General features: G+C 37.7%; 1 long non-coding RNA gene across 1 annotated transcript; it reads left to right on the top strand.

The window, feature by feature from the left end:
- Positions 1-25250: 25250 nt before the first annotated feature.
- Positions 25251-44898, top strand: LOC116407047. The gene is made up of 3 exons (XR_004220021.1): positions 25251-25335; positions 42384-42446; positions 44575-44898. It is a non-coding gene; the product is annotated as an uncharacterized LOC116407047 (long non-coding RNA).
- Positions 44899-72089: the final 27191 nt, after the last annotated feature.

Consider the following 72089-nt stretch of genomic DNA (forward strand, 5'->3'; position numbering starts at 1 on the left):
TTCTATAGAGGGGTGCATAGTGTGCATCATTGCTCCTCTGATTTCTCTTTCACTGTCAGATTCTAGTGTTGTAAAGAACGCCAGATGTGTCGCATAAATGTAATAAATCATAATGCAACCAATACTGAAGATTCTACAAGTGACAGTAAAGTTATGTTAGTCACTTGCTGAAAGACTTGTGCAATGCATCTCATAATAAAATTATACAGCTGACTTTCTCCCCACATTGTCACAATCATAGTCAAATTTATGTGATTTCATCAAGTAAAGACATTTGTAACATGACTCTACATTCATTTTAAAAGAATGCTTATTTTTTTTAATTAAATTCTGAACTGAAAAATGCAGGCATTAGGAGCAGTAAGTATGTACAGAAATTCAGCCAATATGGAGCATAAAGTTGTATGTCATACACAAATGTAGAGGTTAACATTTATACAAAGAGTTTTAGTCTTTCTGTTCTATTCTATTGCCATGCAGGGACTGCAAGTGCTGTGGGCTAAGTGAAATTTTGAGCACAATAGCTCAGTCATGTGCAGTCAGTTGCATGAAAAATATCATGTAATTAAGGTTCTTGCATCAACATGTGCTCCTTGAACTTCCATATAGTTGCCCTTAGCATTACTGCCTTCTGTTCTGAAGTGATCAAAGTTGCGCCTATTGACACAAGGGAATCATGGAGCTACCACCTCTGAACCTGGCAGTAGCTCCAAAATTAATCGTAAATGTGTTCATTTTGACACACTGGATTAAATTGTTTTAGGAACATCTCAAAGTACCGAGTGCAACTCTATGAAACTACAAGGAGAGCATGTTGACCGAAGTTGTGCGAAGTTTCCTCCTGCGGGCAACTTCACATGGCTTTGGAAAGCTGAAGCGATGCGTAGGCCTTTCCCCCGGTGTCCCCCGGGTACTTCTTTAGTCCTTAAGTGTTTAGTGTATACCAAGCCACACAAAAGTTTCAGAATCACTAGTTAATACCCCGAACCACAAACCTATGAACTCTAGAATATCCCAGTAAAACCAAGTTTATTGTAAAGCTTTTGCAGATATTTGTGGTAGTGTTTCTGTATAATGTCACCAGTCAATAAAAATTACCTTAGCAGTCCCAAAAGGCTCAGATAAAAGGTCACTGGGGCAGTCATATGATTATATCACAAGTGGATTTCAGCTTTGTACAACTAATGAGCTCTAATTTATTATATAGGTCTCTGGCCTTGTAGTGGCAACAGCAATAGAATGCTGTTAAAATGAGTTTGATAGGTTTTAGATTTCCAATCTGTCTGTCTGTGGATTCAAAAAATCCTTTAACTGGGGACTTATGGAGATATTATAAGAAGGGATTTTACAGTTTTATAATGCTATGGTCTGATAATTCTCCTTGCTTGCTGGGCCTGAGATAAGATGGAATCTGTGCACCAAAAGAAAGGAGAGAGAGTGATTTGCATGGTATAATGACATAATATTATTAGTAATTACTGTGTTTTAATATAACAGTATATAGTAGCAATCACCTAGTATTAATAAGTTATACAATAATAATAATAAATGGTTTTGGCTCCTGCCACATAGTACCTAAGAGATTCCAACTCCCATTTCACAGGCAAACACACTTTCTTTTACAGTATTCTTATTTGTTCCTTGGAAACTACATTTTACTGATAAAAAGTTGGAATTTTCTTTTTCAGCCTACTTGGAAAACACTTTCCATAGCATTAGAATATTTCATAACCTTTGGGAATTGCTTCTTAATGATAAAGAGTGTGAATTTATTTCTGCTGCTTTCAGGTGCTAAAAATGACTATACTTAGCCTTATGTGGCATACATCACTGTAGACAGTAAAAGGCTTCTTGAATTCAGCACTTAACACTATATCAAGGTTTTACTTATGATCCAAGAAAAATGAGGCTTCCCTTACCTTACTGTTTAGGTTGCCCCACATTTCAGTCCCAATAGAATGACATGAATGCATTATATTCCGTTGGTCTTACACTAGTGTGATTTAGGATTTATATTAATACAATAGTTCATTTGTTTCTTCATAGTCACATTGGTGCTTTATCCAGGGTTAGCTATTATAAATCTAACTTTCTCAGGGATAATGGAACCACTTTCAACCTGCACTTTAACATCTCCATAATCAGGCATCACTTATAGGGCTCACTATATGCATTTTTTTTTGAGCCTGCCAAATTGCTCACCATTAGCACATATGTAATGGATGTTTAATTAATTGCTAACGGTATGAGATTTGACAGACACCCATTTGGACACAACACTAATACACATATACAATTTCTACAATGCCTACAAATGGGGCAAATTTTCCCCCTGCATTAGACTTGTAGGGGCCAATTCACTAAGGGTCAATAAAACAAGCGCTATTTATAGAATGCATTAAAAATTGTATCACTTCTTAGTTTTTGCGACTTAATGCTCGATTCACTAAAAGGACACGTGTCATAATTAAGCGTTATTTAACTCACAATAAGCGATTTTCTTGCGTTATTTCCCGCCGCGTGCGATATTTAGCGCACAATATTACGCACGTAACCATTACTTTCAGAAAACTGCTGTTCAGAAAATTACCATTTCCCTGAAAACTGGAGGATGCATTACTCTAGAGCCAACACATACTTGAAAAAATATGACTGCAAAGTCAGTGTTGTGTTGCCAAAAACTCACGAACCGCAATTTTCTTTAAGTACCGCCTGCCCCAAGTAGGTGTTAATATTCGCACAGATTAATGCAATATTTTGCGCATTCAACAATTTATATGCTTTTGTGAATCATGCGTTAGTACTATTTCTATTCACTAATTAAATAGAAATAACGCTTTGTGATGATGCGTTTTGTGCGCATGTGATATGTGGATTAACGCATGCGAAATGACTTTGATGAATCGGTTAATTATCGCATGCTTTTTAACGCAAAAAAACATTATCGACCTTTAGTGAATCGGCCCCATAGTGGATACAATGATGCTGGAATCTCATTAAAAATACTGTACAGGTGTGGAACCCATTATCCAGAATGCTCAGGATCTGGGGTTTTCAGGATAGTGGGTTTTTAGGTAATTTGGATCTCCATGCCTTAAATCCACTAAAGAATCATCAAATATTATTAAACCCAATAGGATTGTTCTGCCTCCATTAAGGATTAATTATACTAAATCTTAGTTAGGATCAAGTTCAAGCTACTGTTTTATTACTGAGAAAATTTAAACAATTTTAAAAATCTGAATTATTTGATTAAAATGAAGTTTATGGGAGTTTCTGGATAACAGATCCCATAGTGGCTGCTCCATTTTTTTATTTTGCGTTTGTCCCTGTTTGTAAATTAGTCTCGGTCACTATTGCCGTCCCATAAAATCAGTGCCTAGCCCCAGTGGTCTTAAAAAGTATTTATGGATGTGAACTACAATCCAAAAATATGTTTGATATAGGTTGTGTTTCACTTAGATTCATTTACTTTTCCCTCCTCTACAGCGGAGTGCCAGGAGTTAACTTGCTGAATTTCATTTGGTATATAATGAGGTGGTTTGCAGCATGTTCAGCTTCGTTCTTAATGTGAAAAAAAATTCAGACTAGACTGGATCCTGCCACAAAACAATATTAAATTACTGTATAGGATTTAGTTTTTGTTGTTTGTGCTGTCTTCATGGGTCACCTGACGTGAACTGTTGTTTACCACAAATAAACTACATGGCTTTATGCAAGAGTGTTGTCTCCCTGCCTGGTCTGTTCACATTATTCATGTATCTATTCAGCACATGCTTGCTATTCAGTTGTCTGTGCTTTCAATTAAATGCTCATTATTTATAGAACCTGTATAATGCTCACTGTACATTGATTTAATCAGATAAAGTGTACAAATAACAGTAGAGTAGAGCATGTCACAGCCAAAGGTCTCTTTAATTAAAGCAGCATCTGAGGTTTCCATAGCTTTGTAACATCCCTTCAATGCTGCATGTCACATTGCAAAAATGAGACCTTTGGGCTGTGTGCGGAACACACGCTGTTAGTTGCGTGTCAGAATGACTTTATCACTAGCTCAAATAAAAAAGAAAACTTTTTTTAAACTTACTTTTATGTCATCTTACTTAGCTTTTACCATGAGTTATACCAAAGGCTTGTACTATGACCTCGCACAACTAAAATATAATCATTAGATTTGTACCATTGTTCAGTTATTTCAGTTCTAAAAGCTTTAGCATGATTATGGGATGCACTTTACTGACCCCTAAGGGAAAATGTGCATGCCACTTTAGAATCATTTAGGTAATGAGCTTTCTTTCAGTAATTTATTGTTAATTCTTCTTCTGTTTTATATTGTTTAAATCTAAATTTTGTATATCTCAAAATATAATGCTTTATGTGATATTCATCTGTAGCCAAGTTCATCTTCTTACTGTTTTGTCCACTCGATGTTTGTCTCATAAGTCACATTAAAGTAAGCTATGACTTGGCCATAGTCTTAAAAAAGATCTTAATCCAAAAAAGTGAATTGGTGTAAACTAACACAAGAGTTTTGCTCTGAGCTTTTTTGCTATTTTTCGCAATGTAATATTGTTCATTACGCTGTAATGGCTAATTTTTTAAGGCATGCTTGAAGGTGGCGTAATCCTTTGGAGCAAACTTAACAATATTTTCATTATTACATACACCGTGCACTGTCGCAAACAATAACATTCACAAACTTTCTTCCACTGCCGAAAGTGATTGCTAAACAGTTTCTGCGTTCACAAAGCCCATGTAAAAAACGAGCAAAGACAAATTTGTTCTCACAGAGGCATGCATTTTCACATATTATTTTTTCACAAATATTTTTCTGTTACAGACTATTATAACATACCCCCCACAGTGTGCAAAGTGCAAAAAAAAGCCTTTTTTTTGCACTTTGTCTACTACGTGGGGCATTGTGCAAATAGCCACGAACCTCTGTGCTCTGATATGGACTACTATTTAAATCAAGTGCGCCCTGCACCTGCAAGTTAGGGAGCTGAAGTAGACACCGCTCGCATTGGGGCCCTGTACTTACAGTAAGGACAGGGCTGGGTCTTTTCATGATGCTCTATGCACAGAGTGCTGGGTTTTTAACCAAGTGCTCTATGCCGAGAGGCACACGTTCAATTAAATGAGCACTAATTGGTGTGCTCTTGCACCCCCTGAGTTGTAAATGCATCCTCATAAATGTCTATTCACTTTCTATGTACTACCTGTATTAAGTTAACCCTAGGGTTGCTTCCTTTCTGTTGATCCAAATATCTCAGAAACCAGTAAAAAAATGTACATTAATGTAAATGGCAAAAGTGCTCAGAAAATTTTTTATCAATTCATTTTTTGGGTTTACATACCTTTTAAATATTTCTCTGTAAGCCAGTTTTTTAACAGTAGATTTGCAGTCTTGAAGCAGCCAGTAATAACTGTGAATGAAAAGTAAAAATATGCTTGATTTTCTACACTACACAAGGGGGAGATTTACTAATCCACGAACGGTCCAAAGGCGTCCGAATGCGTATTTTCGTAATGATCAGTATTTTTGCGACTTTTTTGTTGCCATCGCGACTTGTTCGTATGTCACGCGATTTTTTCTGCTACTTTGTCGTCGCTGTCGCGAAAAAATCGGATTGGTTTTTCCGGCGCTTACTATCGCTCAACACGAAAAAATCGTGATGGCAACGAAATGGTCACACAAAATACGATAAAGTCATGACGGTGATGAAAAAGTTGCGACAAATACGAAAAATTGCGACGGCGGCGAAAAAGTCGCAAAATTTTCATTTCCAATACAATTTTTTCCCTTTCGGGATTCGGATTCGTGGATTAGTAAATCTGCCCCAAAATGTTACAATCATCTGTACTAAAACTAAAAATAATACATATATAAATCAAAATACAGTGATGGAAATATGTTTGCTAAATTTAGGTCATCTGCATCTACCAGCTACGTGGCACATTTACCTTTTGAACTTTAGAACATTATATGCCCTACACATACTTCCCTACACAAAATATGCTGTTATATATGCTGATCTCATAAAAAGGATTATACATGTACATCTAATATGTTAAAAAAGACAACAGACTATAGAAAGTATCCTCCAGGAATGCCTTAGGTATAGTACCGTAAGCATTTTTACCAGTCAGAAACCAAAGTGTGTGTTTTCTACCCATCAATTCACGCATGGGGAGCATTTGGCCTACAATAGAGGAGGCAGGAATAGAAGTTGTTGAGGTCTGGATTATAGAAATATATAAAGAGATGATAGATAGATAGATAGATAGATAGATAGATAGATAGATAGATAGATAGATGATAAATAGATACATAGATACATAGATAGATAGATAGATAGATAGATAGATATTGATTCCTAGCTTTTACATAATAATATGAGTGCTACTTAAGGCTGGGAATTAAATATCAAGGGTGTTCCAATCATAAAAAAACTATAGTGTCTGTATTTTCACTTCCCCCAGCAGTAACTATGCCATCTTCCTACTTACAGATAAAATAACACTTTGCTGAATATTTCCTGTTTGGCAAATGAGGCATTACATCATTAAATAAATTACTTTTGCATCCAAACTTTTTTGGAGGGGTCAAAACTGTCAAGCTGGGACACCATAAGCTAGAACAACTGAAAGGAAAATAAGGCAAGCCCAAAGTGTTTGTTTTTATTCCCCTTTAAATCCTTATTTTTGTGTTGATTTCAACAAACTCAAAACTAAGTTTCTGACTGCAGCAAAATGTTAGTGTTACTTTTTAATTTAAATACACAGTATTCATTCATCTTATCTTCACTGGATAATGGAAGCCACTCTCTTGTAGATATGCAGGAATGTGTTACTGGCTGAGAGCATATATCTCCTGCTGCGAATACTAGCATTGTCTGCCTGTCTTAACTGTAGAGAGCACCGTCAGAATAACTGATCTTATCACTGTGTGCTGTGAGTCACATTTAACTATGAAGAAACATTAAAGTCCCTCCATGAGATCATTGCAGCTCTTTATTTTTTTCTTTTATACAGATGTATAAATACTTTGTGTAACTTACAATTTGCTATATTGGAGATGGGTGGTAATCTATGAATTTAACAAATCGTTTCTCAGGCAGCACAAAGTAATGAAAATGTTTTTCTGAAGCATTTCCCATGCAATATAGAAGTTGCCATATTATTTTATTGCCAAGCAAATGTAATCTGCAGCTCGTTACATTTTACTGGATAGCCATATAAATAAGCAGTTAAGTATTCTTTGTAATTATGCATAAGGTAAAAAGATGCGTTTATGTCTAAGGTGTAGTTAATAGTGAATACATGTGTTTCTTTTGATTATTCTAGTTAAGGGTTTGAACTTATCTAAACAATTTACAGAACATGTTACCTGTTAAAGGGGAATATGACAGCCATTCCTTAGAAAAGCATTCCCCATTTGTGAGTTTCTGTTTGAAAAGTGTCTTAGAGAAGTACCTCTCTGGCATGTGCCGAACCTGGCTCAGCGTAGAGAGCTTAGATACACACATGCCTGGATCTGCATGCATCAAGCTGCAAACACGCACCTTGCCTACCTTTTTCTCCCAGGAGATGCACCCAACTGTAACCAGCAGTGCAAATAAAAATAAATATGAAAAGAAAATAGATATAATAATTGAAAAGCAGCTAGATGGGCTAGATAATTTGCTCCTGCTCTTGATATGTTTGGTGTATAGGTTGGAGAGCCTTTAGACTGTAACATCCACTGGGGCAATGGAAATTGATGTACAATTTTAGTAAAGAACTGTGACATATAGTATGCTGGTATCTATATAAATAAAAGATAATAATACCAAACCAGCTTTATTACTTAAGTAATCTTTCCACTTTCTGAACTTTGTTCTTTTTCCAACAAATCAATTTATAGTCAGTGGTGTCAATTTGAATCCTTGATATGATGAGTTGACTTACTAAACTGCATATTACATAAACAATACTGCACACATGCATTTTTGCAATACTATTATTCATTTGACAGCAAAGCTAAAAGCAAAATGTGTACATTTTAATAGACCATCATTTTTTAACATTTGTATACAACATAACTAAAACACATTCCTTTATGAAACAATCCTGTGTCTCTTGGCACTGCTTTTATGAAGAAATACGCAAGGTTGTTTTCCTTGTGGCTTCATATGTCACAGTTCCATTTCCTGAATAGTGCATACAGTAACACACAGTGATTTTATAAGCAAGGGGGAACATTATATGGATGCTTTGGGAAGTTAGATGCCAGATGTCAGTCGCCCTTAACTGAAAATGACCATTAAAGTTCTGAAACGAATGTGTAGTGTTTCCTGTGCATAACAGAAATAACATGATGATGTTTTTACCTGCCCTGCAATATCTTCTTGACTCTGAATGAAAAAGAACATTTTAAAATGATTTTTTTTTCAGAAAAAAGGTGAAATGGGGATGGATTATGATGAAATGTGCACAATACTTCAATATATTGGATTTATATTGGATTGGTAAGTAGAGCCTGCTGAGCTTGGCTTAAAATAAGACTTCCAAAGAATGAAATAGCAAAAACCTTTATTATTTTTTTACTGGATTGTATGGCATTTACTTAGACGAGGACAAAGAAAATCTGTCGTAGACATTTGTATTGAAAAAGAACGTGAAAAAGGATGAAAATAATTATTTATTTTATGCTTTAAAATCAGAAGGTTATACAGTGAAATTAACTAAAGGATATATTTTAGTATTTAGTAATACTGAAGTAATTATTGGTTTTTTTTTTTAAATGAAACAATACCTTTTAGGTAACTAAGCTACAATACTATTTTGAATTTTTCAATGCTTAAATGTTTTTTGGTATATTTAGGGTATTGTGCACCAAATTACAGAAAGATCCCATATTCAGAAAATCACAGATCTCAAGCATTCCAGGTGTCCCGGGCTACTCATGGTTTTTGGAGCCAAGATTAGAAGGCATCGCTTTTGCACCTTCTTATATTGGAACAGCACCTGAAAATGATAACAGGACTGGCCACACGAAGGAGTGTCAGACGTGCTATAACAGCAGGAATGTACTTCCATAGCGTTGTGTTTGAAAATGAGGCAGTATCAGAGTAAGGAACAAGCTGAGGTCAGAGGCTGGCAGCAGAGCAGAGATGCAGAATCCAAAAACATGCAAGTGGTCAACCAGGAACAACACCATAGAGGAAATCCAAAAAACAGGCTGAGTTAGTAACAATGCAGGTAACAGAGGTAAAGGCTAAGTTTCTGCTTGGTGGGCAACAATCACTCTACAAGGCTAGTAAAATCCAAGCACCTGTTTAAATGTATTTTATGCGTATTTCCCTGTTAATGCATATCACACACGCATGCAAAAGCCCTGAAAACTACACAAGGGTGATGCCAGAAGACAAGACACTTTTCACTTCCCCTTCTTTGAAGGAATACTGATGAAGACAGAACAATATCCTACACTGCAAGTGTATTGCTTGTTATATCCTTTGTGTTTTGGCAATTTAATCTCCTCACAGAGATCGTATTTGCTACCATAAATAATATATCAATGTGCACATGTCTGTATTCTCCTCTGATATAGTTTTCATTATTTCCAAATAGTCATGGTTTTGGTGTCTAAATTGTATTACCAGTAATGTAACAGTGCTGTTCACTGGTGGCCTAAACACCTTATAGCCAGGGTAGTAATCAGCAACTGGCAAAACAACTTAAAAGAACCAAAAAGGACTGGAAACGATGCCAGAGGACACATAAAAGGATGAAGCTGAGGTATAATCAAGTGCATGCCAGATGTCTATCATGCATTTTAATTTTCCTTTTCTGAACAAGTCAACTGGACATTGATAGTAACAAGCAAGGAATGCACTTTTATAATTCAGTGTACTGTATATGTGTATAATACTGTGAAGAATTTAAAATAAAATAATATAAAATATAATTAGGCATCTAGAGTCAATGTAATACCACTCCCTTTCTCTTTCTGTGCTAGAAGTGAAGCTGTTGCAGGAGCTCCTTATCCATTCATGGACTAAGGGGAACCTGAAAGAAAAGATAGACAGAAAGATAAGACAATTTTGTCGATTACACAGTACACAAATACAGCCAGACAGAGGGAATGCTTATAAGACAGAAGCTGAGCAGCATACTTAAGACACATTTTTTTTAAGATTTGTTAGGTAAGGGTCAGTGTACCTGAAATCGCTGGCACTTGAGGACTCTCATAATATGCTCAATCAGAGAAGGAAGCTTTATTGATTTGGTGCACAGTGCATAGAATACATCTGCATTCAACAGCTTATGGACAATTGTCTAATACTGCTAACATCACTATTAAATGATATACTCTTCTTACAAACACCATTACTATATTATCATTTCTAGTCTATTCACTAGTCATTTATTATTACATGCAATCAAGATAATCACGTTTAGTTATTTAATTACACACTTAATGCTAATTCTAGCCCTAAACCTGATTAATTACTTATAATTTGAAGTAAACTATTTCTATTAACTAAGCTTGAAAAATATACAGTTTATACTGCAGTTCTATAAGCTACAGTAGTAAACAGTAAATTCTAGGGCACTAAATGTGTGTTTATAAATTACAGACATTTACCGGACAGGTGGCAGCCCTATGTGTTGATGTAATTGTCATGGGAATAAGCATCACAACTGGGTTGGAAAGCTAGTATTTAAAAAAGTTGTAAAAAGGTTGCCAAGGAAATGATTCATACCATTAGGAACTTAAGGGAAGGAAGCAGTGGGCAAAGAATCCATCCCAGAAGAAGTTGACACTGGCAAAATGCATCAGGTGTGACGCACTTCCAGTCTTATCAGATAAGTGACTGATAAGCTCTCTTTCTATGCATCTATGTAAGTGCATTAATTGGATATCTTATCTATTTAAATAAAACAGATTTACAATATGGGTGCTGTTTCCTAAAGCTTCCCACAGTATAAGGGCTCTGGCACACGGGGAGATTAGTCGCCCGTGACAAATCTCCCTGTTCAGTGAAATCGCGCAAGTTGCATCGAGAGGAAACTTGCACGATTTCAGTGAAATCGCGCCGCCGCGTATGCCATCCCATGTATGCCATCCCGCCGGTGGGATGGAAATCTGGGGAGATTAGTCGCCTGAGACATGGGAGATTTGTTGCGGGCGACTAATCTCCCCGTGTGCCAGAGCCCTAAGAAGTACATGTGGTTTATGAGATGTGCATTTCTGAATTTTGAATATACAACACTTATTTGAGGCTAAAGCACATACTATTTTTCTTATAGACACAGAATCTGTAGCAGTTGTGGGGGTACTGCATATTTATTTTGCAATACTGTGCTCAGTATTGTTTTATTTTTATTTTCCTGCAGCCCACAGAGCTGATTCCCTGTATATTCTGATTTGGTGGTCCAGTAAAGGAGCAGGAAAAAAATCATAGAGAAAATAAGAGTTGACTTTCTTTTTTACTTGTTTTATTATAGCTGAAGATGAGAGTGAGAACAGGACAAAAACCTGGATATGGAGTGATCCTAAAAATAACCATCTAGTCGTACACTGCCTGTAGCCAATGAACTTTTAATAACAGCATAATTTACATTTCAGAAAAGGAGACTGAAGTTGGGATAGAACTGCACTACAGTAGAAATAGCAATACACACAGTAACAGAACACATAAAGTGAGAAAAAACTGTGTAATTAAAAATTGCTACAGTAGCATTCTAGGTATACCCCATATGTTTCCATTCTAGGTATTCATATTAAATTATATTATTATTATTATTACATTACATTTTAATATTAAATTTCTTTTTCTATTACATATATATATATATATATATATATATATATATATAAACTTATATAATACTGTCACCGCACTCATCCATAATGCGAACCCCGGTGCTCCGCAACTTCAGGACGCCGCTACGTCCCTCCACCATACAAAATTTGAAAAAGATGCAGCACACGGGTTACTTGCAAAAAAAGTGTATTAAAAAGAATCACATCACATATGTGATGTGATTCTTTTTAATACACTTTTTTTGCAAGTAACCCGTGTGCTGCATCTTTTTCAAATTTTATATATATACAGGTCCTTTTCAAAAAATTAGCATATTGTGATAAAGTTCATTATTTTCTGTAATGTACTGATAAACATTAGACTTTCATATATTTTAGATTCATTACACACAACTGAAGTAGTTCAAGCCTTTTCTTGTTTTAATATTGATGATTGTGGCATACAGCTCATGAAAACCCAAAATTCCTATCTCAAAAAATTAGCATATTTCATCCGCCCAATAAAAAAAAAGTGTTTTTAATACAAAAAAAGTCAACCTTCAAATAATTATGTTCAGTTATGCACTCAATACTTGGTCGGGAATCCTTTTGCAGAAATGACTGCTTCAATGTGGCGTGGCATGGAGGCAATCAGCCTGTGGCACTGCTCAGGTGTTATGGAGGCCCAGGATGCTTCAATAGCGGCCTTAAGCTCATCCAGAGTGTTGGCTCTTGTGTCTCTCAACTTTCTCTTCACAATATCCCACAGATTCTCTATGGGGTTCAGGTCAGGAGAGTTGGCAGGCCAATTGAGCACAGTAATACCATGGTCAGTAAACCATTTACCAGTGGTTTTGGCACTGTGAGCAGGTGCCAGGTTGTGCTGAAAAATGAAATCTTCATCTCCATAAAGCTTTTCAGCAGATGGAAGCATGAAGTGCTCCAAAATCTCCTGATAGCTAGCTGCATTGACCCTGCCCTTGATAAAACACAGTGGACCAACACCAGCAGCTGACATGGCACCCCAGACCATCACTGACTGTGGGTACTTGACACTGGACTTCAGGCATTTTGGCATTTCCCTCTCCCCAGTCTTCCTCCAGACTCTGGCACCTTGATTTCCGAATGACATACTTTGGACCACTGAGCAACAGTCCAGTGCTGCTTCTCTGTAGCCCAGGTCAGGCGCTTCTGCCGCTGTTTCTGGTTCAAAAGTGGCTTGACCTGGGGAATGCGGCACCTGTAGCCCATTTCCTGCACACGCCTGTACACGGTGGCTCTGGATGTTTCTACTCCAGACTCAGTCCACTGCTTCCGCAGGTCCCCCAAGGTCAGGAATCGGTCCTTCTCCACAATCTTCCTCAGGGCCCAGTCACCTCTTCTCGTTGTGCAGCATTTTCTGCCACACTTTTTCCTTCCCACAGACTTCCCACTGAGGTGCCTTGATACAGCACTCTGGGAACAGCCTATTCATTCAGAAATTTCTTTCTGTGTCTTACCCTCTTGCTTGAGGGTGTCAATGATGGCCTTCTGGACAGCAGTCAGGTCGGCAGTCTTACCCATGATTGCGGTTTTGAGTAATGAACCAGGCTGGGAGTTTTTAAAAGCCTCAGGAATCTTTTGCAGGTTTTTAGAGTTAATTTGTTGATTCAGATGATTAGGTTAATAGCTCGTTTAGAGAACCTTTTCATGATATGCTAATTTTTTGAGATAGGAATTTTGGGTTTTCATGAGCTGTATGCCACAATCATCAATATTAAAACAAGAAAAGGCTTGAACTACTTCAGTTGTGTGTAATGAATCTAAAATATATGAAAGTCTAATGTTTATCAGTACATTACAGAAAATAATGAACTTTATCACAATATGCTAATTTTTTGAAAAGGACCTGTATATATATATATATATTATATATTATATATATATTATATTATATATATATTATATATATATATATATTATATATATATATATATTATATATATATATATATATATATATATTGCATTGACATTTTACTTCCTAGCTGGGGCCATCCAAGGTATATCTTTTAGAGCCCACAAGGTGAAGGCTCAATTTTTACGTACTAAGTTCCCCAGTACATATCTCCTAATAATACTGCAGAGTTCCCAGTTCTGCCAGATTTCCAACAGTAAATTGGAGCACAATCAGTGTATCAGCAAAGGGTTACACTTGAAACATTTTGAGTGTGATTGCTTTTATTGCCAGGGGCAGAAAGCTTGCTGCCAAAAACTGCATTTAGGTTACTAATAAATAAGCCTGTGTGGGGTTGTTATACCAATAGGAATGCTTATTCTTCAGCAACTAAATGGTAACTGGAAATCTTGATGATTCATTTGTCAAGTAACTTGCAAGGCTGTCTACAAATAAAAAAAACATAATCTGCCCCATGTCAAATGTAAATGGAGTAATTATACAAGGCAGGATGTCTGTTTCCAGGGTTTACCCAAATCTGTTATGTGAGCTAGGCTAATTTATTTGCAACATTATTATTTAGTAAATTAGATGTAATGAACCACAGTAACTTGTAGAAAACAGTATTCTCTATTAGAATGTACGACTATAAAAGCATCTAATGAGAATGTAGATAATTTAATTGATGCTTAAGAAAAAATTTAATTATGCTGTGGTTTTCCCATTGCTCACTGTTTTAGCGTGATTTACATAATATATCTGTGCAATTTAAAGACAATAAGGGAACAAGTTTTAGAAACATATTGCTCCTGTTCATATATTTATGAGACAGAAACTTTTAGAAATACATATAAATAAAAAGTATACGATGTTTAATGTCTCAGTCTATATACTATTGTATTTTATTTTATTAAAGGATAAAATGTTCTGATATTTGTGTACTAATATCAAATAAATATCAGTGGACCTTCAAAAGGGCCCATATGTACTAAGTGCTGCTATAACTCTTACAGAATATGATCACCACAAATGTCAGTACCAATAAACAATCTGTAATTTAGCTATATGAGATAGCAGATTTGGGGGTGCCCATATGGTGCAGTAATACACAGTTACTAAATAACAATTAGCTTTGATCTTTTTACTGCTGTTAAAATAATGAAAACTACTGTCTAATTGTTCATGATGGTTTACGGTGCACATCTGCTGTTAGCAAATTAGAAGCAACTCAATATAATTTATAAAATGTGAATATGTTCAAGCACACCACAATATCCACTCCACATTTAGGAGAAGATTTATGATTGCTTGTGCCTTTCAGCTCGAGCAATCAAAAAGGAAACCCTGCAGGAGTTAAGGAACCCAAGCAGGCTTTATTAAATAAAAACAAAAGTTTGGCACCTAAAACTGTTGAACTTTTTCTTTTTTCTTTTACACTTTTTATTGATGCTTTTAAACAAAAATTGTAACTAAGTTGTCATTTGGCAGTTTACATTTATCTTTATAGTAAATTGGTTACTTACAAAATGGTAAATAAAGAAACAACTTGCAGACATATATCAATGCGGATCACACCTATAATCAGGCAAATGCATTTCTGTATATCAGTCATGTATAAATAAACGCATTTTTATATGTTTTTCTTTCTGGAGAGAGGCTTTCAGCCACTCCATGTGAAACAAATGAAACAATGGTATTGAGCGGGGTTGCTTTTCTATCCACATCTGTAAGACAGATTTGCGAGCGACTGCTGCTGTAACAAATAGTAATTTTCTGCTTCCCTATTTGGTGTTTGATAAGGTAGGAATGCCGACAATTGTGACAATGGAACATAGTTAAGTAAATTTTCTGTAGCGTAGAGAATTTTTGATATCCAAAAAGTTTTAATGTATGGGCAGACAATTAAACAAATCTGCTTCAGGAGAGTTACATTTAGGGCAATTGTGACCGAGTCATGTGAAATCGGTGTAGCTGAATTGGAGAATAGTAAGCTCTGTGAAAGATTTTTAAATGCATTTCTCTGTAAGATGACATTGGAAGACATTTATATGCATAGTGCAGTGGCTTGAGAATATCCGAGATTTGCAATAGGGAGAATTTGGAAAGCCACTTACTAGGTCGCTTATGAGAAGAGGTGTAGGATATTGGTTTGTATAGTATCTTATAACCTACTGATATTGCTTTTGCAATAAGAGGGGGGTGATTTAGATATACATCAAGGGGTTTGCATAGTCCCAATTTGATAGTAATTTTAAAATTTTGCTGGTATTGCTTTGGGCATGGAGAAAAGCTAGTAAATTACTACTAGAGAGTACAGGATATTTTTCTTTAGCCTGTATAAATGTTAGTGGCTTTTGATTTGTATCATTTGTAAGATATCTCAGAAGCAGATTTATTATGCTGTGTAAAAAATGGCGACAAAATTCGCCACATATTGCCAGGCTTTGCCACATAAAAAACGGTGTAAAATTGGCATAATCTTTTTATGCACTTTTTCTTTAACTGGAACTTATGTAAAATAATGGCGTAAAATCTGTTGTTTGGACGGTAAACTCTCCATTTATTTTACACAGCTTTTTATACCACTTTTTTGGTGAATTTCATTTTACACAGCATAATAAATAGTCCCCTTAATCTCGTAACACCTCTCTTGCACCAAAAATGAAAGGGGTATGTGACTGAGCCTTCTTGAAATTCCTCATTTTGTATCAGGGGAAAGTGAAGAGAATGTTTGCTGTTTAACCCATATTGTTTACGTATGATGTGCCATGTTTGCCAAGTCGTGTAAAGTAAAGGATAGTCTGTCCAGGTGTCTAAAAGTTCATGTTTATTTTTGTGCAAGAAATAAGCTGGATTTATTGAACGCAAAGATTGGGTATAGATAGAAGTCCCATTTAACCAGTCCAGCAAAACCCTCAAATTATATTTCCTAATTCAGGAAGATTACATCTAGCATTAGTATATAATTGTTGTAATTTAGACTTATATGGGGCTTCTTCCCATTCTAAATAAACAAGTGAAAGTAGAGTTGAGTGATTTTATATCCTTTGTGCTAAAAGCAAGGTCGGCCATAGTGGGCCCCGGCGTCCCAGACCCGACCCTTGCCAGCGCTCCCACTGCCCAACCATTCCTCCCCTGACGTGTTAAATTTACACGCATTCAGAGAAGGACGTCGGGTGGGAGCCCCTGCAGGGGGGGGGGGACGAAGCCCCGGGGGGCCCTGCACCCCCCAATCCGACCCTTTGAGAGTCAATGGCTCTAACGTAGAACCTATCCTAGTGCACAGAGGAACTAGACCCTTTTAATGCTATAGTTCAGTTCATATTGTTGTGTCCATTTAATGATTTTAGAGCAATCAGTATATCCTACTCAGCCACCTCACCCCTAGCAAAAAAAAAAAAAAAAAAATACAACACTGTTAAGAAATATCTAATTACTCTCTTGTGCCTCCCTGTCTTTATGTGTTTTTCTTTTCCAGCAATTTGCCCTTTATTCAGGACTTAATCCCCTTTCAATGCTTCTGAGTGCAGCACTCTATATCGTGTACCAGATGTGCCAACGAAGACATACACTTTACACTGAACAATGGGTAAGGTGTTAAGTGAATTGTGCATCTGCCAAGTTTGGCATTATCCATTTTATATGATTCATTTATTGTATAGATAAACAGAATAAAAGTAAAACAGCAGCATTTAAAAGTGATTCAGAACCGAATCAGTCCATTTGCTGACATGGACGCACCACAACAAACCAGTCTAGCAACAAATCCCTGTCCAACAACTATTGTAAAGTGTTGTAATCCCCTCTAGTCATTTTTTATGCTTACTTTCAAAGCACACAAATAAAAAATGGCAGCAGTGAATGATGCATTACCACAGATGCACCTATGCTAAAAACATCTGCACTGTGTGAAGTCCCTAAGGACTACAATTGTGAGATTTCCCTTGTAGCCAAAACCACTTTGGACTAATTAATACTCAATAACCTTTCTCTTAACAATAACAAGACTTTTTTTTCTTTATTGGAAAGAATTGTTTGTATTAAAAATGAAATTTCCAAAGTGAAAATAAAAATTATCTGGTGACATTTCCTTACTGTGTACTAGAAAGGTGCCTTCTTTTGATGTGCAGATTGAGAAAGGTGTCATGGGAAATAAATAACCTGCTTTATTCCCACCTCTTGTGGCACAGGGTATGGATAACTGAATTAATAATATTGCATTGTAGAAAAGAGAGTCTGCAACATTGATTTTTTTTTATTATTCCCTTTTTGTACTGCACCATGGAAACTATGGGTCCTTTATAAATAAGCAGTAATGATTGAAATATTGTTGTATCCAAACCATGAGTTCATTAGTTATGAAGCAGAAAGATCCAATTCAGCTTGATTTTTTTTTTTGTCTAAATTCCCTTGTTTCCCAAATGATTTACAGTTGCTACAGTGTTGTCATGTACATAAGCCTTTATTATAAGTTTGAAGATTTATCAAAGCTGTATGGAAGTAAAGTGCTGTTCTTACTGCAATGGCCTTATTAATACAATTGTATGTATGCTGTATCTCTTATACATATACAGTATATTATATGGAGTTCAAACATGCAGTTAAATATACAGTATCTTTCAGGAAGCCACGCCAAATCCTAGTCTATTATGGAGCTCGCTTTTGTGCTGGCTGCACCAAGGTGTTCTGCACTGAATTGTACACAGATGCTTGTGCTTTCTTCTATTGAACTGAATTATAAACAAGTGCCTGTGTCTTCTTGCATCAGATTATATAAACAACGTATGTACTAGGAGTCACAAAGGAATACAGTAGCTACTCTGTGTGTGTTTAAAAAATGTCTCTCAGTAGAGATCAAAATGTTGGTTCAAAAAAAAAATTATTTTCCTTTAGAAAATATATGTACGTGCAGTGTAATCAATGCTTTATATGTATTACTTGGTCTAAAAAGGAATGCTATACTTTATATATATATTCCCGGACCAGCACTCCCTTTTTGATAAAGTGTTATTTATTTCACACAGATTAGACAGTATCTATCTATATCTACAGTAACTGTCTCTGTGCCGCAATGGTATCTTCCAGCCTTTGCCCAGGCTGAGATATATAACTATCTTTAGGCTGCAATGGTATCTTCCAGCCTTTTCCCTGGCTGAGATATGTAACTGTCTCTGCGCTGCAATGGTATCTTCCAGACTTTGCCCAGGCTGAGATATGTAACTGTCTGTAGGATGCTATTGTATCTTCCAGCCTTTCCCCATCTGAGATATGTAATTGTCTCTAGGATGCAATGGTATCTTCCAGCCTTTGTCCAGGCTGAGAGGTGTAACTGTCTCTAGGCTGCAATGGTATCTTCCAGCCTTTGCCCAGGCTGAGATATGTAACTATCTCTAGGCTTCAATGGTATCTTCCAGCCTTTGCCCAGGCTGAGATATGTTACTGTCTCTGTGCTGCAATGGTATCTTCCAGCCTTTGTCCAGGCTGAGATATGTAACTGTCTCTAGGCTGCAATGGTATCTTCCAGCCTTTGTCCAGGCTGAGATATATTACTGTCTCTAGGATGCAGTGGTATCTTCCAGCCTTTGTACAGGCTGAGAGATGTAACTGTCTCTAGGATGCAATGGTATCTTCCAGCCATTGTCCAGGCTGAGAGATGTAACTGTCTCTAGGATGCAATGGTACCTTCCAGCCTTTGTCCAGGCTCAGAGATGTAACTGTCTCTAGGATGCAATGGTATCTTCCAGCCTTTGTCCAGGCTGAGAGATGTAACTGTCTCTAGCATGCAATGGTATCTTCCAGCCTTTGTCCAGGCTGACAGATGGAACTGTCTCTAGGCTGCAATGGTATCTTCCAGCCTTTGTCCATGCTGAGAAATGTAACTGTCTCTAGGATGCAATGGTATCTTCCAGCCTTTGTCAAGGCTGTGAGATGTAACTGTCTCTAGGATGCAATGGTACCTTCCAGCCTTTGTCCAGGCTCAGAGATGTAACTGTCTCTAGGATGCAATGGTATCTTCCAGCCTTTGCACAGGTTGAGATATGTAACTGTCTCTAGGCTGCAATGGTATCTTCCAGCCTTTGTCCAGGCTGAGAGAAATAACTGTCTCTAGGATGCAATGGTACCTTCCAGCCTTTGTCCAGGCTGAGAGATGTAACTGTCTCTAGGATGCAATGGTATCTTCCAGCCTTTGCCCAGGCTGAGATATGTAACTGTCTCTGCGCTGCAATGGTATCTTCCAGCCTTTGCCAAGGCTAAAATATATAACTATCTTTAGGCTGCAATGGTATCTTCTAGCCTTTTCCCTGGCTGAGATATGTAACTGTCTCTGAGCTGCAATGGTATCTTCCAGCCTTTGCCCTGGCTGAGATATGTAACTGTCTCTGTGCTGCAATGGTATCTTCCAGCCTTTGTCCAGGCTGAGAGGTGTAACTGTCTCTAGGCTGCAATGGTATCTTCCAGCCTTTGCCCAGGCTGAGAGGTGTAACTGTCTCTAGGTTGCAATGGTATCTTCCAGCCTTTGCCAAGGCTGAGATATGTTACTGTCTCTGTGCTGCATTGGTATCTTCCAGCCTTTGTCCAGGCTGAGATATGTAACTGTCTCTAGGATGCAATGGTATCTTCCAGCCTTTGTCCAGGCTGAGATATGTAACTGTCTCTAGGATGCAATGGTATCTTCCAGCCTTTGTCCAGTCTGAGAGGTGTAACTGTCTCTAGGCTGCAATGGTATCTTCCATCGTTTGCCCAGGCTAAGATATGTAACTGTCTCTCGGCTGCAATGGTATCTTCCACCCTTTTCCCAGGCTGAGATATGTAACTGTCTCTAGGCTGCAATGGTATCTTCCAGCCTTTGCCCAGGCTGAGATATGTAACTGTCTCTAGGCTGCAATGGTATCTTCCAGCCTTTGCACAGGCTGAGATATGTAACTGTCTCTAGGATGCAATGGTATCTTCCAGCCTTTGTCAAGGCTGTGAGATGTAACTGTCTCTAGGATGCAATGGTACCTTCCAGCCTTTGTCCAGGCTCAGAGATGTAACTGTCTCTAGGATGCAATGGTATCTTCCAGCCTTTGCACAGGTTGAGATATGTAACTGTCTCTAGGCTGCAATGGTATCTTCCAGCCTTTGTCCAGGCTGAGAGAAATAACTGTCTCTAGGATGCAATGGTACCTTCCAGCCTTTGTCCAGGCTGAGAAATGTAACTGTCTCTAGGATGCAATGGTATCTTCCAGCCTTTGCCCAGGCTGAGATATGTAACTGTCTCTGCGCTGCAATGGTATCTTTTAGCCTTTGCCAAGGCTAAAATATATAACTATCTTTAGGCTGCAATGGTATCTTCCAGCCTTTTCCCTGGCTGAGATATGTAACTGTCTCTGAGCTGCAATGGTATCTTCCAGCCTTTGCCCTGGCTGAGATATGTAACTGTCTCTGTGCTGCAATGGTATCTTCCAGCCTTTGTCCAGGCTGAGAGGTGTAACTGTCTCTAGGCTGCAATGGTATCTTCCAGCCTTTGCCCAGGCTGAGAGGTGTAACTGTCTCTAGGTTGCAATGGTATCTTCCAGCCTTTGCCAAGGCTGAGATATGTTACTGTCTCTGTGCTGCATTGGTATCTTCCAGCCTTTGTCCAGGCTGAGATATGTAACTGTCTCTAGGATGCAATGGTATCTTCCAGCCTTTGTCCAGGCTGAGATATGTAACTGTCTCTAGGATGCAATGGTATCTTCCAGCCTTTGTCCAGTCTGAGAGGTGTAACTGTCTCTAGGCTGCAATGGTATCTTCCAGCCTTTGTACAGGCTAAGATATGTAACTGTCTCTCGGCTGCAATGGTATCTTCCACCCTTTTCCCAGGCTGAGATATGTAACTGTCTCTAGGCTGCAATGGTATCTTCCAGCCTTTGCCCAGGCTGAGATATGTAACTGTCTCTAGGCTGCAATGGTATCTTCCAGCCTTTGTACAGGCTGAGATATGTAACTGTCTCTAGGATGCAATGGTATCTTCCAGCCTTTGCACAGGCTGAGATATGTAACTGTCTCTAGGCTGCAATGGTATCTTCCAGCCTTTGTCCAGGCTCAGAGATGTAACTGTCTCTAGGATGCAATGGTATCTTCCAGCCTTTGTCCAGGCTGAGAGATGTAACTGTCTCTAGCATGCAATGGTATCTTCCAGCCTTTGTCCAGGCTGACAGATGTAACTGTCTCTAGGCTGCAATGGTATCTTCCAGCCTTTGTCCATGCTGAGAAATGTAACTGTCTCTAGGATGCAATGGTATCTTCCAGCCTTTGTCAAGGCTGTGAGATGTAACTGTCTCTAGGATGCAATGGTACCTTCCAGCCTTTGTCCAGGCTCAGAGATATAACTGTCTCTAGGATGCAATGGTATCTTCCAGCCTTTGCACAGGTTGAGATATGTAACTGTCTCTAGGCTGCAATGGTATCTTCCAGCCTTTGTCCAGGCTTAGAGAAATAACTGTGTCTAGGATGCAATGGTACCTTCCAGCCTTTGTCCAGGCTGTGAGATGTAACTGTCTCTAGGATGCAAAGGTATCTTCCAGCCTTTGCCCAGGCTGAGATATGTAACTGTCTCTGCGCTGCAATGGTATCTTCCAGCCTTTGCCAAGGCTAAAATATATAACTATCTTTAGGCTGCAATGGTATCTTCCAGCCTTTTCCCTGGCTGAGATATGTAACTGTCTCTGAGCTGCAATGGGATCTTCCAGCCTTTGCCCAGGCTGAGATATGTAACTGTCTCTAGGATGCAATGGTATCTTCCAGCCTTTGCCCAGGCTGAGATATGTAACTGTCTCTGTGCTGCAATGGTATCTTCCAGCCTTTGTCCAGGCTGAGAGGTGTAACTGTCTCTAGGCTGCAATGGTATCTTCCAGCCTTTGCCCAGGCTGAGAGGTGTAACTGTCTCTAGGCTGCAATGGTATCTTCCAGCCTTTGCCCAGGCTGAGATATGTAACTGTCTCTAGGTTGCAATGGTATCTTCCAGCCTTTGCCAAGGCTGAGATATGTTACTGTCTCTGTGTTGCATTGGTATCTTCCAGCCTTTGTCCAGGCTGAGATATGTAACTGTCTCTAGGATGCAATGGTATCTTCCAGCCTTTGTCCAGGCTGAGATATGTAACTGTCTCTAGGATGCAATGGTATCTTCCAGCCTTTGTCCAGTCTGAGAGGTGTAACTGTCTCTAGGCTGCAATGGTATCTTCCATCGTTTGCCCAGGCTAAGATATGTAACTGTCTCTCGGCTGCAATGGTATCTTCCACCCTTTTCCCAGGCTGAGATATGTAACTGTCTCTAGGCTGCAATGGTATCTTCCAGCCTTTGCCCAGGCTGAGATATGTAACTGTCTCTAGGCTGCAATGGTATCTTCCAGCCTTTGCCCAGGCTGAGATATGTAACTGTCTCTAGGATGCAATGGTATCTTCCAGCCTTTGCACAGGCTGAGATATGTAACTGTCTCTAGGCTGCAATGGTATCTTCCAGCCTTTGTCCAGGCTGAGATATGTAACTGTCTCTGCGCTGCAATGGTATCTTCCAGCCTTTGCCCAGGCTAAAATATATAACTATCTTTAGGCTGCAATGGTATCTTCCAGCCTTTTCCCTGGCTGAGATATGTAACTGTCTCTGAGCTGCAATGGTATCTTCCAGCCTTTGTCCAGGCTGAGATATGTAACTGTCTCTGTGCTGCAATGGTATCTTCCAGCCTTTGCCCAGGCTGATATATGTAATTGTCTCTAGGATGCAATGGTATCTTCCAGCCTTTGTCCAGGCTGAGAGATGTAACTGTCTCTAGGCTGCAATGGAATCTTCCAGCCTTTGTCCAGGCTGAGAGATGTAACTGTCTCTAGGATGCAATGGTATCTTCCAGCCTTTGTCCAGGCTGAGAGATGTAACTGTCTCCCTGCTGCAATGGTATCTTCCAGCCTTTGCCCAGTCTGAGATATATAACTATCTCTAAGCTGCAATGGTATCTTCTAGCCTTTCTCCAGGCCTAGAGATGTAACTATCTCTAGGCAGCAATGGTATCTTTCAGCCTTTGCCCAGGCTGAGATATGTAACTGTCTCTAGACTGCAATGTTATCTTCCAGCCTTTATCCAGGCTGAGATATGTAACTGTCTCTAGGCTGCAATGGTATCTTCCAGCCTTTGTCCAGGCTGAGAGATGTAACTGTCTCTAGGATGCAATGGTATCTTCCAGCCTTTGTCCAGGCTGAGAGATTTAACTGTCTTTAGGATGCAATGGTATCTTCCAGCCTTTGTCCAGGCTTAGAGATGTAACTGTCTCTAGGATGCAATGGTTTCTTCCAGCCTTTGTACAGGCTGAGAGATGTAACTGTCTCTAGGATGCAATGGTATCTTCCAGCCTTTGTCCAGGCTGAGAGATGCAACTGTCTCTAGGCTACAATGGTATCTTCCAGCCTTTGTCCAGGCTTAGAGATGTATTTGTCTCTAGGCTGCAATGGTATCTTTCAGCCTTTGTCCAGGCTGAGAGAAGTATCTGTCTCTAGGATGCAATGGTTTCTTCCAGCCTTTGTCCAGGCTGACAGATATAACTGTCTCTAGGCTGCAATGGTATCTTCCAGCCTTTGTCCAGGCTGAGAGATGTAACTGTCTCTAGGCTGCAATGGTATCTTCCAGCCTTTTTCCAGGCTGAGAGATGTAACTGTCTCTAGGATGCAATGGTATCTTCCAGCCTTTTTCCAGGCTGAGAGATGTAACTGTCTCTAGGATGCAATGGTATCTTCCAGCCTTTGTACAGGCTGAGAGATGTAACTGTCTCTAGGCTGCAATTGTATCTTCCAGCCTTTGTCCGGGCTGAGAGGTGTAACTGTCTCTAGGCTGCAATGGTATCTTCCAGCCTTTGTCCAGGCTGAGAGATGTAACTGTCTTTAGGATGCAATGGTATCTTCCAGCCTTTGTTCAGGCTGAGAGATGTAACTGTCTCTAGGATGCAATGGTATCTTCCAGCCTTTGTCCAGGCTGAGAGATGCAACTGTCTCTAGGCTACTATGGTATCTTCCAGCCTTTGTCCAGGCTGAGAGATGTATTTGTCTCTAGGCTGCAATGGTATCTTCCAGCCTTTGTCCAGGCTGATAGAAGTATCTGTCTCTAGGATGCAATGGTTTCTTCCAGCCTTTGTCCAGGCTGACAGATGTAACTGTCTCTAGGATGCAATGGTATCTTCCAGCCTTTTTCCAGGCTGAGAGATGTAACTGTCTCTAGGATGCAATGGTATCTTCCAGCCTTTGTCCAGGCTGAGAGATGTAACTGTCTCTAGGATGCAATGGTATCTTCCAGCCTTTTTCCAGGCTGATAGATGTAACTGTCTCTAGGATGCAATGGTATCTTCCAGACTTTTTCCAGGCTGAGAGATGTAACTGTCTCTAGGATGCAATGGTATCTTCCAGCCTTTGTCCAGGCTGAGAGATGTAACTGTCTCTAGGATGCAATGGTATCTTCCAGCCTTTTCCCAGGCTGAGATATGTAACTGTCTCTAGACTGCAATGGTTTCTTCCAGCCTTTGTCCAACTGAGATATGTACAGTATACTGTGTGTGTGCCTTTCCTCTGCATTGTTTATGTTGTTTCTCATTTGGAGCACTCAGGTAAAGGAAATGTTTATGGTGTGCACCTTAGGTCTCTCTCTAAATTTATCCTAGGCGCTCATAGGCAAAAGAGTGCACAAAGTGGTTACACAATGGTTTTCTTTAGTTCTCAGTTACAGACAGAGCACTTGCATTGGGGGGTGTTGGTGCAACCTTTGTTTTTGCACATGCAGCAATGTGCTGTGGGGGAGCCCTATATTTGATACCTGTGGCAGGCATTTGGCAAGTAGTGAGGCTCTCATTCTGTCTTGCTTCTGTTGGACCACCCTAACTTGCACATCAGTGACACTGCTGCTCCTCACAGGTAAAATATGCCGCATTTAGGGGCCTATTTATTAAAATACGATCACTCCGAATACAACAAATTCGTATTTTTTTCGCACTGTGCGTATTTCTTGCGACTTTTTCGTACCTTAGTGCGACTTTTTCGTACTTTGCAACAAAATTTGTGCGACAAAATTGTATTGTCGCACCGAGTATGAAAGTTTTGGATTCATTCAAACTTCGTTATCGTGACTTTCCTTGGGCCAGGTTGAAGCTTTAGAGTGCCATTGAGTCCAATGGGAGGCTTCCAAAATCATGCACAGAAGGACCAAAGTCAGAAAGTTTTTCCCGCCGTTTAAGATCGCTCAGATAAGAAATTTTGTGACTTTCCGATCGCCAATACGATATTATCGTGACTAATACGATTTTTTTCGTAAGCATTTTCGTGATATTTGCGATCATCAGAAATTATCGTATCCAATCTGAATTCAGACTCGTACCTTGATGAATCAGCCCCTTAATGTAAGACATTTTACCATATTGTTATTATTATGTGGTAGATACTTGCGCAAGGGAAATACCTGTTTAAAAAAAGCACCATTCGGTAGAGACTCTACAAATTGTACACCCTCCAGTCACATTGTAATATGATCAACAATCAGGAACTGAGTTCTTGTGGTAGAGAGGATCTTCCTTAAAGAGCAACCAGAATGCAAATATGAGAAAATGAATACAGAGTTAGTGTATCTGATTTGCTGTTTGCTGTTACTCTTTTATGACTGAGTGATTGTATGTGTAACTTTTTGCCAGAGTTTCAGTGTTATTGTGTGTGTTTGTGTGTCAGGCTGATTAGAGAGCAGTGTGAACAGGGGCTTGAGTAATCTAACTGTGCCAATATGATCTGAGGGTAACAGCACTACTGTAGCATAAGATGCATTGGGCTAGCACTTGTCATTGCACAAGAATGATCTGATGGCCACTTTGCTAGTATGGGCTGGGGTCAATGTGTCTGTATAAGCGATAAGCTACTATGCCATTATTGCTTGGACACAAGCTGTAATAGGCCCAGCAATGTATGTACGTGAAACCTAAACGAATCTAAAACGAATTTCATGCATCCAACTTACTTATACTTCTTACTTCTTCATACACCTAGCACCCCAAATATCTTCATTTTACCCTAATCTACCCAAGGTACTCTGGATTTTCTGTTACAGGCAATAAAAGTTTCATAAATGATAAATGCCCAAGACACTTCAGCCCACACTGCAATTTAAGGGTCATCTATTCATCCAGCAGCTAAATTGCTATAATGTTTCCATCTCGCAGCGCGAAGTCTAAAGTTTCTAGAATTCCTGTTTACAACAACAGCACAAGCTGTATGTTCAGGATTGCTGATATATTTTCAGTTATTATTCTACTTTTCTCATCTAAACTTTATTATCACGCAGTGAATCAGGGGAAATGCTTGGTGTAGTTTTACAATGACCAGCTGTGTTGAACTTGGCACATTTTCTTTTGATTGTTTTCTATCATTTCTACAGAACAAGATTCACATTTTTAAGATGATAGAAAATAATAAGATTTGCAACGTTCCAGTAGATGGGGATGTGTGGTCTTTCACTGAATCATAAGTAAGAGAAAGGATAACTGCTTCATAATAAATATGAATTGAGTTCAGTGGAGAGTTTTGGGGATATCAGATATAGTACAGCTTAAAGAGTTGAATTAAAAAAAACACCCTTTAAAGCAGAAGCTAAACTATGGAAATTGCCACAATTTTATATGTCTAAAAAACAGGGTAAAATAGATTAGCCAGTTCCTGTGTTTCATTCTAAGGTTGAAATGAACTTCTGGTAATAAATGTTTCCGTGTCACACATAAATCAGAGCTGTCTAACTCCAGGCCTCAAGGGTTCTGAAAGGTCACATTCTGGATAGAGCATAAACAAAATAAATTGCCCATTGTCACCTCGAATTAAGAGATTGTGGGTTTCTTTAATTCAAAACACCAAAGAAGTATTACTCAGTGGATACTATAATGTCCAGGCTGGAAGGTTCTGTTAGGGTATAGTGGAAATGTAGCAATAAGTGTGAAAGAAGACATAAACCCTCTCAGGTCTCTTAATATAAAGAGCAATGTATAAACAAAATTATGGGGCACAGTCTAATCCTGGGGAATTAGTTCTGCATGTGCACTTATTAATAAGGACATCTTACAAAATAATGAACCAAGTTCAAAATCTTTTGTACTCCACATTGTGTTGATGGCTGTCTGTTAGGTGGCCCCTCGGTTCACCATTTCCAAAATGTCCTTATTTGTAAGGGCACACCCAGAACAAAATATCCAAAATTAGGTTGCACCCTTTATTTATATGTTGCAGTGGCCAACACGATGATTCTTGAATGAATCATAAAGAGACAAAGTGTCATAAAGGGGAAGCTGGCTGAAGAGAGAGAAGCTAATCTCATTGGTGGTATACTTTATACATTCACCAATGATGGGGATTCAGCGATGGGAAAGAGAATTGAAATTATGTGAAATCTAACCAATGCAAACAGTGTTTCGGTCAGTACCATCTGCAGAATTATGCAGAGTAATCAATTGTTGCCTTTTAATTGAGCAGTTGGTGAAATGTGCGTTTCATACGTTAATATTGGTGCTTACGTGGCCACCTTAAGTTGTGTTGGTTCACATTATTTTATAATCCTGGCACTTTGAATGCACTTTACACTGGCTATTCAAGTTACAGATTAATGAGTTGGCGAATACAATCAGTTACAAGGAAGCACTGTACTTTATATAAAATATTTAAACCTGAAATTACTATTTATTACTGAAGCACTTGTAATTTCGAATTTATTTGAATAAGAGACCAGAGTTCCTGTTCTTGTAAGTAAGCCTATATCATGTCCTGCTCTGCTATACACCCCTTATCCAGATATAACCTTAGATTGTTACCTACTGTTGTTTTTACTGTGTTTTGGAGTTTTTTAAATTGGTTTTACACAGTTTGTTTAATTTTGGTGATATATTGGGGTTGGTCATGCTGACATAATTTGGTGCCAAAACTCACACTGGGTTAATTAGATTGGGTTTGACCACTAAGAGCCATCTTGATTAAGGTCTGAATAAGTGACCGGAACCTCATTTTCTGACATTTATCTACTTTATTGCGACTTCTAATACCCCTTTTCCTCAGTGACAACCAAAGTAGAATAAAAAATGAAAAACCATTATTGACCCAGTACAGGTTTGTCACCTTAAACCTTTACTCAATGGTCCACTTATGTTGTTATCTTTCAAGTGTGTGTTGTCACTTTCCGTGAATGTTTTGCAACTACACCAGGAAGTACTAACTGATATTGTGCTAAAATGTAATTACTGAAGCTGATCGGTGGATTCGCCCCTTTTAAATCGAAAGTCACATTCCTGTAACTAGATTTCAATAAAAATACTTTATATCAGACTGATTTAGGAGACATGGCATAAAATCTCCCTTGTGTTCCATGGGCCAAATCTAAATCTTTTGTTATTTAGAACAGCCAAGTTCCAGACAAGTTTAATACTAAACACATGCTATAAGTCTGCCTGACTGACATGCAGAATATAAATTTGCCATTTGTGAGTTTTCTTTTCCTTATGAAGTCTGGCTTCAATCTGACAGTGTTCTAAACTCTGTCAACTCAGTAGAAGCAGATGCCATAGTTGTCGATTTTATTCCATCATCTGCAAATTTCAAGCCTGTAAATCTTTTCTTCTCATTTTTTTTCCTTGTGTAGCTAACATAAATTAGCAGGACAAGATTACATGAACTTTAGATTTTTGCTTCAACTGCATTGTCACCAGGGGCAATTTGATTGTCTATTTACAGAATATTCTATTCATCAGAATCCTACTGTTTGTCAAGTTGCTTAGAATACAAATTTTTATTTTGTTTTTCGCATCAGAATATATAAAAAAAAAAATCTTCCAGAAAGACAGATTTGACTATACATTAATCATAAAGCAAACTGATGCAACCTTACTTGTACCGTTCTTTTTTTAAAGACAAATTTAATGCTCAGTGCAGCAATTTAGATTGCAACCACCAGTGAGGGCAGTTACACTGTAATAAAAAAAAACAGTACCTTGTACTTGATCCCAACTGAGATATAATTAACCCTATTAGAGGCAAAACAATCCTATTGGGTTTAAAGTTTAAATTAATCTTTAGTAAACTTAAGGTATGGAGATCCAAATTACGGAAAGGCCACTTATCCAAAGAACCCCACATCCCAAGCAATCTGGATAGCAGATCCTGTATAGCAATAAACCAGAGTCACATTCAGTGGGTACTAAAGAGCTTTGGTTGCTCTTAAAAATGATCTTATTTAACCATAAAAAACATGAAGAAAGTAAACCCTATTTATACCTATAGTAAATATAATGTTTAAACATAATAGGCCCAATAACATATAAAGCCCAGCAAAGTTCTGTATTTAGTTTTAATCACTATAAAAGCATATTTAATCAAATTGCTCAAGCTAATTTAAGTACTCCTTTAAATTATAGCAGCAGAAATATAAACAAAAAACACGGGCTGTTGTCTGAGGAATCACAGCGAATTTCATGGAAGGTTCTCCTCTGTGATGGAGTGCAGTTCAAATAGGAAAGGTGTAGAAGTCCCTTTTAGGCCATTCCTGTGCTTATAAAATCAGGGGTTGATAAAGGGCTGGAGTGAAGCCCGAAACGTTGCCTTTGGCACTTAGTAAAGATTCACATTTTTCAAAACAACCGGAGTGCTGCTGTTTTCTTCATTCTTGAATTTATCTGCCCGGGCAGTGGGTACAGCGTGCACCTGGGGCTGCAAGAAGCTATTTTCACTGTGTAAGCACATGTTAACCGATTCTATAAAATCAGGGGTGGTACCAGTTCCTCACAAAGGGTTGAACATATTTCTTGGGGTAAAAAGAACTGAAGGCTATAAATTACTACAATAAACAAATTAAATATTACAGGTGTCAGACCTGTTATTTTGAATGCTCGGACCTGGGGTTTTCTGGATAAGGAATCTTCTGTAATTTGGATATTCATACCTTATGTCTGCTAAAAAGTCATTTAAACATTAAATAAACCTGATAGGATTGTTTTGCCTCCAATTAGGATTAATTCTATCTTAGATAAGCTTGAGTACACAGCACTGTTTTATTACTATAGAGAAAAAGGAAATCATTTTTAAAAAAATCAATTATTTGATAATAATATTATTTAACATACCTACATTTTAGTACTCATTCTTTGCTCTTTGTTAAGTTAATTGTTTTTGTAATGCCTGTATAGTAATGTTTTTGTTTTTTTAATATTCCCTGAGGTGTACACCTTAGTACCCATTAGGTGGAGGTATCTCACAATTATATTCCAGGTTGCCCATATTCTTGCACCCATATTGTTGGGTGTTCCTGGGTTTGCCAGCAGTTGGGCACTATGTTTATATCTGGTGTTATGCAAAATCTGCAAATACAGAATAAGGTTATGTCAAAGAATATGACTAAAGGCACAGCACAGTCACGACATATTTTATGAGATCACTGAAGATGCTAGCAGCTAATGCAAAGTGATAACAAAGAAAAAAATAAGAACAAGCAAAAATTGAGAGGGTGAAATAATTCACCAACTGCCATTATAATTAGGCTGCCATATTTCATTAGGATGAAAACAGCAGGACATGTCCAACACTGAATTATATCACATTCCTGTTCATTTTTTGATTTGTGATCTTTAGATACCAGTGATGGGTGAACAATTTGAAGTGCATAGTTATTAATATATCATGATACTTAACTAATCAGCATTCAAATAAGAGTTGTGGAATAACAGCAATGTAAAAAAAAAATTCTGGGCACAATTACATGTATATTATACCAATCTGGTATTTAACTCAGTTGCTTTGCACCTTTTTGCTTTTGTCTCCTCTTCCTCATAGATTGTCAACTTTTCAGGGCAGGAATTTCATTTCAACTATTTATTGAAACTCCCTCCATGTATTTATTTTCATTGTTGCATTTATAACTGTATCCCTGTTTGTCTTTATGCCTTGCATAGCACTGTGTATTTGCCCTGTTTAATACAAAACAATACAATATAACATGCATCCCAGTCACCCTGTATATACTGAATAAGCTTTCTCCTGTCCAGCTGAATAAATGGTAGTTTTTCAGAGAACACTGATATATCACTCAGGAGAAAATAAGATAAAGCCCTCAATAGGGGTTTAAAAGTACAGGAAAAAACTAATTCCAAGTTAAAGCAGAATTCCTACTATTCCTATAATCTCTAGTCAATAAATTATTCTCTAAATAATTAGCAGTAACTCAATATCAATGCATTTACCTATGCAGTACTCTGCATTCCTTATGTAACATACTGCCTAATGTTTAGCCTCTGTAACAATCTTAACCCTTTCACTGCCAGCCGTTTTGGACAAAGCGGAACTTCTACTGCCAGACAGTTTTTGAACATTTTGCACTGTTTCACTTTAGGGGCCTTTCCTTGGGGGGACTTTTAGTTTACCCAGGAAAACTATATATTGTTTTTTTCAGGACAACCTAAGCTTTTAAAATATGGTAGAATTTTTGTGTAATTCCAATTCTGTAACAAGATATAGGCTTCTAAATGTCTAAAAAATGAAAAAAAATCATATTTTCCATAATATAAACACATGCACCAGAAACAAAAATTAGTTTATGCATGAAATTACAACTGATTTGGAAAGTCCCATGTCTCCTGAACGTGCCAATACCAAATATATATAGTTTTATGGAGATTTCTCACTTGTATAGGTCAAAAACTCCCAGCAGTACACTACCAAATTTCCAAAGCACTGCTCCAGAAAGCTGCATACTTTAGATTTCAAGGCCAAAAATTCCACTAACAGAGAGTTTATCCCAGAAAATTTTACATTTTTAGAAAGAAGAGATTCTGGGGAATCCAGAATAGGCACAACTGTCTGTCTACTCCAAACTATCAAGTCGCAATGCTTTCCTAAAGTTATTGATTTTTATCAAAATTTGTGAAATTTTTTTAAAATCGCTTCAAAGCTTCCAGTCTATAGTATCTTAACTCCTAAAGGTCATAAAGTAACCAAATAAAACACCCTAAATATGAACACCAGGGGTCCACTGAACAGTTTGATGCCCAATATGTATAGGTTTACCTAAGTATGTGGCATGTAGGGGCCTCAATGTGAACATACCCCCATATGTACTGTCATTTCTGTCATTTCAGCTTCTGCAAAATCAACATTTACATCATTAGATGTGGGATAAAACTAGTAAAAAGTACATTCACCCCAGAAAGCCATATATTTTTGGAAAGTACACATTCCCCCAAATCTAAAATGGGTACCCATGTCTTTCTACTCCACAGTACCAAGCCGCAAAGCTTTCCTAAAGTTGGCAATTTTGATAACATTTCCAAAAATCCACTCAAAGCTTCCAGTTTCCAGCATCTTATCTCCCACATAGCATTAGGTACCAAGATAAAACACCCTAAATATGAACGCCAGGGGCCCACTGAACAGTTTGATGCCCAATATGTATAGGTTTACCTAAGTATGTGGCATGTAGGGGACCCAATGAGAACATACCCCCATATGATTTATCATTTCTGTCATTTCAGCTTCTGCAAAATCAACACATTTACATCATTATATGTGGGATAAAGCTAGTAAAAAGTACATTCACCCCAGAAAGTCATATATTTTTGGAAAGTACACATTCCCCCGAATCTAAAATGGGTACCCATGTCTTTCTACTCCACAGTACCAAGCCATAAAGCTTTCCTAAGTTTGACGATTTTTATGGCATTTCCAAAAATCACCTCAAAACTTCCACTATACAGCATCTTATTTTCTACAGGTCATTAGATACCAAGATAAAACACCCTAAATATGAACCCCAGAGGTCTACTGAACAGTCTGATGCCCAATATGTATAGGTTTACCTAAGTATGTGGCATGTAGGGGCCACAATGTGAACATATACCCATATGTACTGTCATTTCTGTCATTTCAGCTTCTGCAAAATCAACATTTACATCATTACATGTGGGATAAAACTAGTAAAAATTACATTCACCCCAGAAAGTCATATATTTTTGGAAAGTACACATTCCCCCGAATCTAAAATGGGTACCCATGTCTTTCTACTCCAAAGTACCAAGCCATAAAGCTTTCCTAAGTTTGACGATTTTTATGGCATTTCCAAAAATCACCTCAAAACTTCCACTATACAGCATCTTATTTTCTACAGGTCATTAGATACCAAGATAAAACACCCTGAATATGAACCCCAGAGGTCTACTGAACAGTTTGATGCCCAATATGTATAGGTTTACCTAAGAATGTGGCATGTAGGGGCCCCAATGTGAACATATACCCATATGTACTGTCATTTCTGTCATTTCAGCTTCTGCAAAATCAACATTTACATCATTACATGCGGGATAAAGCTAGTAAAAAGTACATTCACCCCAGAAAGTCATATATTTTTGGAAAGTACACATTCCCCCGAATCTAAAATGGGTACCCATGTCTTTCTACTCCACAGTACCAAGCCATAAAGCTTTCCTAAGTTTGACGATTTTTATGGCATTTCCAAAAATCACCTCAAAACTTCCACTATGCAGCATCTTATTTTCCACAGGTTATTAGGTACCAAGACAAAACACCCTAAATATGAACCCCAGAGGTCTACTGAACAGTTTGATGCCCAATATGTATAGGTTTACCTAAGTATGTGGCATGTAGGGGCCCCAATGTGAACATATACCCATATGTACTGTCATTTCTGTCATTTCAGCTTCTGCAAAATCAACATTTACATCATTACATGTGGGATAAAACTAGTAAAAATTACATTCACCCCAGAAAGTCATATATTTTTGGAAAGTACACATTCCCCCGAATCTAAAATGGGTACCCATGTCTTTCTACACCAAAGTACCAAGCCATAAAGCTTTCCTAAGTTTGACGATTTTTATGGCATTTCCAAAAATCACCTCAAAACTTCCACTATACAGCATCTTATTTTCTACAGGTCATTAGATACCAATATAAAACACCCTAAATATGAACCCCAGAGGTCTACTGAATAGTTTGATGCCCAATATGTATAGGTTTACCTAAGAATGTGGCATGTAGGGGCCCCAATGTGAACATATACCCATATGTACTGTCATTTCTGTCATTTCAGCTTCTGCAAAATCAACATTTACATCATTACATGTGGGATATAGCTGGTAAAAATTACATTCACCCCAGAAAGTCATATATTTTTGGAAAGTACACATTCCCCCGAATCTAAAATGGGTACCCATGTCTTTCTATTCCACAGTACTAAGCCATAAAGCTTTCCTAAGTTTGACGATTTTTATGGCATTTCAAAAAATCACCTCAAAACTTCAACTATGCAGCATCTTATTTTCTACAGGTCATTAGGTACCAAGACAAAACACCCTAAATATGAACCCCAGAGGTCTACTGAACAGTTTGATGCCCAATATGTATAGGTTTACCTAAGTATGTGGCATGTAGGGGCCCCAATGTGAACATATACCCATATGTACTGTCATTTCTGTCATTTCAGCTTCTGCAAAATCAACATTTACATCATTATATGTGGGATAAAGCTAGTAAAAAGTACATTCACCCCAGAAAGCCATATATTTTTGGAAAGTACACATTCCCCCGAATCTAAAATGGGTACCCATGTCTTTCTACTCCACAGTACCAAGCCGCAAAGCTTTCCTAAAGTTGGCAATTTTGATAACATTTCTAAAAATCCACTCAAAGCTTCCAGTTTCCAGCATCTTATCTCCCACATAGAATTAGGTACCAAGATAAAACACCCTAAATATGAATGCCAGGGGCCCACTGAAGAGTTTAAGGCCCAATATGTATAGGTTTACCTAAGTATGTGGCATGTAGGGGCCCCAATGAGAACATACCTCCATATGATCTATCATTTCTGTCATTTCAGCTTCTGCAAAATCAATACATTTACATCATTATATGTGGGATAAAGCTAGTAAAAAGTACATTCACCCCAGAAAGTCATATATTTTTGGAAAGTACACATCCCCCCGAATCTAAAATGGGTACCCATGTCTTTCTACTCCAAAGTACCAAGCCATAAAGCTTTCCTAAGTTTGATGATTTTTATGGCATTTCCAAAAATCACCTCAAAACTTCCACTATACAGCATCTTATTTTCTACAGGTCATTAGGTACCAAGATAAAACACCCTAAATATGAACCCCAGAGATCTACTGAACAGTTTGATGCCCACTGTACATAGGTTTATCAAAGCACATGGCACTTAGAGACCCCCAAATATACCTTGTGCACACTAATTTCATGGCTTATCTTTACCTAATTCATAAACACATGGCAGTTTTATGAGGGGTGGAAGCTGCAGAAATGTAGGGTGACCCCTAAAAACCCTATATTTTTGGAAAGTACACATTCTGACAAATCCAACAAGGGAAAAGAGTCCTTTCTACACCAAAGTACCAATCTGCAAAGCTTTCCTAAAGTTAGTGGTTTTTATGACATTTGAGAAAATCGCATAAAAATGTTGCAGTTTGCCGCATTTATCTCACACAATTTCTTGCGTACAAAGGCAACACACCCCAAATAGGAACACCAGAGGCCTACTGAACAGTTTGATGCCCAATATGCATAGATATACCAAAGTCTGCGGTATGTACTGACCCCAAAATGAAAATAGCGCATAAGGATTTCTCGCCTGCCAGCTCAGTTTTTGCACACAGAGCCCCCTGACAGCCTATTATATGCAGTAAGACCCCTAAACTACACAGGGACCCCCAGAAAACCATATATTTTTGGAAAGTACATATTCTGACAAATCCAACAAGGGTAAAGAGTCCTTTCTACACCAAAGTACCAATCTGCAAAGCTTTCCTAAAGTTAGTGGTTTTTATGACTTTTGAGAAAATCGCATAAAAATGTTGCAGTTTGCCGCATTTATCTCACACAATTTCTTGCGCACAAAGGCAAGTTACCCCAAATAGGAACACCAGAGGCCTACTGAACAGTTTGATGCCCAATATGCATAGATATACCAAAGTCTGCGGTATGTACTGACCCAAAAATGAAAATAGCACATAAGGATTTCTCGCCTGCCAGCTCAGCTTTTGCACACAGAGCCCCCTGACAGCCTATTATATGCAGTAAGAACCCCAAACTACACAGGGACCCCCAGAAAACCATATATTTTTGGAAAGTACACATTCTGACAAATCCAACAATGGTAAAGAGTCCTTTCTACACCAAAGTACCCATCTGCAAAGCTTTCCTAAAGTTAGTGGTTTTTATGACTTTTTTGAGAAAATCGCATAAAAATGTTGCAGTTTGCCGTATTTATCTCACACGATTTCTTGCGTACAAAGGCAAGTTACCCCAAATAGGAACACCAGAGGCCTACTGAACAGTTTGATGCCCAATATGCATAGATATACCAAAGTCTGCGGTATGTACTGACCCAAAAATGAAAATAGCGCGTAAGGTTTTCTCGCCTGCCAGCTCAGCTTTTGCACACAGAGCCCCCTGGCAGCGTATTATATGCAGTAAGACCCCCAAACTACACAGGGACCCCCAGAAAACCATATATTTTTGGAAAGTACACATTCTGACAAATCCAACAATGGTAAAGAGTCCTTTCTACACCAAAGTACCCATCTGCAAAGCTTTCCTAAAGTTAGTGGTTTTTATGACTTTTTTGAGAAAATCGCATAAAAATGTTGCAGTTTGCCGCATTTATCTCACACGATTTCTTGCGTACAAAGGCAAGTTACCCCAAATAGGAACACCAGAGGCCTACTGAACAGTTTGATGCCCAATATGCATAGATATACCAAAGTCTGCGGTATGTACTGACCCAAAAATGAAAATAGCGCGTAAGGTTTTCTCGCCTGCCAGCTCAGCTTTTGCACACAGAGCCCCCTGACAGCGTATTATATGCAGTAAGACCCCCAAACTACACAGGGACCCCCAGAAAACCATATATTTTTGGAAAGTACACATTCTGACAAATCCAACAAGGGTAAAGAGTCCTTTCTACACCAAAGTACCAATCTGCAGAGCGTTCCTAAAGTTATTGGTTTTTATGACATTTGAGAAAATCGCATAAAAATGTTGCAGTTTGCCGCATTTATCTCACACTATTTCTTGCGTACAAAGGCAAATCACCCCAAATAGGAACACCAGAGGCCTACTGAACAGTTTGATGCCCAATATGCATAGATATACCAAAGTCTGCGGTATGTACTGACCCCAAAAAGAAAATAGCACATAAGGATTTCTCGCCTGCAACTCAGCTTTTGCACACAGAGCCCCCTGACAGCCTATTATATGCAGTAAGACCCCCAAACTACACAGGGACCCCCAGAAAACCATATATTTTTGGAAAGTACACATTCTGAGGAATTCAAAATAGGTAAAGTTATTTTTCTACACCAAAGTACCGCATGGCAAAGCTATGCTAAAAACAGATTAGGAACAGTTATACAGGGATAAAAATGCAATGAAACCACAAAAATTGTGTAAATCGATGACACAACAAAATAAGTCACATGACAGTGTAATTAGTGGTCAGAATAATAGATCCAATAGTCATGGTGTCAAAATAAAATTTTTAGGGAAAAAAACTAAAGACAAAGGGGTAAAAAAAAAAGTAAAAAAAAAAAAAATTTGTATACACAAAAAATTGTGTATACATGTGTGCAGACATCTAAAATGTGTGTGATAGTGTGTAAGTGTGTATATAAGTGTGCTAAAGTGTGCTAGAGTGTGCAAAATCGGACAAAAAAAAAAAAAAAGTATGCTAAATTGTGTGTAGATGTGTGTGTAAATGTGTGTAAATGCCTGTAAATGTGTGTAAGTGTGTGTATTAGGCAAATAAAGAGCACTTACCAGCAGGGATCGCAGGCAGGCAGTCCTCTCTGCAGTCCTCGCAGCACAGGAAGTGAGTGGGCGGAGCTAGGAGGAACAAGAAGCTGGGGAACAGACGTGACAAGCAGAAGACGCTGCGATCGGTCTGCTGCTGGGTAAGTAGGTCGTGCGATGCGATCGCATCGCTGGACCAACTTGCCAGCCCCCTTGGCTCGTTGCCGAGGGGGTTGGGGGCACAGCTGACTCTCTGCACCGGCGGCTTTTGCCGCCGGTGCAGAGAGAATTACACTAGTACCAAAAACGTAGGTACTACGTCGGTGGCATACAACTGCTTTTTTTAAACCGACGTAGTACCTACGTCTTTGGCAGGGAAAGGGTTAAACAAAGGCTGTTATTATTATTAATATACTGTTATGGTCTCCAGTATGTCTAAGCATGCCACTGGATGCTTTACTGACAGACTCTTAAGAGTCTAAGTACAGAGCTCAGCAGCATGTTTGTGTTAAAAAAAAGAAAAACTGGTTTTATTCAGAACAAGAAAAAGAGAGCTGAATTAGATTTTTTTTGCTTCCCTTAAGAGAATTTTAGCACAAATTTAAGTAATTGTTAAAAGCAGTACTGTGACATACAAGCCAGTTTATGTTCAATGACTTAATGTAGCACATTTAGGAGATAAAATTATCAAAGCCTTTTACTAACAACAATTTTTATATACCAATTACTTAGAAATGCCATCCTAAAATCCCATGAAGATTATTTAAAACACTGCAGACGACAGTTACCTTATGTTCCTAAATCTGCCTCTACATAATAAAATAGTAAGGAAATGGAAAGCTTTTTCAAAAAATACTGAATTAACTTTCTTGTTTCATTGAAAGAACCATAAACATGTCAATGATTTCTATATGAAAATAAATGGAATCTATATTAATATTCTAATTTAATTATATATTTGCAGCTTGTTGCACAGACCTTTATATAAATCATTCAGTTTGCAAACAGAGCTTACAGTCAAAGCCATCTACCTCAACTACATTAAGGTCATGGCATCACAAATCAATTAACCTACTGTATCTGGACATAGGGAGACCATGCAAATTTAGTGCTATTGTAACTTAGTCACATCAAAGCAAAAAAGGCAAAGTCATGCTCACCACTATCCATGAATCCTTTATTTTTAACAGGAATTGCTCCAGCAGCCAATTAAAAGCGTTTGCTCTCATTCTTGGCAAACAATACTGTGTTTGTTTCACTTGAAACTAGGTGAAATAGAAAATAATTTGGGGATTAACTTCCCTTGAAAACATGAGAAATAGAAAACAATGAGGGTGTTAACTTCCCCTTGAAATTGGGTGAAACAGAAAACAATGAGGGAGGTAACTTCTCCTTGAAACTGGGTGAAACAGAAAGCAGTGAGGGGATTGACTTCTCTTTGAAACTGGGTGAAACAGAAAGCAGTGAGGGGATTGACTTCTCTTTGAAACTGGGTGAAATATAAAGCAATCGTAGGATTAACTTCCCCTTGAAAGGACAAGCTGTCACTGACTATTCTATTCCTCTACTATTCTAAGGGGCTGATTTACTAACCCACGAATCCGACCCGAATTGGAAAAGTTCCGACTTGAAAACGAACATTTTGCGACTTTTTCGTATGTTTTGCGATTTTTTCGGATTCTTTACGAATTTTTCCTTACCAATACGATTTTTGCGTAAAAACGCGAGTTTTTCGTATCCATTACGAAAGTTGCGTAAAAAGTTGCGCATTTTTCGTAGCGTTAAAACTTACGCGAAAAATGCGCAACTTTTCGCGTAAGTTTTAACGCTACGAAAAATGCGCAACTTTTTACGCAACTTTCGTAATGGATACGAAAACTCGCGTTTTTACGCAAAAATCGTATTGGTAACGAAAAATTCGTAAAGAATCCGAAAAAATCGCAAAATATACGAAAAAATCGCAAAATACCGATCATTACGAAAAAAACGCAATCGGACTCCATTCGACCCGTTCGTGGGTAAGTAAATCAGCCCCTAAGCCTCCATAGGTTTGACAGATCAAACCTGCCAATTTTTTTTTTATAAAAAAAAAAGTTAACTAAACAGTAATAAATGAGTGATGAGTGAATCTGCAAAATGGCGAAAAATTAGCGGAACATGGGTGTTGCACAAATTTTTCTGCGGAAAATTTTCATAGAATTTTCACAATACAATTTGAAAATGCCAAAATGTGGAAATTCGCTGTGAATCCATGCCTGACAAAAACATTCGCTCATCACTATTAATAAATTATGAATTATGGGAGTTATTTTCGGAAAAACTCGAAATTTTGGGTTACTCTTTGTCTTTTTTCTTCTGTGATCACTGACAGCAGATTTTAAAAGTATAAGATAAATAAAGGAAATGAATGAGAAGTATATCTTTCTCAGTCATGCAGATTTATAAAACTACTTTCCCCCCAACAACAGTTCATTACAGAATGTTTAACAGTGTACTTTGCAACATTTCATTGATGGTACAGTATGTAGAGAAAGTAAGATAGGAACCCTAATATAGCCTCTGGATAAATTAATCTGAAAAAACTTTACAGCAGTGAATGTATCAGTGAACACATCCCCTATAGTATAAATTAAGAAAAAAGAAAAAGTATGACATTCTTTGCAATGCCTGCTAAATGTGGGCACAAAAAGGTAAAGGACCTACCCAAAAACAGGTACAGTAACTTGGTATTATCAGTGTTTCAAAGTGTAGAAGTATATAAGTAAGGATATGTTCTAGGATTCAGAGCTACTTGTAAACCCATTTTGAGCAAAGGAAGCAGTTTTACAAAACATAGGACTTTTAGTTGCAAGAGGGCTAAAAAGTAGCACTGTATAATGTGCTTACTAGTGTTTTAGCTGCTGTGAATTACATAGCACGTGAACCTAAAAAGAGTCTATCTAATTCAACCTCTTGTCCATGTTTAACCTGCCTAACTGCTAATTGATCCAGAATCAATTTTTATTTTCAAAAGGGCAAATTGCACCAGTCCCTGGAAGTACTAAAAGTTTCAGTAAATTTCAGTAAAAAGGAATCCAACCCTGACTGGAAACTTTTTAATCTGCCAGTGCAACCCTCTTTGGGGAGAAACACCCCTCATTTCTTCTAATCTGAATGGATGCCCTTTCATCAGATGGAAGGATCTGCTTCTGTATAAAAATCAGATGATGGAACACTGTTACATTGCACACCTCTCCCTCAGATAGGCCATCCCAAAATTCTCTGGAGGAAGAGTGCCACAGTGTACTGGATTGTTCATTGGTACTCCAATTACACACTACCCTGAGTCCTACCACATTGGAGTCCCTACTCTAACTATAGACACTATCCTTGTAATTGCATTTATTTACGTGGAGGCAAAATACTCTAACGACACAGAGAATGCTGAAATACCCCTCCTCTGGGACAAAGCAAGGAGCCAGGAACATTTCATGTAGTCATTTCTAAACACAAAACAAATAAGTTTTCCTACCAAATGGAATAAATAAAATATACACATAGTCCAAATCCTTTGTTCATGGTCAGTAAATGTAATCCAAATTTATAATCCAGTGTGTTCTTGAATGGAAAAAGTCCATAAAGTCTACATGTATAATAAATTTAAAATACACATATTTTTCAATAATAGTGTAAATGTCTACTTTCCTTTAATATCGAATATATTATACTTAATGACTAACTCTAAAGAAGGAAACTCTTACTTTTATATGGATTCTTAATATTTTAGCTTCTAAAGGTCTAAATTAAGCTATCAATTATACCTGCTTCTTGTGAACCAATGTCTCTTTTTTTCCCACAGTGAAGCAGAAGGAGAATACAGATGAAAGTAAGATAGAACATTTTTGTTCTCTACAGATAGTCAGTAGGTATAATATATTACTGGAATGTTTTAATTATATTTTTATTGAAAAGTTTTAAAAAATGACATATCTATAATCTGTACAATAATGAACATAATCTGACACTGCTTCAGTATGATACAGATTATAGATGACATATCTACAGTATATTCTGTATCGTATTGAAGCAGTGTCAGATTAGGTTCATTATTGTACATGTAATCACTGCAGTTCTAGATACTTTTAAACTTGTAAGTGAGGTACAATTTGTGGTGAACATTGATAAAAAAAGGTTTGAAAAGAAAATGAAACTAAACATGGCATTGCACAACTATGTTGTTGGAGGAAGATTATCTTTGGTTAAGTGATAAGTATTGGGGAAAGTTCCCTATTGAGCTGGTAAGGGGTAGTGATGAGTGAATTTTTTTGCCAGGCATGAATTTGCTGCGAAATTATGCAATATGCCATTGGTGAATTTTGTCAGGACACTGCTGCAAAATTTGCCAGAAAAAAATTTCGTAGAGTGAGAAAAAAGGCAAGGCCACATCAAAAAAGTCACAGCAAATAAGTTGCGGTCACAGTGTTGGGAATCTGATCAGCTATTATCCTGGCTTCTGCTTTAAACCCAGTGGGTGAGCTTTAGCCTATAGGATAAACCCATGGGACAAGCCCATGTAAATGGGACTTTTCTAGGAGCCTTAAGGAATTTCTTCCCAGAATCCTGTTATGACTTAGCTCAAAAGACACGACACATTGAAAAAAGCCGTGCAGTAGCTGCGTTTTGTGATTTTTTTCAGCGCTTCGCAAACTTTTTAGCAGTTTCACAGGTTAGGGGAGAGACAATAATTAAATTATTACATATTGCTGTTTGTGTTGGATAGCACTTATTATTAAATTGTTCAACCGGTTTATTGCCAAAAGCTGTCTATGAAGTTGTCTTAAAGTCCATTCGTCTAGTACTGTATATCTGATTTGGTTAAGAAATTCCTATCCCGTTGGTGGGTTTGTTGTTTTTCATTTAACAGCTATGCTGCATGAGTTTTAAGACTTGGGATTTTATCTCCCACTAAGAATATTATTGTTTTTTTTTGTACCTCTGTGAGCAGGACTTTGTTTAGCCAATTGAACACAGTGTCCCAGAGTTAGTACTGAACATGTCTAAAATATGTGTAAATAGTTCCTTTTGCTTGACCGCATCTCAAACACATTTGTGAGGTAGTATGAGAAAACAACTTTTGCAGTAATACCAGTGTATGGTACCATTTCATTTGTACAGGTATATGTTTTCTTTGATGGTAACAGATGGGACTTTTCTCACTTTCTTTGCCATCTAGGTAGTTTGATTGTGCATGGTCATTTTTTCAGATTCTCATATAATAATTGGGATGTGTATGGCTAAGTCTGGAGAGATATTGGTATAGTCCTGCCCGATGGGGAAATCTGCCTCAATAGAGTTGGGTATTGGGCAGTCTGCGGTTGATCCATAGGTAGTATGCAAGGTGTGGTACACTGCTATAAAAATAGTTTCAGATATGTCCACTTAGTTGTGAGAATGTGTTATCCAGTCCATGGAATATTTAATTTGAGCTGCTCTGTAGTAATGAGATAGATTTGGGGTTGCAAAACTACCCCGAGATTGCTGTGTAAACATTGTTTTCTTAATGTTGTTTTAAGAATGGGTATTGGAAGTGTATTAAAAAAGTATAGGATACGAGGAAATTCATTTTAAAGGGTGCAATCTTCCCAAACCAAGAAAGGTTGTATGTACTCTGGACTCTTAATACTTATTCTTGAAAAATATGTTGGAACACTGTTATTTGTTGCTATTCCTCTTGGTGTCATTACACTTTTGGGTATTTATGAGATCGGGCTCTCTTGTGGGTTATCAATTAAAGAAGGGCATACTATTGTCATGAAACATTTGATCCTGCTGTTTGTGTCTTAAGCACCCCAATAAAAAATTGGGAACACACACAGCAACCATACAGGTATTGTCGCTTTATTCTTAATTGGATGCATATTACTGGCGAGCAACAATTACTAGGAACGTCTAGATAGCTTTGTCTGCTACACATATATACTCTGAATATTATCAGCAAATACCTTTATGTAGAAATAATAGAAAGTCAGCTTTGTTTGTCTTATTTTTAGACAACTTCACCTACTCAACATTCTTACAATGATGGACGACTCTCTTTAGCATTATACTTCGGATGTCCGCATTTTGGCTGAACAGTAATCACAGGCCTGAAAGAGAGAGAGAGAGAAGGAATAGAAAGTTTCATCTATTTTCAGTGTCTGCAAGACAGCAGTTAGTGTTGAAACCAGCAGCAGGTGCAATGAAGCAGAACTACTGTGCACATTAAAAATGTCATCTCGTAACATCTGCAGAATAATCTTTTCTTGAAGCATGATTTATAGCCACTATATATTTTATTTTGCACAACTGTAATCTCTCAGAAATTAGAGAGGTCTGTCAAGTCAGTAAAATGATAAGAATTTCTTATGTAGAAATTCACCTGCACTTAGAGAAGCAATGGCTGGGGTTAATAAAAGAAAATCATCATGTGCCATGTGTATTTTAAAACATCTGTTTTAAGCAGAGATGGCATGCGGTGAAATGTATGAAAAATGTGCAAACAATAATTACAATGATATATTCTGTCAAAAGGCTGCACCAGTTGAATTATTGATGAGAAAAGTTGCAGAAGCACCCATATCATTCATGAGCTGTTCCTATTCATACTCAGCATATAAATAGGTTGGAGTTTGATTTCTCCTGATTATCCGAGTGCTCAGAATCAGTCCCCAAATTCTTTTACTTACTAATGCCAATTTCTGAGGAATTACATTAATTATATGACTGATTTATATGTTTGCAGAGGCTATTTGAGTTATGCAATAAAAGGTACATAAGGTTTGATTCACTAAAGTGCGATAATCTCATGCTTCTTTGCGTTAAGTCGCATATCGCGTGCATTAATTCTCACACAGAAATAATACTAACACATGATTCACTTAGATGCGCTAAATATCGCATTAATCTATGCCAAAATTAACACCTACTTAATTATAGAAAAGTACAGTTCATGAGCTTTTGGCAACACAATATGGACTTTGCAGTGGGATTTATGATGCAGCCTCCAGTTTGCAGGGAAATGGTCATTTTTAAAAAAAGTAGTTTTACGAACGTAATGGTGTGTATGGCTAACATGGCGTGCGCGCGATAAGTAGCGCACGTGCATTAATTAGCGCGTGACAAGTAGCGCGCTGCGTTAATTAGCACGCGTTGCATCAAGTACCGCACGACAATAGTCTTCGCGACTTAAATAACGCAAACAGCATCACGTCTAAATTAATGCAAATATCCTTTTAGTGAATCGTGCGTTAAGACGTGAAAATTTTTTAACGCATGCTATAAATAGCGCTCGATTTATCGCACTTTAGTGAATCAACCCTATAGTTTACTACAGGTTTAGTCACCAGTGGTAGCCAATCAGCAGGTAGCATTCTAATCAGCTTTTTGAAAGCAAACATCTGATTGGATTGCTGTGGGTCACTGGACCTGGACACACTTTGCACTTTTTTTAAATATGTATGTTCTCAGGCCAAGTGATTTTATATAAATCATGGAGGAGCAATGTAGTCTTTTGTGGTTCTCATGAACTACATAGTAGGGTAGAAAAGGTGGCCTTTTGCAGTGAGAAAGGTATACCAAGAGGTTTGTGGGTAAATTAGAAGGTGGGTAGATTGAAGGTAGTGGTAGCTCCAGGGTTTCATGCCATTTTGATTCTGAGTGCTTTTATTGAAAAGAAGATGCTGCATTGTAGGTAAAAAAACATGACAGTTGTACTTTGCACACTGCAAATGAGTAAGTCAATTACCCCTATATTGTTGCCCTTAAGGGCTCTGGCACACGGGGAGATTAGTCGCCCGCGACAAATCTCCCTTGTCACGGGCGACTAATCTCCCCGATTTGCCATGACCCGCCATCCCACCGGCGACTTAGATGGCACATGTGGTGGCGCGATTTCCCGAAACCGCCGAAAAAGACTCGAGTCTTGGGATGGCGGGTCATGGCAACTCGGGGAGATTAGTCACCCGCGAACATGGAGTTTTGTCGCGGGCGACTAATTTCCCCGTGTGCCAGAGCCCTAAATAGTCGCAGCAGTATAGATAGTGTTTGTTGTTTTGTGGTGATTAGCGTTATTGTTATGTCACCATAGTGAACACAGGAAAAGTTCTGTTTGTAAAAATGCAAATGAATAATAATGCTACTTAAGTGAATAGTTCTTACAATCACAATCTTAAGCTACCTAGGGAAATCTCAGCAGCTGGTTACACTTAATCAAGCTACAGCATTCCTAAGGCACAAGTAGATCAATTTTCACAAGCAGTAGCACATACTGTCAGCTGAGCAATCTTTTTCAGGGAATTTTTCATTCAACAAAGATTTATCGTTTTCTTGGAATCATCTGTCTAGGTAAGCTGTAATTACTTGTGGATTCGCCTAGTATTTCCAAGCATATCTAGCAACTTTGATCGGAACTTATTGGCTGCTTGCTAAATATTCTGGGGCCTATTTGAAGAAATAGCAATCAAATATACATGTATGTTTTTATTTTATTTATTCTCTGCTGCATATTTGAGAGAGTGATTCTATGTTTTCTTTGTTACACTGTTGATTTCATATGGAAATGTATATGCTGACAATAGATTTCACCCTCTTATGCTTACAGGTGCACAATAAATTGTCTATTCATCCATCCATCACTTTATCCCTTGTATAAAGTGTCCTGGTACTTTTTCCAGATAATGACTGAATGAGCTTCCTGCTCTTCTCCAGTTTTGATATTGTGGTAACTGTGCTTGCAGAAGTGTTTGCCCCCACCACAGCCTAAGCTTTAATGACAGTCAACAATCCCCATTATCATTTTCCTCCATCATTAACCTGCCCTGCCCTTGTTCCTCACTGTCAATATTACAGTTTGCACAGTCCACTGATCCTTCTTTGCAATCTGTTCTGTACACTCATAAAACTCTCAATGATCTTAAACGTCTGTATCTTTTCTAATTTACTATATAGTTTGCACCTGAATCTGGCCTTCTAGGACATTTGCTTTAGTAAAATAAGAACTCACTGATGTGATCCTTCTTCTGTCTAATTCTTGCTTGTGCTGCTGCCATTGCACAGTGCTATTGTATTGTGTGCTTTCTTATATATAGTGGTTTCAACCTGTGTTATTATAGCTTGATATGTATAGTATGCAGTAGATTGTTTTGGCTGTACAGCACTGTATGAATAAGTTGTGCTATATAAATATACATACAGACAAATTGCAGAAACTGGAATTGTTTGCTTATAAAGAGTCTATGTAAGATGGCCTTCCTGTAATTCAGAGCTTATTGATACTACTGTAAAAGAACTCCTCCAGTTATACAAAGTGATAATGTAATGTAATTACTCACATAGAGATTTCTGAAAATATACATTTAACATGCACTCTCCCACAAGACATGTTTTTGTTTGGCATGCAATTTGGTGTTTTTGTGTGTTGTGACACTAAGGGGCACATTTACTAACCCACGAACGGGCCGAATGCGTCCGATTGCGTTTTTTTCGTAATGATCGGTATTTTGCGTTTTTTTTCGTATTTTTTGCGATTTTTTCGGCGTCTTTACGATTTTTCGCAAAAATCGTAAAGACGCCGAAAAAATCGCAAAAAATACAAAAAAGTCGCAAAATGTTCGTTTCCAATCGGAATTTTTCCAATTCGGATTCGAAATCGTGTCTTAGTAAATCAGCCCCTAAGGGGCACATTTATCAAAGTACGATTGTTTCTGAATACAAAAAATTTGTACTGTGTTATTTTTGCATCTTTTTCGTTAATTTGCACAACTTTTTTGTACTTTGCAACAATTTGTGCAACAATTTGTGCAACAAAATTGTATTTGTTGCAACGAGTACGAAAGTTTCGGATTCATTAAAGCTTCGTTATCGTGACTTTCTTTTGGCCAGGTTGGAGCTGCAGAGTGCCATTGAGTCCTATGGGAGGCTTCCAAAAACATGCACAGAAGGATCAGAAGTCAGAAAGGTTTCCCCGCTGTTTCTGAAAATGTTGTGACTTTCGGAACGCCATTACAATATTATCGTGACTACTACGATTTTTTCGTGGGCTTTTTCGTGACATTTCCGATCATTAGAAATTATCATTTCTAATCCGAATTTTACCCATTTCGGGATTCGAACTCGTACTTTGATGAATCTGCCCCTAAGGTGCCCATTTATCAAAGTCTGAATTTCAGACATTAAAAAGCATGATGGCCCAAGGAAAGTCACGATACCGAAGCATGAATAAATAACTTCATACATACTCGTTGCAACAAATACGATTTTGTCGCACAAATTGTCACAAAGTTTTAATATTCGGACTCAATCGTACATTAATGAATAGGCCCCCTAGGCTAGTGGCGCGGGCCATGTTTTCTCCATGATGTGTTTTTCTCACAGTGATCTGTTCCTCTCTACCCTGTGACCTATTTCTGTAATTTAATGTTGGACTTCTGCCTCCAGTTTTTACCTCTCCATCGTGCGGCACAACACTACCTCCCTTTAGTGATGTCTCTTAACCAGTGTGGGCTATAAGTGGAGCTATTCCTCTCTTGTAGATTCAGTATGCAAACTTGATAATGCCGGCAGGTTATTTCCAGCAAGGCATGTTTGTTAACAAATATTGCTCAACCTGTTTATGGCAAAACAGTAACATTGGTAGAATAAAAAATGCTATTAAAACACAATTTCTCTGATTAAAACAGAGGGCATTATTGTTATTCTTACCGTGTATGTATGTATGTATAACTTTATTTATAATGTGCCACAAGGGTACGCAGCGCTGTACAGTCTTACAGAATACAAAATTACACACAGGGAGGACGAGTGATATAATAAATAAATACAATACATACATATATGTATATATATATATATATATATATATATATATATATATAAGTGCCATGTGGTATGAGACACAGTAGGAAGGAGGTCCCTGCCCCGTAGAGCTTACAATCTGAGTCAGGCTATAGTCACATGATACAAATTAAGTTATTTAAAAAATTACAGCTAGCAACCTGCAGAAAAATATACAAATTATGTAGATTTTCTTTCCTTTGGTCAATGTGTGTTCAGTAAATTGGTTATCAGCTACAGATATAAGTTCATTTCTAAGGACTATGAGGAGAATATCCTGTATGTCTCTGTGTTGATTATTTTAAGTAAATAATTCATGAAAAAACAACTGTAGCCAGAAACAGGATCAATACTCAGCAAGTGTGCCATGTGAGGAAATAATTAGGAAAGCATTGCTTCAAATATGAAATTCTTTGACCTCTCTGGAGACAGGTGATTGTCTGTCTTTATTGATTCTCCTGGAGCGACAGCATATTTCATTTCTGTTTTATGCTGAATAAAAATTAAGTTTTGTTAAAATTTTAAGAAAACCAATAGTTATTGTTTACATTTCCCATTATGTTTTAATTGAATTTATTATTGTGTTTAAATATATAGCACATAATTTCATTGTTATCTCAGATATACAGAATAACATAATAAGAGTAAATCATAAAGAGAAACAGTGTTTGTGATGAATTAAGAAAATTATGCATTACAGCTAATAGATATAGCATGAAATGTACTGCATGTTTCTCCCATTAATACTGATATTGAATATGAGTGGATATGTTATTATGAAACAATAGTGGCACACACATGTTATTAGGCAAGTTAGCTTTCTTATAGCCTTTGATAACCCTCAAAGTTTTGTATTTATTGTTAAGGTTGAACAATACTGGTGCGTGACCTTCATTTGGAGAAACAGATTCTGATATAATTTGCAAATGTAGAACTAATTATAGTTGATTATATGATTAAAAACTGTCAGTGTCTTATACAAGTAGCATGTTTAGATGATGGAAGCCTTCAGCAGATTCTTGGGTAAGAGTGACAATACACCATAAAGAACCATCCAGTTTGTCAGCACCATGCTATGGCCTGACCAATCCAAATATATGAGCTCTAAATTGGAGTACTACTGTCTACTGGCCTACTCCAAAAGTGCAGCAGGTTATTGTATTCAAATTATTACAAAGGGCTCCTACAGCCTAAAAATTGTTTTTCACACTGGAGTTGCAGGCAAAAAGAGCTTGTGCTCTGGATGGATGAAATAATAGTATTTATCACCCCTCCCCCTCTTGGATGGCCATGTTGGGGCACATGCCTACTGTATGTCACATGCAGGGGCACAATGAGCAAGCTGTGGCCCTTGCTTATTGTGTGCATGCATATGTTAGCAGAGCACATCCAGGCCTCTTAATAAACAATCCTTCACCCTGGGCAGACGGGCACTTCTCCAGCGATATAGGAAAGGCAATGCAAATGGGGGACAAACCCCTCATGTTTATTAAGTCATATAAAATAACAACAATGGTTTGGGGGCATGCCCCTTAGTCAGGTGTTCCAGCATGGCAGCCTGCACTGGTATCGGTTTTCATCCATCCAAAATAATAGATACATTAGACTGAAGAAGCAGTTGGATGGCTTTTTAGCAAGTGAGGAAATACAGGATTATGGGAGATAGCTCTCAGTACAAGTTGATCCAGGGACTGGTCTGATTACCATCTTGGAGTCAGGAAATCATTTTTTCCCCTACTGCAGCAAATTAGAGAGGCTTTGGAAGGGGATTTTTGCCTTCCTCTGGATCAGCCAGCATTTAGGTAGGTTTATACATAAAAGGTATAAAAAAATAAAAGGTTAAACTTGATAGATGAGTGTCTTTTTTAAACCTAACTACTATGATACTAATGTAATAGTAAAAGCATGTTCTTAGTTCTTGTACCCACACATCCTGTATCACAACAAGTCTAGTTAGCAGTGGAGACAAATACAGTTACTCATTTAAAGAAGACATTTACAATCAGCCAAGTGGTTAAAGTAAATTATACCTGTCTATCCATTTTGCTTCTCATTGTAAGAGTCATTTCTCCTATCACTACCGTTTACTACTGCTAGACTTGCAGCATTATGTTTTATTATTAAAAAGGTGTTTGTCAGCTGCTGTATTTTTCCTCCCTAGCATTATAAGCAATATATATAAGCAATTGATACTTATACTTACCTTTCCATATTTTTTACACTTTTTGACATTTTGACAATTCATTCATTATTTTACATGGATATTTATGCCCATAAATTACTGATTCTAAATTGTATGTACAATAGTGTTCAGTAGGAATCTTAGTACCTTTTAAAGGTTGAAAAAATGAGAAGTATGTCTTTATGACCATAAAGTGGCAGCCAAAAAAATGAAGTACCAAGGAGTAAAAGCTCTTGGCATCAGGTGTTACTAGCAACATCAACATGAATCTGTCAGTAACTTATTCAGTTTAATGAAATCCTTGGTGTCTTTTTCATAAGATGCATATCTATCTACATATTGTCTAATCACCCAACAAAAGTAGACAATGGAGAACGGAGTTGACATATCATACTCTTGGCCAGTCTGGGGTGCTCTAAGTTTTTATGAGTTATTGTTATATATCCTATGTGCATTTTTGTGGGAAAAAAACGTTCCTTTTGTCTGTAATACCATCTAAATTATTTGTAAATAATTACCATTTTTCATTGTAGCAATTATCCACTTGTGATGGTCTATTACATAATTGCATTGTTTATTTCCTAACACCAAGAGGCCTCATTAACCAATGTTATGGGGACAAGTGCTTGGGTGCATAGATCTCTTGTGCACTCAGCATCTTGTGCTGGATAAAAATAAATCTATTAGCTCATTTTTTTCCTTTTTCCTACCTTCCATGTAGCCATTTCCTCATATTATTTTGTTTCTTACTCAGTTTAATCTCAGTTAATTCTTGATTTTTAAACTAAATGTATAACCTATTTGCTAATTTGATTTCTTTTTGTATTTTTTCACAAGTAAAAAGCAGAATGTGTCCAGAACTAGACTTTACTAAATGGATCTGTATAGCTCCTGGCTGGTCCTTCTCCATAAAATCCGGTGCATTTGTTTAACCTCAGTTTACAGCTATATTTTAACAGTTTGTCTGAGCAGAGGGCCTTTCTGTTATGTTCTGTAGAAAATGTCTCTGCAGAGACTATTAGCATGGCAAAATCACAGACAAAAGAATTGTTTTGTGCTTATGCCAACTCTTAAAATTTACCTTTTATTTCATATATTTAAAATTAAGTCAAAAATACGTACAAAAACCACTAGTCCACCATGGATCCTAGTGGGAAGGAGTTCATTATCAAAAATTAGTATATACAAAAGGGAATAGTCATCAGGGTAATAGATAGCGTATAATTATTGAAGCACAGTTCGTTCCTACATAGGTACCCTGGTTCCCTTTAAGAAAGGTGGAAAGCAGAGAAAAGTGGGGGAAGGAGAGAGGTTAGATCAAGAGGGACAGACAGGCAGAGCACACTACTATATTTTTAGGGGTACCACACTATACCCTCATTACCAAAATGGACAAAATCCGTGTGAATACTCTGTCACTGTATATAATTTCTATATTGGGTTATGCTGCATACTACATGGAGGATATGGCAATATATCCAGATTCGTTGTTTACAAGGGTGCCTGCTTTCAATAACTCAATATATCACCCTTGACCGCCTGCACCGTTGCGCTTATTGCCTCTAATACACGTTATGTGCGGTCCCAGCTAACTTTCAGCAACCGTACTGCAGGGTCCATAGCCACACCTACCCACTTCCTGCTACAGTATGTGCAGTAACCGAGCGTTCCCTTTCATTACGGGACAACCGCTCTTGTACTTTGCACCCCCAAGCTGTTAAAAGAACAGTCCTCCCCCAGATCTAGAAGCGGCTTGTTGCTGCCGCATGCCTCACGAGCGGGTCGACTCCGTTCGCGACGCTGACTCTCTCCGTGTCCCCCACCACTCCACCAACCACCTTAGCCCAGCCCAACGCGTTTCGTCACGCCCCACGTGACTTCCTCAGGGGCTATCATTGGTTCAACAGTTCAGCTACTGGCTATATATACCCTGACTTCAATTCATTTTGACTCATATGCCCTCTAGTGGCCAAAATTGAAAACGACAGTGTCTATCTCTGCCACTGTTTGTTATTATCTTTTCTGTATAAAGGGGGTAAACGTAAACCCCTCATTAAGGCCCAGAGGTGCTCTGGATTTGAGCCGATAGATCCATTCACACTCTTTTTTCAGCAACAGATTATTAATATCGCCCTTTCTTGGTCCTAATTTAACCTTTTCAATACCAAAGAAAGAGATGTTAGTTGTATCAGATGCATGGAAATCCCTCATGTGTCTGGCAAGGGGGGTTTCTTTGTTATTTAAAATAGTCCCAATGTGTTCAAGGACCCGTTTACGCAGCTCACGAAAAGTCTTCCCAACGTACAGCATGGGACAACTACACCTGGCCACATAAATCACCGCTGTAGTGCGGCAATTAATGAACTGTCTGATCTCAAACTTCTTTAGGGTGCCAGGTTGTTGAAAATATTTCATAGGTGCCATGTACTGGCACGCTTCACATCTATGACATTTATGAGACAGAAACACTTGGGGGTACCAGCGAATGAGGGGACGGAGGGGCAGGTGACTGAAGATAGCTCACATGCCTCTCCCCCTCCCATCACGTACTCCTACCAACAGACACAGATAATTAATTTATCATCTTTTACACTCAATAATCAACACATTGAACTCCTCCAGAGGGGGCTAAACTTTGTCCCTAATAAGGATGTTAATAAATTTGAGTGGATAAAAGACATCAATCTCTTTGCAAGGAAATTGGCCCTGTATAAATATTTTAAAAATAAAGAGGATAGGGAAATGCGGAAACTGGGGCTCACTAGCAGTGACCTACCAACACTTAGGATTTTGGAAGCACTACAGAGTGATAATGATACAGACTCAGTAGGGGTATCAAGCCCGTACAAGAGACAAAGTGAGTTCACACCCAACATTGCCTCTTATTCACACATAGATGCGTTTGTGAATCTGGTCACCTCTGATATTGAGAAACTACGAATTAAGAGTGGGATGGGCAACCTATCCCCTGAATTGACGGCAGCCTTGGAGGAATTAAAAAGCTGCGATCATATAGAGATAAAACCTGCCGACAAGGGGGGAAATGTGGTTGTAATGGAGAAACTAGACTATAAAGCTATGGCTCTTGATTTACTTACGGATACAAATAGCTATGAAGTGTTGAGGACTGATCCGACAGTTGCATATCTAACTACTCTTAAGGATCTCTTAGAGGAAGGTAAACACACAGGGCTTATTTCTAATAAAGATTTTTTGTTTATGTTCTGTCAACACCCTGTAATTGCAACGTTCTATTGCCTTCCCAAAGTTCACAAAAAAACTGTCAAACCAAAAGGCCGGCCAATTGTCTCAGGGAATGGGTCTCTCACTGAGAATGTGAGTAAATTTATAGATACTTTTTTGGCACCAATGGTGTTGCATCTACCCTCGTATCTGAAGGATACCAAAGATATTATTCAAAAATTACAGGGTATTGAATTAGACCCTACCTGCCATCTTATAAGCATCGACGTGGAGGCTTTATATACAAGTATCCCCCATACTCTGGGGCTAATAGGGAGCAAACACTTTTTGATGCAGAAGTACGGAAAAAACAAAACACAATTTTTGATTGGTCTCTTACAGTTTGTACTTACTCATAACTATTTTCTTTTCGATGGGAAGTTTTACCATCAGACTAAGGGAACCGCAATGGGGAGTTCGTGTGCCCCCAGTTATGCGAATCTGTATTTGGGCTGGTGGGAAGAGAAACTTGCCCTAAATCCAGAAGAGAATCCCTTTCTCCATAACATTAAGTTATGGAAAAGGTATATCGATGATATTTTGATCGTTTGGAAGGGCACTAAACTAGAATTCGAAGGGATGCTCTCTCACCTTAATAAGAATGACCTTGGTCTATTTTTCACGAGTGATTTCGGTAGTAAACAGTTACCGTTTTTGGACCTTAGTTTAGAGGTTACTCCGCAAGGTTCTATCTCCACTACTATTTTTCGTAAACCTACATCGACCAATAGTCTGTTACACTTCTCCAGTTTCCACCCGGTACCTCTGAAGAAAGGAATACCGGTAGGACAGTATCTCAGATTGCGTAGAAATTGCTCAGATATTGAGGATTTCAAGACCAAAGCTGCTGACTTACGTAATAGGTTTATACAACGGGGTTATCCGAGACGCTTGTTAAAAAGGGCATACAAGAGGGCACTTGAGTCCGATCGTCACACTCTTCTCTTTGGTGAGAAAGAGGGCAACAGTGAGAAACAAAAGTCAGTTATCAGATGCGTGGGCACATATAATAACCAATGGCCTAACATTAAACAAATTCTGCATAGACACTGGAGGGTCCTAAAGGGGGATCGAGATTTGGGACAGATTTTGCCCGATTTACCAACCCTAGTGGCCAGGAGATCTACTAATTTGGGAGATGTACTAGTACATAGTCATTATAGTGAACATAACTCATCACCATCACATTTCCTTACTCCCACAGTGGGATCTCATAAATGTCATAGATGTGAAGCGTGCCAGTACATGGCACCTATGAAATATTTTCAACAACCTGGCACCCTAAAGAAGTTTGAGATCAGACAGTTCATTAATTGCCGCACTACAGCGGTGATTTATGTGGCCAGGTGTAGTTGTCCCATGCTGTACGTTGGGAAGACTTTTCGTGAGCTGCGTAAACGGGTCCTTGAACACATTGGGACTATTTTAAATAACAAAGAAACCCCCCTTGCCAGACACATGAGGGATTTCCATGCATCTGATACAACTAACATCTCTTTCTTTGGTATTGAAAAGGTTAAATTAGGACCAAGAAAGGGCGATATTAATAATCTGTTGCTGAAAAAAGAGTGTGAATGGATCTATCGGCTCAAATCCAGAGCACCTCTGGGCCTTAATGAGGCGTTTACGTTTACCCCCTTTATACAGAAAAGATAATAACAAACAGTGGCAGAGATAGACACTGTCGTTTTCAATTTTGGCCACTAGAGGGCATATGAGTCAAAATGAATTGAAGTCAGGGTATATATAGCCAGTAGCTGAACTGTTGAACCAATGATAGCCCCTGAGGAAGTCACGTGGGGCGTGACGAAACGCGTTGGGCTGGGCTAAGGTGGTTGGTGGAGTGGTGGGGGACACGGAGAGAGTCAGCGTCGCGAACGGAGTCGACCCGCTCGTGAGGCATGCGGCAGCAACAAGCCGCTTCTAGATCTGGGGGAGGACTGTTCTTTTAACAGCTTGGGGGTGCAAAGTACAAGAGCGGTTGTCCCGTAATGAAAGGGAACGCTCGGTTACTGCACATACTGTAGCAGGAAGTGGGTAGGTGTGGCTATGGACCCTGCAGTACGGTTGCTGAAAGTTAGCTGGGACCGCACATAACGTGTATTAGAGGCAATAAGCGCAACGGTGCAGGCGGTCAAGGGTGATATATTGAGTTATTGAAAGCAGGCACCCTTGTAAACAACGAATCTGGATATATTGCCATATCCTCCATGTAGTATGCAGCATAACCCAATATAGAAATTATATACAGTGACAGAGTATTCACACGGATTTTGTCCATTTTGGTAATGAGGGTATAGTGTGGTACCCCTAAAAATATAGTAGTGTGCTCTGCCTGTCTGTCCCTCTTGATCTAACCTCTCTCCTTCCCCCACTTTTCTCTGCTTTCCACCTTTCTTAAAGGGAACCAGGGTACCTATGTAGGAACGAACTGTGCTTCAATAATTATACGCTATCTATTACCCTGATGACTATTCCCTTTTGTATATACTAATTTTTGATAATGAACTCCTTCCCACTAGGATCCATGGTGGACTAGTGGTTTTTGTACGTATTTTTTGACTTAATTTTAAATATATGAAATAAAAGGTAAATTTTAAGAGTTGGCATAAGCACAAAACAATTCTTTTGTCTGTGATTTTGATCATTTGGGTGGTAAACACCATGTGTATGCTAAGGTCTGAACTGACCAGTGGGTGATGAAGCACACTATTTCTTTCTTCGTTTTCTTTGCTGTGTTATTAGCATGGCAGTTTCCACTTGTCTGTCTGAGTTCAGATATGCAGAAAAACTTTCTGTGCACAATATGATTTCCTTATTCATTTATAGGAAAAGACAAGACAGGAGCAACCAGTTTATAAATGGGGTATATTTAGCTTTTTATCACTGTGTGCTATCTTTTATCGATAAGATGTTTAGTTGTTACAGGATAAATGCAAAACTTAGTGCCAGCAAAGTACTGAATCTGAAGCTGTGAAAAGGGTTATTTTCTTTTACTTTGTGGCAGTCTCGCAACCTGTTGCTTATTTTTCAAAGTAAGGCATATTGAATTTTTTTTATTATTATCTCTTGAGGATGCAGACTGTTACTGTCGTTCACTGGGAACTTTAAGAGTCTTTGTTGTTATGTTGCATTAGAATCTATACAATGAATATTTTGCCTCTTGCCCTCTTGGGAGACCTCATACAAATACAGCAGTATTTTATCTTTCCGGCATCATAAAAGAATAGTGACAGAAGATTTGTTTTGAAAGAGTTGCTTTATCTTGCTGCAAGCATGTGAAACAAAATGTTGCCTGCAAATGGATTAAAACTGCATTCATCAACATCCAGAGAGACAAATGTTTCTGAAACAACATTTTCTTACTTGTGACATAGAGTTATTTTACACACTTTATTCTATGTACTAGGTTCCTTGGCACTCTCCCTTATTCACCCACTCATTCAGGAACATAGGCATTTTTTGTTAGCGCTCTTGTTAGCTAACAAACATTATATAATTTTTTATACAAAAAAATAGAGGGCTAAATTACTAACACTGTTGAAAAGCATTGCTACATTTCAGTAAAAGTGTAGGTATGGGATCTGTTATCTGGAAACTCTCCAAATTACAGGAAGGCCTTTTCCCATTGAAATAATTATGATTTTTTTTAAAAATAATTATCCTTTTCTCTGTAGTACAAAAACAGTACCCTCTACTTGATCCCAACTAAGATATAAACAATCTTTATTGGAGGCAAAACGATTGCCTTCCTATTGCCTTTAATAAATGTTAAAATATTTTTAACAGCAGACTTTAGGTATGGAGCTCCAAATTATGAAAATATTCTTTATTCAGAAAACTCCAGTTCCTGAGGTCCTGTACCTGTACTAAATTTCCCTAATTTTGTCTGCCGTGTCTCATGGTAACATAGTAATCTATAGTAGTAGGTTACCCCCAACCCCTTCTTGTACCTATCTAATGTATTAGCCAGTACGACTGATTCAGGGAGAGGATTCCACAAATTCACAGCTCTCACAGTAAAAAAAACCCTTTCTTCGCCTTTCCTTTTCTTTCTTCTAATCAGAATAGATGCCCTCGTGTCTGCTGGAAGGACCTACTGGTAAATAAAGCATTAGAAAGCTTGTTATATGATCCCCTTATATATTTATACATAGTTATCATGTCACCCCTTAAGCGCCTCTTCTCCAGTGTATACAGACCCAACTTGGCCAGTTAACATTTTGGCCGTAACTGAGACTTCCCATACCCTTTACCAACTTAGTTGCCCTGCTTTGGACCCTCTGTAACTCAATAATGTCCCTTTTGAGCACTGGAGTCCAAAACTGAACAGCAGATTATAGATGGGGCCTTACCAGTGCTCTGTAGTGGAAGAATAACCTTCTTTTAATACAGCTCAAAACCTTTGCAGCTGCTGCCTGGCATTGCTTGCTACAGCCAAGTTTATTGTCTACAAGGACTGCAAGGCCCTTCTCCATTATGGATTTGTCTAGTGCAGTCCCTTTACGGGTATAAATGGCTTGCATATTTTTACATCCCAGGTGCATGACCTTACATTTATTGACATTATGGAGCAGATTTACTAAAACTCCATAATTTCTAAAAATTTTTTATTTTCCAAACAACTAAATTCATTTTCCCAAATGTCTATTTACAAAAAAAAAGGTGGAAAAAGTCGCTGCGAGAAAAGTTGTAAAAAACTTGTTGGTGAACAAAAAAAAATCAGACTTTATCGAATTGTTGCTGTGACTATTTGAAAAATTTGAGTTTTCAGACAAAACCCACTGAAATCTTTAATTTTTAAGACAAAAGAAAGAACTTTAAGTAAAGGGAAGAGACCTTTGCCATTGACTTCTACATGAACTCGGCAAGTTTAATTAGGCAAATTGTCGTATTTGGATTTTTAGCCGATAGTAAATCTCGGAAAAGCCGCAGTAAGGTGGAAAATATTTGTCTGACAATTCCAGTGGTGGAAAGGGAGAAACGGTTGAATCAATGAACACAAATATAGATTGTAAGGAAAAGTTTAATGATTGTAATAAAACTAAAAATTCGGGGAAAATGCCAGGTAAATGCTAGTTAAGGTATGTGATCTTTTATCCGGAAACCCATTATAAAGAAATCTCCAAATTACAGGAAAGCCCATAAATGTCTCCAACAGACTGTTTAGTTACTTGTTCTTGTCCACTGACAATGTCAAAAATTCAAAAGGAAATATCGATGGAACATGGGGTATACCAATTGTTTCTCAGGATATGCCCTCTTTTTAATATGACCAAGGTTGTTTCATGTAAGAAAACTCTTTTGTGATAATATTCTTATCTTTACCACCTTGTGCAACATGGGAAGATATAGCACAAAAATAATGTATATCCAAATGATTCTATGAACTAAATATTACAATTCCATTGATGCATCATTTAGATGATTTTAGGCATTATATGTAACATCAAAACCAGAAGGTCGTGCCCCAGATTACAATTAATGATAGGTAGCACATAGTGGCACACCAAATGCATTAGTATAATGGTTTTAAAACAACCTCTAATTGCTATTATACATAACATCCCTTGTGGCTGAAATTGTTTTTTTTTTGCTGGTAAGTCTATTAAAGATATATCTTTGTGGAGACAGCAATACAATGAAAGCAAGAAATAATGCCAAATGCTTTTGGATTAAAAAGATTTTCTAAGAATTTTGGATAAAGTTATTTAATTCCAACCTTAGCTATATCCAGGATAAAGGCATGTAACATGTTTTAAATGTGCAACATATTGGGTTTGTGTTTCAATCAAAGCTGACATAATGCACACAGAATTATTTCTCAATTCTGTATTCTATTTGTTGTGATTTATTAAATAATTACATAGGCAGATGTGTTTGACTTATGGTGAATACAAACCCATAAAAAGCTTTCTGTATTACAGGTATAAAGTACAACATCAAATTAGTGCCCAACACTCCAACTGGAGAATTTATTAACATTGGAGACAACCATTACTGGTGATATTGCCCAATAAGATCTTTGTTTTTGTCTTCCAATGTGTAGGTGACCATATAAATCTAATTGCTGATTCATTACTATGGGCGACATCACCATTGATGTTTTTTTCTAGTGTTAATAAATACTCCCCAAAAAAGTGTGATAGCAAGCAGATAGGTTAAGGGAACAACCTGCAAAACAGATTACCTTGTGCCTACCACAAAAGACTTAGGTCTAATTACTGAATTACTGTGAACTACAGGGGGATTTAGTAGTGAAATATCATGCATTGGCCTACATTTACCCAGCATCCTCGGGGCTATGGGTCTGTCATACTATATACAGTAGAACCCCGGATTTAACATTTTCCCGCCATATGGGCTCTCTTCCCGGATTTTACATTTGTATTTCCCGCATTTTACATTGTTTTTAACATGCCTTGCCCTAGCAAATCGCTTCATTTTAATCTGAAAAAGGTGCTTACTTTAGGAAGCAAACTTTCCCCATGTCTTGCGATTGCAGGCGCCATCTTGGGAAGGTCAGCGTCACCACTATCTCCTCATAATACACACTGCGCATGCGCACCTATCCGGGAGCTTACAAAATATCACGAGAGTTACACAAGCACGGGGGAATTTGTGACTGAGCAACAGAAACACCAGTCCTTCATTAAAGGTACGAGTTACAAGGTGCGAATTTTCTTTAAAATGGTACAGATTTTTGCTTTAGGAACAATACAGTACTGAATGGATGTACATTTTGAAGTCAATGTTATGGGGTGTCTCTGTGTCAGTGTTATGTAGCAATGGGGTGTCAGTGCTGAATGCTCTTTGGGTAGAAGGGGGGAAGGGGTGCCTCTATGTCAGTGTCATGTAGCAATGGGGTGTCAGTTGCAAATAAAAAATGGTTCCTGTAGTTATTTCCTTTAAATAGCTTACATTTATGTGTCTTTAACACATTTCCCTGATTTTACATTTTCCCTGATTATACATTTTTTTTCCATGGTCCCCTGAAAAACATAAAATGGGGGTTCTACTGTAAATCAAAGGGGTGGTTCACCTTTAGGTTAACTTTTAGTATTTTATAGAACTGCCAATTAAAAAGAACGTTTCAAATTTATTTATTTATTTTTTAGAGTTTTTTTAATTCTTCTTCTGACTCCTTCCAAGTTTCAAACTGACCCCAGCAGCCAACAAAACTGTGAGGCTACAATTTTATTATTATTGTTACTTTTTTTTCCTATTTTTTCAATTCAGGCCCAACTAAATAGCTGATGAAATTGCAAACTGTCTCAGAATATTGCTCTCTATATCATACTTAAAGGTGAATCACCCCCTTTAGGTATAGTATCCTGCTTGTCTTCCCCCCTTCTTATTGCCCTATATTAGAGAACAATAAGAACATTCCATTGAGGCAGTCCTATTTAAAAACAGGCATCTAACAGAATGGGGGATATAACAGCATGATGTAAGTTGGAATTTATCAAACTCGCCAGACTGCACAACAATCTCACAGCCATTTTAAACAATAGGACAATGTCTTCCAGGGTACTTGTGGTATGCTTGTACTTACAGAACACATATGGTACAATGCAGTGCTCCATTTGTAGCTCTTGACACTCTTTCTATATTAATTCTGCTCTGTATATTCAAGGGATTGCGTAAACTCAAAGGAGCATGTTCCATTTTATCACTAAACCTGTTCATTACCAGGAGCCTGCAAACAAACATAACGCGGGTCCCTCTAGGCATTGATCGGTTTAATTGCATTTTTGACTGCATGTTAAATATTAGTATTAAATCAAGGACGTTTGCTGATGCCAGCTCTAAGCACATTTACTATGCATTCCAAACCCTTAAGCAATTCATAAATTAAGTATTTCATTCTGTCTCTCATGTGATTACTGGTTTCAAGCTATCAACAAACAAGGCCTATATATATTGTAATTTGAATCAACACAGACATTTAATGCATTTATGAAAAACTGAAATAATATCATGTATCCCCCATTTCAGCAGTCATATACATTTTATAATTTATTTTATGTTTTGAGTATCTTTAAATGACATGCTTTTCCCCCCCTTTAATACATATTTTTAAGGATTCTTCACTTCAATGATTTTTAACAATTCTCTGTCAAAAATTATTATTGTATTACTGGAGGAACATGAACTATCCATCTAGTAGCATTAGTATTTTCCTCTGGGAAAAAAGTAATACAATCTGAGTGGTTCCATTCTGTCAAATGTTTGCCTCTTTCTTTGCTGTGTATGTTTTATTCATTATAAGTTTAGGGTCTCTTCATACTACTGAGCACAGCTAAAAATAAACTTACTTTAGCATATCCTGGTCAGTTTTATAAACCTCCGGTGATCCATTTAAATTGACTCTATCTGTTGGTTTATCTGAGGTAGGTGTATTAGTGCTAGCAATTGCTGAATATTGAAATATTGTAGATATAGTTATTCCCAGTTCATCTGTGGCCCAAATATATATTTACTGATAATACAATATTGTATAATGGAGTCTGTTAGGTACATAAGTGGCTGCAAAGAATCTTATTGAGCTTGAGCATTATTTTGACACTAGTTTAAGTAAATGATTTACAGAAAATCTATAATGTAGAGATTATTTTAGGATCAGGACCTGCTAAAGCAGGAATCTCATGTGTTTGATAAACTAACTACTCAGTCCTAAACTGTCATTAAAACGGATATATTTAATGTTTAATTGATTTAGATTGGCATCTATTGTTTTACTATGTACAAAGACAGAGAGATTAGCCAGTCCTACCTTGGCAAGAATATTAAATTAAATAAAGTAAAAAAAAATCTAAATAACCGTATATACTCGAGTATAAGCCGATCCGAATATAAGCCGAGGTACCTAATTTTACCTAAGAAAACTGGAAAAACTCGAGTATAAGCCTAGGGTGGGAAATGCAGCAGCTACTGCTAAGTTTCAATAATCAAAATAAATACCAATAAAATTACATAAATTGAGGCATCAGTGGGGTATATGTTTTTAAATATTTATTTAAAAGAAAAACCGTAAACTAGCTCTGTAAGTGGAGAAAAGGGTCAACAAAAACAATATGAGTACTATCCCATGCTAATTGCGCACTGGCAGACTGGCAGGAGACCCAGTCCCAGAGGACACGTAAGGGGGAATAAGTATTGCGACTGGGAGCCGAGGCCAGGGCACTGGATGGTCTGGTTGCGGGTGGCCTAATTTGCACACAAAGGACAGAGGGTGCTAGTCTGGAGGGACCCATGGCACCCGACTCGAGTAAAAGCCGAGGGTGACTTTTTTCAGCACATTTTGGGTGCTGAAAAACTAGGCTTATACTCGAGTATATACAGTACTCTTTTAAATTGATTTGGGTTTTTATTAACTTACTAATAATTTGTGTTGTACATGGTTAAAAGGGTAGTGGAGACAGTGATATTATGAGACATTATGTAATAAATCTCAGTGGACATTTATACAAATTGATTGGCTATTTTTTATTTAGCTTTTATTGAGAATGCTCTGCATATAGAAGTATATAAAACACTATAAATATAATAAAGGTTAATGTGTTAACTTTCTTGAGTATGTCTCTTTCTTTATGTATCTAATTAGATCTAAGAGGATAAAATATTCTTGCAAAAGATACAGCTTTATAATATAGTGCCTGGGGAAAAGCATTTTTGTGATCCCAGACTTCTACTAAGTATATATTTGCAATTGCAGATAACAGGTATTTGTTTGCTTAAGAATATTGATAAATGAACAACAAAATATAAAAACAGGATAAAGAAAACTATTTTTAATTTATGGTGGCTCTTTTGTTCCCCCATAGTCCATCCATTTCTCACTCATTCGCCGGATTAAGTAAGTTATGTCCAGTCTGAATATAAGGCTGTTACAATAATTGTAGGACAATAAAAGTTCAGTGTAAAAATAAAAACTGGGTAAAATGGATAGATTGTGCAAAATGAAAAATATTTGTAATATAGTTAGACAAAAATGTAATCTATAAAGGCTGAAGTGGGCAGATGTCTAACATAATAGCCAAAACACTAATTCCTCCTTTACAGCTCTCTAAGGTGTTAGCAGACAGTAACAAATCAGGGAACTGAGGGGAGCCATATGGGACATAATTGTTCAGTTAGAGTGCTTTTGAATCTGACCTGCACGCTCACAAACTAACTGAATAATTATGTCCCTTGTGGTCCCCCCCTAAAGTCACTGACTAACTAAGAGATTAGAGAGCTGAAAGCAGGAAGTAGTGTCCTGGCTATTATGTTAGGCATCTGGTCACTCCTTTAAAGATTACTTTTTTGCCTAACTATATTAGAAGTATTTGTTTATTTGGCACAGTTTATCTGTTTTACTTAGTTTAATTTTTACTCTGAACTGTTCATTTAATGGGTATGATTGGTTACAATTAGTTTGACAATTGAATGTTCCCTCATCTATTTTGTGTCAGACCCTATGATATAAAAACACTACTTTCTGTCTAGGTAGAGAGGAGCGTTTGGCGCTCATCAAACAGGGTGACATACTGAGTCCATATTTTTTTTGGAATTGCTTTTGTCTATCATTTAGTATGCTTGTAAATTTAAAATTAACAAGGATCCAGTTTATTTTGTTTCAAAGCTGCAGTACTAATAAGATTTCCCTATAGTGAGTTTTGCAACAAGGAATATCTGGGTGAGTACAAATCTGGTGTATTTATTTATATTCTGGGCTGGAATTCCTAGTAATGCCTGTGCTGGTGTTTTGCATATGTTGAGACTAATTACCGAATATATGATCTCATAAACCCTAGTCCAAAATCTCCTAACCCTAGAACATTGCCACTATGGGGCCGATTCACTAAAGTTCGAAAAAACGAGTGATAATTATAGCATGTGTTCAAAATATTATCACTTCTTATATTTTGAGAATTAACGATCTATTCACTTAAAGGCCACTTGTCTGAATTAAGAAGCGATTTTATTGTCGTTATTTATCTGGCGATGGCATATTTTTAAGCAATATTTGAAATCATGCAATATATTTATGAGTTATTTCTTAGCACGCGATATTAGCGCACGCTATTACACACGTAACCATTACTTTCTGAAAACTACTGTTCTGAAAATTACCATTTCCCTGAAGACTGGAGGATGCATCACTCTAGGACGATCACATACTTGAAAAAATCCGACTGCAAACTCCATCTTGTCACCACAATTTTGTTTAGTAATGCCTACTCCTGAGAGGCGTAAAGTTTCACAGTAATTATCGCCACATTTTATGCTTTTAACGCTTCAAATATGTTTGTGAATTATGCGTTAGTATTATTTCTATTCAATAATTACCTCAATGCGATGGAAATAATGCTTTGCGATTATCAGGATTTTTGCGCATGCGTTCTGAGTAGTAACACATGCGATATAACTTTGATGAATCGGTACTTGGTTATCGAACACTTTTTAAAACATAAAATATGCGTTAAGCATTAACGACCTTTAGTGAATCGGCCCCTATGTATGGTAGGCTGTACCCTCTTCTCCATATCACCTAAAACATTGTGGGCTATATGCACTATTTATCCTGTGTTTTCTGGATGGGGCCAAATACCATCTTAGTAGAGAGTTGTAGCCAGACTCTGGTAATAGAGTATTAATGGTGCAATGGGCCACTGAATCCCATATTTTATGCAATTTTTGCTCACCAGTGAGTATCCTAGGTCTTTTTCCCATTCCTGTATATATGGAAGAGTTGACATAGATGAGGTTCCTAAAAGAATTTGATATAAGTAGGATACAACCCCTTTGGAGTATGGGTGGGTTAAGAAAATTAAACCACCCATACTTATTACATAGGTTCATAAAATCTTATGACTTACGAAAGGAACTTCATTTTTACCTGGAGTCTTGTGATAAATAAGAGCCCTTTGTAGAAACATAAGCAAAAACATTCAGCTGGATACTGTAGTTGATGAAAGGAAATGTGTGATTGGTTGCTGAATATAGAAATGACCTTAGGGCATACTATCTTAGCCATAGTTACATGCCTGGGTACTCAAAAATAGTCTAGCGGAAACAAGTGCAATTTTGATGCAATAGCCCCAATTTAAATAAAAACACTTTTAGTCAGAGGACCAGTAACATGAAAAAGTAATAATATACATTTACAGTTAAAGTCGGCCACGTCTTTTTTGTCACCTGTGTTTTTTGTTGCCTATGTCTATTTTTTTTTGTTGGAAATGTTTCGCTAGGCATGGATTCGCGTCGAATTTCCGCGTTTTGCCATGGGAAAATTCGCTGTGCGTCCAAAAATTGTCACAAGAATAGTCGAGGGCATCAAAAGAGTAGTCGCAAGAATAGCGCAGGCGTCAAAAGAATCGTTGCATGGCCAAAATTGTCGCAAGAATAGTCGCAGGCGTCAAAAGAATAGTCGATCGTCAAAAGAATAGTCGCGGGCGAATTCACGCATTTATTGGCGAAGCGAAACGGGACAGATTCGCTCATCACTACACATCAGTTAATAGAGCTTCTCCAGCAGAATCCTGCAAAAAAATTTATTTTTCATTTTATTTTTAATTTTGAAATGTCACATGGGCTACAAAAATCCAAAAATAGGAAAAAAAAGCTCCAGCAGATTAACTGCAAAACATTTATTATGGGTAGTGGTAACACGACATGTTTCGGGTTAATACCCTTTATCAAGTGTACAAAGACCATAACCATGTGATCTCATTTAAAGCCAAATTGACCTATGACCCACCAAGCACACAGCATTTCAGGAAACTTTCTTAAAGTGATAGTATAATAAGTTAACAAGTTAAACATAAGTGAAGGGTCATTATATAATATACCTTGTGTAAAAAATGCTATAGTTAAATATGGTAATGTTTCATTATACATTAACATTAAAGTGATAGTGCAGCAATTAGCATAAATAATGCCACAATGTGCATAGATTTGTTTAGGTTTGTTAAAATAGCATAAAAGGTAATAATTTATAAGATAATCAAAAACAAGTGCAAAGTGAATAAAGCATACAGTCCAAATACTAAGTCCGTAAGTGTTGATCCAATGACTTGGAAATCCATTAAAAACAGTTCCATAAAAGAGGAAGGGAGGTCCAGTTGAACCGAATCCACAAGAAACACTCCTGGGGGCCACTGCACGTTTACACGTGTCTAACCACACCAATGATAGGAAACTGCCCATACAGGGCCTATCCAGGGTAATGTAATCCTTTATATATTGAAATTGCCTATACATGTTTAAATGCAACATTTTCAAATCATTTACGTAAAAATTATTGTTACGAAATGGATACAATAAGCTGCACAATATACAAAAAGTTACTAATGAAGTATTACTTTTAACAGGCCAGCCTTATTATATATCTCTATCTCCTGTAATAGGTGACTCACCCATACCAATTTTTTTATTTTTATACAGCAGGAAATCCGTGTTTCGCAACGACTAGCAGGCTAACTTTATTCACCTGAAAAATAGAGTGGACAATACATAATTGAACCTACAGGAAACAGAGTAAACTATATTGTTCATTCATACCTCTGGGCATGACACAGTCTAGGCGCCTTATCCACCTAGCCTCTCTTTGTAATAGCAGCTTCTTCCAATCCCCACCTCTTACAGGTTTTTGTACCACCTCCAACACTTTCCATTTTAACTGACAGGCACTGTGCTTATTATCAATAAAGTGCCGTGACACAGATGTATCCGTGTAAGAATCCTTCTTAAAATTCCGAATATAGTTCTTATGCTCTTTTATACGTGTATTAACCGGACGGAAGGTTTTTCCCACGTATAGCATTCCGCACGCATTGGATCAACACTTACGGACTTAGTATTTGGACTGTATGCTTTATTCACTTTGCACTTGTTTTTGATTATCTTATAAATTATTACCTTTTATGCTATTTTAACAAACCTAAACAAATCTATGCACATTGTGGCATTATTTATGCTAATTGCTGCACTATCACTTTAATGTTAATGTATAATGAAACATTACCATATTTAACTATAGCATTTTTCACACAAGGTATATTATATAATGACCCTTCACTTATGTTTAACTTGTTAACTTATTATACTATCACTTTAAGAAAGTTTCCTGAAATGCTGTGTGCTTGGTGGGTCATAGGTCAATTTGGCTTTAAATGAGATCACATGGTTATGGTCTTTGTACACTTGATAAAGGGTATTAACCCGAAACATGTCGTGTTACCACTACCCATAATAAATGTTTTGCAGTTAATCTGCTGGAGCTTTTTTTTCCTATTTTTGGATTTTTGCAGTTGTATTTGGTTGCAGCACAGAGCAACAACTAGGAGCTAAAGCATTTTTCGTAAGTACTTTATACAAAGTTCACCAATAATTTTTCATTTTTGAATGTCACATGGGCTAGTCATATTGTTTATTTCCCAGAGTGCCACAGCCACATGACTTGTGCTCTAATAAACTTCAGTCACACTTTACTGCTGAGCTGCAAGTTGGAGTGAAATCACCCCATACCAGCAGCCAATCAGCAGAACAATGGGAAGGGAGCAAGATAGCAGCTCCCAGTAAATATCAGAACAGCACTCAATAGTATGAAATCCAAGTCTGGCTTGGGACTCCTCAAGTTACATGTGTAAGCAAGGATAACAGGATTCTGCAGTCACTAGTGATGTTGTAATGACAAACGTCTTTTGGGGGCTCAAATCTACTAGTCCAATTAAAAGGGATTGAAAACATCACACACCACTATAAAATTCTTAATTTATAATTATATTTGTATATATTTATGACAAAGAAAACACAAAGGAGCAGATTTATCTATTTTTATGTTTGAGTTAAAAAGAGGATTGTGTAAAAAAAATTGACAAAACTCATGTTTATATTCTTAGTCACTAAAATATTTATGAAAAAGCTTGGACAGAATAGTCGAAGTTGTGTTTTGACGTTGAAAAAGTTCAAAAATAGACATTTTTTAAGGCATTTTTGATACATAATTGTCACATGGTAAGAATATTGCCAGGAAATGTTTTGCACAGGGCAGTAATCCTTTATACAATGGGGAAAAAAATTACAACAGTTACTGATACAGTATTACAGTGACTGTGGGTGTGCAGGTCAGTAATGCTCATAAATGCAGACAACACCGGGTCACTTTCTCTTTATGTAAGAAACAAATACATATTATTGATATTTCAACTATTTCATGACACACTATAATACAAACACTTACACATATAAATAGATTCAAATACACAACAAATAGTTACAAAGGAGCCAGAAAGCAAAGAGCCAGGGGTCAGAGATGTTTGTTATGATAGTTTATCCTGATCGACATGGTCAGATGGCTTAGTTTAATAGTATTCAAGGCCAGGTTACGAAGGATCATTATGCTGTGATGAGAGACAAACTACTTAAACAACTTTTTTCTCATGATGTTTACACTGAGATTCTGTGTATATATAGTAACAGACTGCTGCCTGTCAGTTGTATATGACATCACATAGACAAAGAGCCAAATGGAATAACTGAGCTCATACTGTTGCATTTATGGAATCACTTCATGCCCTGTTGTGACTAGAAGTACTGAGAGCTTATAATCTGTTGTCATTATACTCATTAACTTCAAAACAGCATGAGTTGCTTTGTTACTCTGAATCAACTTCAGACAGAGATCTTTACATTTACATTATATTACCTTTGCATCCACAGTATACTAAATATATCTATAATCTATGGTTGTGCCATAAATGCCGCTACAGCCCTTTGGAGCACTACTGTCATTTTACTTACTGAATCTAACCCCTCTCAGTATAGAAACAACAGTCTCTGCTTTGAATATTTTCTGTTCATGGCACATACAGCGCAGCGTGATGCCTAGAAGAAGATGAAAGATGAAATAGCATACATTTTATGAAAGTATGTGGAAGAGCAGTTGCCAAGGTAGGGGGTAGTTTCTTAGAGAGGTATGTATGTGCAAAAAGGGGGCTAATAAGTAATTGAGAATATAGGGAGTATTTAGTAATGTTTGTATTTTTTTTTCATGATTCGTATTTGAATGATTTGTATCATGAATCTTTTTTTTCTGAAAAAAAGTGTTTTTCATGCCATTTATTTATAATACGACAAATGCAAAAGTGAAAATATGCCATCTAAAAGCTATCAATGTCATGTAGAAGTCAGTGGCAACTGCCTTTTTTCAGTTGGCTAATCTTTCTTTGCTTTGAGGTTTTAAAGGAGAAGTAAAGGCAAAGTCACTTGGGGGTGCAAAAAGCCGAACTTTAACAGAGAAGTCAGCTTTTCACTCTACTGTGCGTGCGTTTGTCACGGGGTCCCGGCAAAACGAAGCTGGAAGGAGGAAGCGCTCACTACAGGTACCCCAGGCTGGTGCTGTTTTCTCCTAACAGGGGCACCAGCCTGGGGTACAACGTAAGCGATTAAAGTCACTTGGGGGTGCCTAACATTTTGACACCCCCAAGTGACTTAGCCTTTCCTTGTCCTTTAAAGGTTTTCTGAGGGTTTTCGTACACTTTCATTTGTGTGACAGAATTAAAAATTTGCGCTTCCCTTTGTTTTTCCTGCATTTGTTTTTCTCTGTGCTGTTTTTAAAATGCTGTTTTAATAAATCACTTGGCATATGTCGTTTTAGAGAACCATGAAAATCGGAATGTTGATAAATGGGCCTCTATGTGTCTTGAAACCCTTCATGGAAATGTCATATCACTAAATTAAAGGAAGCTTTCACCACTGAAGTAAGGCCCAGGGCTAACATTCTTCCTATTAATGCCCTAAGGACCCTGAGAGATGCATCAGCCCAAATGTAAGAACAGTAGATTTGGGATTTTTATCACTGCAGCTAGATGTTGCTTTGCTACATATGGATTATCTGCACTGAAGGTAAATGCTTCCAGTTGGTAGAACTAACTGCTATTACCCTATTGTTAAAATGGAACCACATCTAGTGCTGATCACTCAAAAAAATTCTTAGAAACCTAGAAAGGTAAGTTTGAGAACAAACTTCATGTTGGTTTGAAAAACATGAAGTCACTGAATAAAATCTGATCTGTTGTTGGCTCGACTCAGTTTTTCTAACCTTGGACCACAGTATTATAGTACAAACCACTGTGCAAGGTTTAGGGACCCTTGTTTTAATAGTGTCTGAATGGCAGCAATTTACAGTATATTTCCTTAGTGAATGTCAATGAGTGACATCTGATTGGTGGTTGGTGGCTCTGCCCACTTTTTCTAACTTGGAATTGCAGTTACCCAGTGACT

This window comes from Xenopus tropicalis, chromosome 8 (assembly GCF_000004195.4).
Source record: "Xenopus tropicalis strain Nigerian chromosome 8, UCB_Xtro_10.0, whole genome shotgun sequence".
NCBI lineage: Eukaryota > Metazoa > Chordata > Amphibia > Anura > Pipidae > Xenopus > Xenopus tropicalis.